Source organism: Heterodontus francisci, chromosome 22, assembly GCF_036365525.1.
Source record: "Heterodontus francisci isolate sHetFra1 chromosome 22, sHetFra1.hap1, whole genome shotgun sequence".
Classification (NCBI taxonomy): Eukaryota; Metazoa; Chordata; class Chondrichthyes; order Heterodontiformes; family Heterodontidae; genus Heterodontus; species Heterodontus francisci.
This window is the reverse complement of record NC_090392.1, coordinates 82,734,702-82,806,790: the sequence shown is the minus strand read 5'-3', so window position 1 is coordinate 82,806,790 and position 72,089 is coordinate 82,734,702. Positions and strand designations below refer to the sequence as shown.

Genomic DNA, 72,089 nt, shown 5'->3' with positions numbered 1-72,089 from the left:
GGGGTACATACTTTGGGAACTGGGATACACATTATGGGACCTGGGTACACACTCTATGGGAACTGGGGTACACACACTATGGGAACTGGGGTATACACACTATGGGAACTGGGGTACACATTATGGGACCTGGGGTTCACGCACTATGGGAACTGGGGTACACACTTTGGGAACTGGGGTACACATACTATGGGAACTGGGGTACACATTATGGGACCTGGGGTACACGCAGTATGGGAACTGGGGTACACACTTTGGGAACTGGGGTACACACACTATGGGAACTGGGGTATACACACTATGGGAACTGGGGTACCCACTATGGGAACTGGGGTACACATTATGGGACCTGGGGTACACGCAGTATGGGAACTGGGGTACACACTTTGGGAACTGGGGTACACACACTATGGGAACTGGGGTATACACACTATGGGAACTGGGGTACACATTATGGGAACTGGGGTACATACTATGGGAACTGGGATACACATTATGGGACCTGGGGTACACACACTATGGGAACTGGGGTACACACACTATAGGAACTGGGGTACACACTTTGGGAACTGGGGTACATACTATGGGAACTGGGATACACACACTATGGGAACTAGGGTACACATTATGGGAACTGGGGTACATACTATGGGAACTGGGATGCACATTATGGGACCTGGGGTACACACACTCTGGGAACTGGGGTACACACACCTTGGGAACTGGGGTACACACTTTGGGAACTGGGGTACATACTTTGGGAACTGGGATACACATTATGGGACCTGGGTACACACTCTATGGGAACTGGGGTACACACACTATGGGAACTGGGGTATACACACTATGGGAACTGGGGTACACATTATGGGACCTGGGGTTCACGCACTATGGGAACTGGGGTACACACTTTGGGAACTGGGGTACACATACTATGGGAACTGGGGTACACATTATGGGAACTGGGGTACACACACTATGGGAGCTGGGGTACACATACTATGGGAACTGGGGTACACATTATGGGAACTGGGGTACACACACTATGGGAACAAGGGTACATATTTTGGGAACTGGGGTACACACACTATGGGAACAAGGGTACACATTATGGGAACTGGGGTACACACACTATGGGAACTGGGGTACATACTATGGGACCTGGGGTACACACACTATGGGAACTGGGGTACACACTTTGGGAACTGGGGTACATACTATGGGACCTGGGGTAGACACACTATGGGAACTGGGGTACACACTTTGGGAACTGGGGTACATATTATGGGACCTGGGGTAGGCACACTATTGGAACTGGGGTACACACTTTGGGAACTGGGGTACACAGACTATGGGAACTGGGGTACACACTATGTGAACTGGGGTACACATACTATGGGAACTGGGGTACATACTATGGGAACTGGGGTACACACACTATGGGAACTGGGGTACACATTATGGGAACTGAGGTACATACTATGGGACCTGGGGTACACACACTATGGGAACTGGGGTACACACTTTGGGAACTGGGGTATACACACACTATGGGAACTGGGGTACACACACTATGGGAACTGGGGTACACACTTTGGGAACTGGGGTACACACTATGGGAAATGGGGTACACATACTATGGGAACTGGGGTACACACACTATAGGAACTGGGGTACATATTATGGGAACTGGGGTACACACATTATGGGAACTGGGGTGTACACAATATGGGAACTGGGGTACACATTATGGGACCTGGGGTACACGCACTATGGGAACTGGGGTATACTCTTTGGGAACTGGGGTACATACTATGGGAACTGGGGTACACATTATGGGACCTGGGGTACACGCACTATGGGAACTGGGGTATACTCTTTGGGAACTGGGGTACATACTATGGGAACTGGGATACACATTATGGGACCCTCCGACAGTGCAGCTCTCCCTCAGTACTGACCCTCGGACAGTGCAGCACTCCCTCAGTACTGACCCTCGGACAGTGCAGCACTCCCTCAGTACTGACCCTCGGACAGTGCAGCACTCCCTCAGTACTGACCCTCCGTTTGTGCTGCACTCCCTCAGTACTGACCCTCCGACAGTGCAGCACCCCCTCAGTACTGACCCTCCGACAGTGCAGCACTCCCTCAGTACTGCCCCTCTGACAGTGCAGCGCTCCCTCAGTACTGACCCTCCGACAGTGCTGCACTCCCTCACTACTGACCCTCCGACAGTGCTGCACCCCCTCAGTACTGACCCTCCGACAGTGCTGCACTCCCTCAGTACTCACCCTCCGACAGTGCAGCACTCCCTCAGTACTGTCCCTCTGACAGTGCAGCGCTCCCTCAATACTGGCCCTCCGACTGTGCAGCACTACCTCAGTACTGACCCTCCGACTGTGCAGCACTCCCTCAGTACTGACCCTCCGACAGTGCAGCTCTCCCTCAGTACTGCCCCTCTGACAGTGCAGCGCTCCCTCAGTACTGACCCTCCGACTGTGCTGCACTCCCTCACTACTGACCCTCCGACAGTGCTGCACCCCCTCAGTACTGACCCTCCGACAGTGCAGCACTCCCTCAGTACTGACCCTCCGACAGTGCAGCACTCCCTCAGTACTGACCCTCTGACAGTGCAGCACTCCCTCAGTACTGACCCTCCGACAGTGCAGCTCTCACTCAGTACTGACCCTCGGACAGTGCAGCACTCCCTCAGTACTGACCCTCTGACATTGCAGCACTCCCTCAGTACTGACCCTCCGACAGCGCCGCGCTCTCTCAGTACTGACCCTCCGACAGTGCTGCACTCCCTCACTACTGACCCTCCGACAGTGCTGCACCCCCTCAGTACTGACCCACCGACAGTGCCGTGCTCTCTCAGTACTGACCCTCCGACAGTGCTGCACTCCCTCAGTACTGACCCTCGGACAGTGCAGCACTCCCTCAGTACTGACCCTCCGACAGTGCTGCTTTCCCTCACTCCTGACCCTCCGACAGTGCTGCACCCCCTCCATACTGACCCTCCGACAGTGCTGCACTCCCTCAGTACTGACCCTCGGACAGTGCAGCACTCCCTCAATACTGACCCTCCGACAGTGCTGCACTCCCTCAGTACTGACCCTCGGACAGTGCAGCACTCCCTCAGTACTGAGCCTCCAACAGTGCTGCACTCCTTCACTACTGACCCTCCGACAGTGCTGCACCCCCTCAGTACTGACCCTCCGACAGTGCAGCACTCCCTCAGTTCTGACCCTCCGACAGTGCAGCGCTCCCTCAGTACTCACCCTCCGACAGTGCAGCACTCCCTCAGTACTGTCCCTCTGACAGTGCAGCGCTCCCTCAATACTGACCCTCCCACTGTGCAGCACTACAACAGTACTGACCCTCCGACAGTACAGCTCTCCCTCAGTACTGCCCCTCTGACAGTGCAGCGCTCCCTCAATACTGACCCTCCGACTGTACAGCACTACCTCAGTGCTGACCCTCCAACAGTGCAGCTCTCCCTCAGTACTGACCCTCGGACAGTGCAGCACTCCCTCAGTACTGACCCTCCGACTGTGCAGCACTACCTCAGTACTGACCCTCCGACAGTGCAGCTCTCCCTCAGTACTGACCCTCTGACAGTGCAGCACTCCCTCAGTACTGACCCTCTGACAGTCCAGCACTTCTTCAGTACTGACCCTCCGACAGTGCAGCTCTCCCTCATTACTGCCCCTCTGACAGTGCAGCGCTCCCTCAATACTGACCCTCCGACATTGCAGCACTCCCTCAGTACTGACCCTCCGACTGTGCAGCACTACCTCAGTACTGACCCTCCGACAGTGCAGCTCTCCCTCAGTACTGACCCTCTGACAGTGCAGCACTCCCTCAGTACTGACCCTCTGACAGTCCAGCACTTCTTCAGTACTGACCCTCCGACAGTGCAGCTCTCCCTCATTACTGCCCCTCTGACAGTGCAGCGCTCCCTCAATACTGACCCTCCGACATTGCAGCACTCCCTCAGTACTGACCCTTTGACAGTGCAGCGCTCCCTCAGTACTGACCCTCCGACAGTGCAGCACTCCCTCAGTACTGACCCTCCGACTGTGCTGCACTCCCTCAGTACTGACCCTCCGACAGTGCAGATGGTCGAATTCTGAAGCTGACCATGTGCAATCAGAAAATGTCAGAGAAATAGTTGGGAATTTGGGAATCAGGTATTGGCTGCAATTTCACTATACCTCTCCAGATGGCACTGCTGAGCAGATGGTGTTAATGGCTCAGTTGCGCCACTATCAGGAATTGAGTTGAACATCAGCCAGACTTGGCCTGGATTTTGCATTCATTGCACTTCCCCAAAGAATTTCTGTGGGATTTTTGTATTGGAATTTATGGTAATTGGAAAGCCACTTCAGCACCATGCCTTCCACTGGGGAATCTGGAATCTGAATAAATAGGGCAAGCAATGATATAATTCAATATATCAAGCAATGGTGTCGTAAATAGTGAGGAGGAAAGCCTTAGATTACAGGACAATATCGATGGGCTGGTAAGATGGGCAGAGCAGTGGCAAATGGAATTTAATCCTGAGAAGTGTAAGGTGATGCATTATGGGAGGACTAACAAGAGAATGGATGGTAGGACCATAGGAAGTACAGAGGGCCCTTGGTGTACTTGTCCATAGATCACTGAAGGCAGCAGCACAGGTAGATAAGGTGGTTAGGAAGGCATATGGAATACTTGCCTTTATTAGCCGAGACACAGAATATAAGAGCAGGGAGGTTATGATGGAGTTGTATAAAACACTAGTTAGGCCACAGCTGGAGTACTGTGTACAGTTCTGGGCACCACACTATAGGAAGGATGTGATTGCACTGGAGAGGGTGCAGAGGAGATTCACCAGGATGTTGCCTGGGCTGGAGCATTTCAGCTATGAAGAGAGACTGAAAAGGCTAGGGTTGTTTTACTTAGAGCAGAGAAGGCTGAGGGGGGGCATGATTGAGGTATATAAAGGTATGAGGGGCATTGATAGGGTAGATAGGAAGAAACCTTTTCCCTTAGCGGAGGGGTCAATAACCAGGGGGCATGGATTTAAGGTAAGGGGCAGGAGGTTTAGAGGGGATTTGAGGAAAACAATTTTCACCCAGAGGGTGGTTGGAATCTGGAACACACTGCCTGAAGGGGTGATAGAGGCAGAAACCCTCACAACATTTAAGAAGTATTTAGATGAGCACTTGAAAAGCCATAGCATACAAGGCTACGGGCCAAGTGCTGGAAAATGGGATTAGAATAGATAGTGCTTGATGGCTGGCACGGACACAATGGGCCGAAGGGCCTGTTTCTATGCTGTATAACTCTATGACTCTATGATTAACCAATAAGGTTGAAGAACTTACAATATTACAAAGGAGGAGGTGTTGGAGGTTTTGAAGTGCATTAAGATGGATAAATCCCCAGGGTCTGACCAGGTGTATCCTTGGATGCTATGGGAAGCAAGGGAGAAGATTGCTGGGGCCTTGGCAGAGATTTTTGTATCATCGTTAGCCACGGGTGAGGTACCGGAAGACTGGAGGATAGCTAATGTTGTGCCTTTATTTAAGAAGGGCAGCAGGGATAAGCCAGGGAACTACAGGCCGGTGAGCCTTACATCAGTGGTGGGAAAGTTATTGGAAGGGATTCTGAGAGACAGGATTTATATGCATTTGGAAAGGCAAGGTCTGATTAGGGATAGTCAGCATGGCTTTGTGCTTGGGAAATCATGTCTCACGAATTTGATTGAGTTTTTTGAGGTGGTGACCAAGAGGATTGACGAGGGCAGGGCGATGGACGTTGTCTACATGGACTTTAGCAAGGCCTTTGACAAGGTCCCGCATGGTAGGCTGGTCCAGAAGGTTCGAACACATGGGATCCAGGGTGAGCTAGCAAATTGGATACAAAATTGGCTTGGTGATAGGAGGCAGAGGGTGTTAGTGGAGGATTGTTTTTCAGATTGGAGGCCGGTGACCAGTGGTGTGCCGCAGGGATTGGTGCTGGGCCCTCTGTTGTTTGTCATATATATTAATGACTTGGATGTGAATGTTGGGGGCATGATTAGTAAGTTTGCAGATGACACCAAGATTGGTGGTATCGTGGACAGTGAAGAAGGTTGTCTAAGGTTACAACAGGATATAGATCAACTGGGAAAGTGGGCAAGGGAGTGGCAAATGGAATTTAATGCAGACAAGTGTGAAGTGATGCATTTGGGGAAGTTAAACCAGGGCAGGACATATACAGTGAATGGCAGGGCCCTGGGGAGTGTTGTTGAGCAGAGAGACTTTGGCGTGCAAGTACATAGTTCCCTGAAAGTGGCAACACAGGTAGACAGGGTGGTGAAGAAGGCGTCTGGCATGCTTGCCTTCATTGGCCGAGGCATTGAGTACAAGAGTTGGGACGCCATGTTACAGTTGTACATGACGTTGGTTAGGCCGCATTTGGAGTACTGTGTGCAGTTCTGGTCGCCGCACTACAGGAAAGATATGATTAAGCTGGAGAGGGTGCAGAAAAGATTCACAAGGATGTTGCCTGGTTTGGAGGGCTTGAGTTATAAAGAGAGAACAAGAACAAAGAACAAAGAACAGTACAGCACAGGAACAGGCCATTCGGCCCTCCAAGCCTGCGCCGATCTTGATGCCTGCCGAAACTAAAACCTTCTGCACTTCCAGGGACTGTATCCCTCTATTCCAATCCTATTCATGTATTTGTCAAGATGCCTCTTAAACGTCGCTATCGTACCTGCTTCCACTACCTCCCCCGGCAGCAAGTTCCAGGCACTCACCACCCTCTGTGTAAAGAACTTGCCTCGCACATCCCCTCTAAACTTTGCCCTTCGCACCTTAAACCTATGTCCCCTAGTAACTGACTCTTCCACCCTGGGAAAAAGCTTCTGACTATCCACTCTGTCCATGCCACTCATAACTTTGTAAACCTCGATCATGTCACCCCTCCAACTCCGTCGTTCCAGTGAAAACAATCCGAGTTTATCCAACCTCTCCTCATAGCTAATGCCGTCCAGACCAGGCAACATCCTGGTAAACCTCTTCTGTACCCTCTCCAAAGCCTCCACGTCCTTCTGGTAGTGTGGCGACCAGAATTGCACGCAATATTCTAAGTGTGGCCTAACTAAAGTTCTGTACAGCTGCAGCATGACTTGCCAATTTCTATACTCTATGCCCCGACCGATGAAGACAAGCATGCCGTATGCCTTCTTGATTGGATAGGCTGGGTGTGTTTTCCCTGGAACGAAGGAGGCTGAGAGGGGACATGATAGAGGTATATAAAATGATGAGAGGCATAGATAGGGTAGATAGCCAGAGTCTGTTTCCCACGGTAGGGGTGACTAAAACTAGAGGGCATAGATTTAAGGTGAGAGGGAGGAGGTTTAATGGGGATCAAAGGTGTAAATTTTTCACACAAAGAATAGTGGGTATCTGGAATGAGCTGCCTGAGGAGGTGGTGGAGGCAGGAACAGTAGCAACATTTAAGAGGCATCTGGACAAGTACTTGAATGAGCAAGGCATAGAGGGATATGGAATTAATGCAGGCAGGTGGGATTAGTATAGATAGGCATTATGGTCGGCATGGATGCAGTGGGCCGAAGGGCCTGTTTCTATGCTGTACGTCTCTATGACTCTATAACTGTTAATGAGCAACGCAAAGTCTGAACCAGGAAGTGTAAGTTAGAATATTTAACTCAATGTCAAATCATGTATCAAAAAGCAAGAGCAAGGGGAAGAAAGATTGGATTAAGAGTGAGATACAAGACAGAAGAACAAAAAGTAGAAATTTAAACTCAATTTTTAAATCTTCAGCAATAATTAAAATCTGAAGGAATTGGACTCCACATTGCGAAAGTTTTTTCAGTGCCAGAGATATTGTTTGGCAGTAATTAGCAAAGCAAAGAGAGAGCACGAAAAGAGACAGGCAACTAGCATTAAAGGAAATCCCAAAGTTTTCTATAGGCATCTAAATAGTAAAAGGGTGGTAAAAGGAGGAGTGGGGCTGATTAGGAACCAGAAAGGGGATTTACAAATGGTGGCAGAGGCTCTTTACCAAGGAAGATGCAACCCAGGCAATGTTGAAAGAGGAGGCAAGTCAGACACTAGGGGTGTTTAAAATTGGTAAAGAGGAAGTATTAGATAGGCTGTCTGAATGTAAAGGGGATAAAGCACCAGGGCCGGATGAGATGCATCCAAGGATACTGAGGGAAGTGAGGGTGGAAATCGCAGAGGCACTGGCCATAATTTTTCAGTCTTCCTTAGACTCGGGAGGTGGTGCCAGAGACTGGAGAACTGTAAACGTTACACTCTTGTTCAAAATGGGTGTAAAGATAAGCCCAGCAATTACAGGCCAATCAGTTTAACATCGATGGTGGGAAAACTTCTAGAAAAAATTATTTGGGGCAAAATCAATAGTCACATGGACAAATGCGAGTTAATTAAGGAAAGCCAGCATGGATTTCTTAAGGGAAAATCATGTTTAACTAACTTGCTGGAGTTTTTTGAGGAGGTAACAGAAAAGGTTGATGAGGGCAATGCTGTTGATGTGGTGTACATGGATTTTCAAAAGGCATTTGATAAAGTGCCACACAACAGACATATGAGCAAACTTGTAGCTCCTGGAATAAAATGGACAGTAGCAACATGGATACGAAATTGACTGAGTGACAGGAAACAAAGAGTAATGATTAATGCTGATGATGCTGCATTAACATTTCACACTGAAGAGTGTCTGCAGAGACTCATCAACAGGTTTGCTGCTGCCTGCAACGAATTTGGCCTAACCATCAACCTCAAGAAAACGAACATCATGAGACAGGACGACAGAAATGCTCCATCCATCAATATTGGCGACCACGCTGTGGAAGTGGTTCAAGAGTTCACCTACCTAGGCTCAACTATCACCAGTAACCTGTCTCTAGATGCAGAAATCAACAAGCGCATGGGAAAGGCTTCCACTGCTATGTCCAGACTGGCCAAGAGAGTGTGGGAAAATGGCACACTGACACGGAACACAAAAGTCCGAGTGTATCAAGCCTGTGTCCTCAGTACCTTGCTCTACGGCAGCGAGGCCTGGACAACATATGTCAGCCAAGAGCGACGTCTCAACTCATTCCATCTTCGCTGCCTCCAGAGAATCCTTGGTATCAGATGGCAGGACCATATCTCCAACACAGAAGTCCTCGAGGCAGCCAACATCCCCAGCTTATACACCCTACTGAGCCAGCGACGCTTGAGATGGCTTGGCCATGTGAGCCGTATGGAAGATGGCAGGATCCCCAAGGACACATTGTACAGCGAGCTCGTCACTGGTACCAGACCCACCGGCCGTCCACGGCTCCGTTTTAAAGACGTCTGCAAACGCGACATGAAATCCTGTGACATTGATTACGTCGTGGGGGTCAGTTGCCAGCATTCGCCAGAGCTGGCAGGCAGCCATAAAGGCGGGGCTAAAGTGTGGCGAGTCGAAGAGACTTCGCAGTTGGCAGGAAAAAAGACAGAAGCACAAGGGGAGAGCCAACTGTGTAACAGCCCCGACAACCAATTTTATCTGCAGCACCTGTGGAAGAGCCTGTCACTCTAGAATTGGCCTTTCTAGCCACTCCAGGCGCTGCTCCACAAACTACTGACCACCTCCAGGTGCTTACCCATTGTCTCTCGAGACAAGGAGGCCAAAGAAGTAAATGGATATTTCTCGGGCTGGAGGAAGGTTTGTAGTGGAGTTCCCCAGGGATCAGTGTTGGGACCCTTGCTTTTCCTGATATATAGAAATGACCTAGACCTTGGTGTACAGGGCACAATTTCAAAGTTTGCAGATGATACGAAACATGGAAACATTGTGAACTGTGAGGAGGATAGTGTAGAACTTCAAACGGACATAGACAAGTTGGTGGAATGGGCAGACAGGTGGCAGATGAAGTTCAATGCAGAGAAATGTGAGGTGATTCATTTTGATAGGAAGAACATGGAGAGACAATATAGAATAAAGGACACAATTCTAAAGGGGGTGCAGGAGCAGAGGGACCTGGAGGTAAATGTGCACAAATCATTGGAAGTTGCAGGACAGGTTGAGAGAGCAGTTAATAAAGCATACAGTATCCTGGGCTTTATTAATAGGGGCATAGAGTACAAGAGCAAGGAAGTTATGTTGAACGTGTATAAGACACTAGTTTGGCCTCAGCTGGAGTATTGCATCCACTACCGAGCTTTACTATATATCTGGCTTGGAATTTTCCTACCTTACAACAGTGACTACACTTCAAAAGTACTTTATTGGTTGTAAAGTGCTTTGAGACATTGTGAAAGGTGCTGTATAAATGCTAGTCTTTCTTTTTTCTTTATGGAAGAGTTTGAGGGCCATATTGTAGAAAGAATCTGACTCTGCACTTGACCTTGGAGCAACACTGGATGCAAGAAGCAGAACAAATCAATATGAACCCACGGAACTGCATCATTCTACAGAATGTAACATTTAATTGGACATTGGGTTTGATCCCCACCTAATGTTGGTTACAGCCTGTGTTTCTGATTAAAGGCTATGCATTTACAGTACAAAAGGATTTCCTAAGATATCAACATAATGATGTTTAACAAATCACAGTTCTATGTTTCATTGTCAGATTGGACAAGAGTCATCAATATCGACCTCGCTTTTGTATTTCTTTTTCTGTCAGTGAAAATTGAGTGTTCAACAAGGTGATTAACGTTAGTGCTGGGGAATACAACACACAGCTTTAGTACAAACTACTTCAAGTCACAGTATAGCTCACTTTATTCAACCCAGCCTCAGAAGAGCAAGGGCAATAAATGGTTGTAGGATGGCTGTCGACTCCAGAATGATATCAATGGTTTGGTTGAGTGGGCGGAAAAGTGGCAAATGGAATTCAATCCAGAGAAGTGTGAGGTAATGCACTTGGGAGAGAAAATAAAGCGAGGGAATACACAATAAACAGGAGGATATTGAGAGGGGTATAAGTAGTGAGAGACCTTGGAGTGCATGTCCACAGGTCCCTGAAGGTGGCAGGACAGGTAGGTAGAGTGGTGAAGAAGGCATATGGAATGCTTTCCTTTATTGGCCGAGGTATAGAATTCAAAAGCAGGGATGTAAAACTGTATAAAATGCTGGTTAGGTCACAAGGCAGCATTTGACCGAGTATGGCATCAAGGACCCTAGCAAAGCTGGAGTCAATGGGAATCAGGGGGAAACTCTCTGCTGGTTGGAGTCATAACTAGCACAAAGGAAGATGATTGTGTTTGTTGGAGGTCAATCATCTGAGCTGCAGGACATCACTGCAGGAGTTCCTCAGGGTAGTGTCCAAGGCCCAACTATCTTCAGCTGCTTCATCAATGACCTTCCCTCCATCATCAGGTCAGAAGTGGAGATGTTCACTGATGATTGCACAATGTTCAGCACCATTCACGACTCCTCAGATACTGAAGCAGCCCCTGTGCAGATGCAGCAAGACCTGGACAACATCCAGGCTTGGGCTGATAAGTGGCAAGTAACATTCTCGCCACACAAGTGCCAGGCAATGACCATCTCAAACAAGAGAGAATCTAACCATTTCCCCTTGATGTTCATTGGAATTACCATCACTGAATCCCCCACTATCAACATCCTGGGGGGTTACCATTGACCAGAAACTGAATTGGAGCAGCTACATAAAAGCTGTGGCTACAAGAGCAGGTCAGAGGCTGGGAATTCTGCGGTGAGTAACTCACCTCCTGACTTCTCAAAGCCTGACCACCATCTACAAGGCACAAGTCAGACAATGGAGAGACAATATAAAATAAAGGGTACAATTCTAAAGGGGGTGCAGGAGCAGAGGGACCTGGGGCCATATGTGCATAAGTCATTGAAGGTGGCAGGACAGGTTGAGAGAGCAGTTAATAAAGCATACATTATCCTGGGCTTTATTAATAGGGGCATAGAGTACAAGAGCAAGGAAGTTGTGTTGAACTTGTATAAGACACTAGTTCAGCCTCAGCTGGAGTATTGCGTCCAGTTCTGGGCGTCGTACTTGAGGAAAGACGTGAGGGCATTGGAGAGAGTACAGAAAAGATTCACGAGAATGGTTCCAGGGATGAGGAATTTCAGTTATGAAGATAGATTGGAGAAGTTGGGACTGTTTTCCTTGGAAAAGAGAAGGCTGAGAGGTGATTTGATCGAGGTATTCAAAATCATGAGGGGTCTGGACAGAGTAGATAGAGAGAAACTGTTCCCACTCGTGAAAGGATCAAGAACGAGAGGGCACAGATTTAAAGTATTTGGTAAGAGAAGCAAAAATGATATGAGGAAAAGCTTTTTCACACAGTGAGTGGTTAAGGTCTGGAATGCGCTGCCTGAGAGTGTGGTGGAGGCAGGTTCAATTGAAGCATTCAAAAGGGAATTAGACTGTTATATGAAAAGGAAGAATGTGCAGGATAATGGGGAGAAGGCAGGGGAATGGAACTGAGTGAATTGCTCTTTTGGAGAGCCAGTGCAGACACGATGGGCCGAATGGCCTCCATCTGCACTGTAACGATTCTGAGATTCTGTGAATTAAGATTTATCACATTGTTAAAAATTCACTTACACTTGAAGGGACAAGACCTAACTTTTTCTGGGTCGTTTAGCGGGTAATTAGAGGAATGTCACACTGTTCAGTGTGTTTGAATGATGAGTTTCTCAGCAAGGTACCAGTGGAATGAAGCTTGACAGGAGCAGGGTATTTGGGACAGCAGCTGCCTGATTTCCTGACTACTGATAGTCTCACTGTTATCTCGAGAGCAAAATTAGATAAGGAATTTTATGTGCAGATGGAAATCTGGCTCAACCATCAGTGACGTGTGTCCCTGAGCAAGAAGGCAGCGGACTCCGGGTATATTATGGACTGTTAGTAAACACTGACATTCCTTTTCCTGGAGATTCCATCATTAACAAGAATAGTGAGAGCTTCCTATTAAAACTGCTTTTTAACAGAGACTGTGCTGTACAAACACAGACAGCAGACAGGGTTCAGGTAGTTCATCGAGCCTGTTCCATACCAACATCGAGTAACTTCTACACATGAGCTGCAGCTCGGAGGCAGCACTCTGATCTCTGAGTCAAAGCTTGTCAGTTCAAACACTATTTCAGAGACTTGAGCACAGAATCCAAGCTGACCCTTCAATGCAATACTGAGGGAATGCTGCACGGTTGGAGGAGCAGTACCGCATTGTCAGAGAGTCAGTACTGTGGGAGTGCTGCACTGTCAGAGGGGCAGTACTGCGGGAGTGCTGCATTGTCAGAGGGGCAGTACTGAGGGAGTGCAGCACTTTTGGAGATTATCTCTATCAGATTGCTGTTTATGGGATCTTGCTGTGCTCAAATTGGCTGCCATGTTTCCTACATCGCATCAGTGACTACATTTCAAAAGTACTTCATTGGCTGTAAAGCGCTTTGGGATATCCCAAGGTTGTGAAAGGTGCTATAGAAATGCAAGTCTTTCTTTAGTTTAGTTTAGAGATACAGCACTGAAACAGGCCCTTCGGCCCACCGAGTCTGTGCCGACCATCAACCACCCATTTATATTAATCCTACACTAATCCCATATTCCTACCACATCCCCACCTGTCCCTATATTTCCCTACCACCTACCTATACTAGTGACAATTTATAATGGCCAATTAACCTATCAACCTGCAAGTCTTTTGGCATGTGGGAGGAAACCGGAGCACCCGGAGAAAACCCACGCAGACACAGGGAGAACTTGCAAACTCCACACAGGCAGTACCCGGAATCGAACCCGGGTCGCTGGAGCTGTGAGACTGCGGTGCTAACCACTGCGCCACCCACACACACTCAGGCAAGCGATTCCTCAGGAGAGGCAGAATTACCCAGGCTCTATTTGGAGATAAGTTGCCCACTTTTTCAGGTGTTTGTACTGAATCCACGGTCACTGCAGATAGTGGAAATTCTTCCAGAGCTCACTCCCGTCGTCAGACAGGTGCAGTGGATGTGAAGACCCTGGAGTTATAGATCCAGTTTGAATCAGTCTTTAAAATGATTCGATTGGGTCAATAGAGAGATACTGTTTCCTCTGGTGAGGGGGAATCCAGAACATGGGGGCAGAACTTTAAAATTCGAGCCAGGCTGTTCAAGGGTGATGTCAGGAAGAACTTCTTCACACAAAGGGGAGTGGAAATCTGGAACTCTCTCCCCCAAAAAACCTCTTGATGCTAGGGGTCAGTTGGAGCTTTCATTCACTGAAATTGATGGATTTTTGTTGGGAAAGGGGATTGAGTGTTTTGGAGCAAAAGTGGGAAAATGGTGCTGAGGTACAGATCAACCATGATCTAATTAAATGGCAGAACATGCTTGAGGGGCTGAATGGCCTCCTCCTGTTTATGTGATGGCCCATTGGTCATTCCAATGGATCAAAAAAGAACTTGCATTTTGATGGCGCCTTTCATGACCTCAGGGTGTCTGGAAGCATTTTGCACGCAATGAAATCAAGGAAACGTGACAGCCAATTTGTGCACAGCAAGATCCCAGAAACACCCGTGTGATAATGACCACATAATCTGTTTTAATTATGTTAGTTGAGGGATAAAAGTAGGCCAGGACATCAGGGTGAACATCCTGCTCTACTTCAATCGAAACTCCAACTAACTTCTAAAACTAACTGGATTAACCAGCTTTGGAAAAACTCCATTCACCGTGTAAACTATGACGAAAGGTCATGACCTGAAATATTAACCTGTTTGTTCTTGTATAAATTCTGTTCATATTTTGCTTCCTTTGTATTTTTCTGCTGTTTTTCTGGGGTTGAAGGAATAACAGTGACATGAGGCAGAAAGTGTCTTTATTATAAAATATACAAATACATTCGTCCCTTTTAGCAGAGAGAGAGAGAAAACACAAGGCAGTGAGATAGAGGGTGCAAGAGAGAGTGAGTAAGAGAAAAGGGGTGGAGATAGAAAAAGAGGAAGGAGAGAAAGAAAAAACGAGAAAGAGAGAAGTGACAGAGAGACTGTGACAGTGAAGGGGAGAGAGGGAGAGAGAGAGCGTGGGGGGAGAGAGAGAGAGAGAGAGAGCGTGGGGGGAGAGAGAGAGAGAGAGAGAGCGTGGGGGGAGAGAGAGAGAGAGAGAGAGCGAACGTGGGGGGAGAGAGAGAGAGAGAGAGAGCGAACGTGGGGGGAGAGAGAGAGAGAGCGAACGTGGGGGAGAGAGAGAGAGAGAGAGAGAACGGGGGGAGAGAGAGAGAGAGAGAGAGAACGGGGGGAGAGAGAGAGAGAGAGAGAGAACGGGGGGAGAGAGAGAGAGAGAACGGGGGGAGAGAGAGAGAGAGAGAACGGGGGGAGAGAGAGAGAGAGAGAACGGGGGGAGAGAGAGAGAGAGAGAACGGGGGGAGAGAGAGAGAGAGAGAACGGGGGGAGAGAGAGAGAGAGAGAACGGGGGGAGAGAGAGAGAGAGAGAACGGGGGGAGAGAGAGAGAGAGAGAACGGGGGGAGAGAGAGAGAGAGAGAACGGGGGGAGAGAGAGAGAGAGAGAACGGGGGGAGAGAGAGAGAGAGAGAACGGGGGGAGAGAGAGAGAGAGAGAACGGGGGGAGAGAGAGAGAGAGAGAACGGGGGGAGAGAGTGAGAGAGAGAACGGGGGGAGAGTGAGAGAGAGAACGGGGGGAGAGTGAGAGAGAGAACGGGGGGAGAGTGAGAGAGAGAACGGGGGGAGAGTGAGAGAGAGAACGGGGGGAGAGTGAGAGAGAGAACGGGGGGAGAGTGAGAGAGAGAACGGGGGGAGAGTGAGAGAGAGAACGGGGGAGAGAGAGAGAGAGAACGGGGGAGAGAGAGAGAGAGAACGGGGGGAGAGAGAGAGAGAGAACGGGGGGAGAGAGAGAGAGAGAACGGGGGGAGAGAGAGAGAGAGAACGGGGGGAGAGAGAGAGAGAGAACGGGGGAGAGAGAGAGAGAGAACGGGGGGAGAGAGAGAGAGAGAACGGGGGGAGAGAGAGAGAGAGAACGGGGGGAGAGAGAGAGAGAGAACGGGGGGAGAGAGAGAGAGAGAACGGGGGGAGAGAGAGAGAGAGAACGGGGGGAGAGAGAGAGAGAGAACGGGGGGAGAGAGAGAGAGAGAACGGGGGGAGAGAGAGAGAGAGAACGGGGGGGGGAGAGAGAGAGAGAACGGGGGGGGGAGAGAGAGAGAGAACGGGGGGGGAGAGAGAGAGAGAACGGGGGGGGGAGAGAGAGAGAACGGGGGGGGGAGAGAGAGAGAACGGGGGGGGAGAGAGAGAGAACGGGGGGGGAGAGAGAGAGAACGGGGGGGGAGAGAGAGAGAACGGGGGGGGAGAGAGAGAGAACGGGGGGGGAGAGAGAGAGAACGGGGGGGGAGAGAGAGAGAACGGGGGGGGGAGAGAGAGAGAACGGGGGGAGAGAGAGAGAACGGGGGGGGAGAGAGAGAGAACGGGGGGGGAGAGAGAGAGAACGGGGGGAGAGAGAGAGAGAACGGGGGGAGAGAGAGAGAGAACGGGGGGAGAGAGAGAGAGAACGGGGGGAGAGAGAGAGAGAACGGGGGGAGAGAGAGAACGGGGGGAGAGAGAGAACGGGGGGAGAGAGAGAGAGAACGGGGGGAGAGAGAGAGCGAACGGGGGGAGAGAGAGAGAGAACGGGGGGAGAGAGAGAGAGAACGGGGGGAGAGAGAGAGAGAACGGGGGGAGAGAGAGAGAACGGGGGGAGAGAGAGAGAGAGAGAGAACGGGGGGAGAGAGAGAGAGAGAGAACGGGGGGAGAGAGAGAGAGAACGGGGGGAGAGAGAGAGAGAACGGGGGGAGAGAGAGAGAGAACGGGGGGAGAGAGAGAGAGAACGGGGGGAGAGAGAGAGAGAACGGGGGGAGAGAGAGAGAGAACGGGGGGAGAGAGAGAGAGAACGGGGGGAGAGAGAGAGAGAACGGGGGAGAGAGAGAGAACGGGGGAGAGAGAGAGAACGGGGGAGAGAGAGAACGGGGGGAGAGAGAGAGAGAACGGGGGGAGAGAGAGAGAGAACGGGGGGAGAGAGAGAGAGAACGGGGGGAGAGAGAGAGAGAACGGGGGGAGAGATAGAGAGGAGTAGTGGAGAGAGGAGTAGGGGAGAGAGAGAGAGGGGAGAGAAAATAAAAGCATGCAACAAATGTACACGCTTGAGTTCACACCAGGCCTCCTTAGTCCTGGGATCCGATAACATACTGTACATCAAATATACAAAATATAAAAATAATCACAAGATTGGAAGACAACCGTATTTGAGATAAAAATACCACAGAGAAAATGCTGTTAATTCAGAGATTCCAGTCCCCCCTTTACAACAGTCTTTTTGCAGTTAGTTGTGTTGCTGCTAATTCAGGTCGATTAGCAGTTACTGTCTCTCTATCTAGAATCATATAAAACACAGGAGGAGGCCATTCAGCCCATCGTGTCTGTGCTGTCTCTTTAAAAGAGCTGTTCAATTAATCCCACTCCCCTGCTCTTTCCTCATCGCACTGTGAATGTTTCCCTTCCAGTCTTTCTCCAATTCCCTTTTGAAAGTTACTATCGAATCTGTTTCCACTGCGCTTTCAGGCAGCGCGTTCCAGATCACAACAACTCACTATGTAAATAAACTCTCCTCATCTCCCCCTCTGGTTGTTTTATCAATTATCTTAAATCTGTGTCTCTCTGGTTACTGACCCTCCTGCCACTGGGAACAGTTTCTCCTCATTTACTCCATCCAAACCCTTCCTGATTCTGAACGCCTCCATTAAATCTCCCCTTAACCATCTCTGCTGTAAGGAGAACAATCCCAGCTTCTCCCAGTCTCTCCACATTAACTGAAGTCCCTCATCCCTGGGACCATTCCAGTAAATCTCCTCCGCACCCTCTCCAAGGACTCGACATCCGTCCTAAAGTGCGATGCCCAGAGTGGGACAACACTCCAGCAGGGGCAAAACCCAGTGTTTTATAAATGTTTTATAAATGAATAACTTCCTCCCTTTGTCCTCAACAGCAAAGCTGTCAAGACAAAAGCACAATACAGCAGATGCTGGAAATCTGAAATAAAAACATAAAATGCTGGAAATACTCAGCAGGTCTGACAGCATCTGTGGAGAGAGCGAGAGAGTTAACGTTTCAGGTCAGTACCCTTCATTCTGGTGATCATCATCCTGAAACGTGAACTCTTCTATAGGATGCTGCCAAAGTCATTACAGGGTTAACAAGGACTTTAAGTAGCCTCTTGGAATGCAGATAATTAGCTCAACATGTACAAAGCCTGAGAGCAATAACTAACAGCCCCACACCACATCAGCAGGAGCAGGGAAAATGGAACTATTCCCTCCACCATCTGCAGAGAACCAAACTCTAAAATGGACAGTAAGCACCCCAGGGAATCATCTCACTGACACCAGCACACTGTTCAAAACTGCAGGAGACAACAAACACTTCAGGCTATGTGATCGATTCAGATGCAGAGCAAAACTGATGAAAATCTTCATCTTCCTCATCAGAATCCTACAGAGACAGAGGCAAAACAAACAATCATACACAGGAATTGTCTTATTATAGTAAACAGAGCATGCACTCCCAGGGCAGGTAGAGTATGGGATTAGATACAGAGTATAAAGCATCAGCCTCCTACATTGGCCCAGTTCCATTGGGTGACTGTGGTCCTGCCTGAGTTAGGCAGTGGCTTTATGGCTAAGCCAGGATTACATCTGGAGCCTGATAGTTTCCAGCTCTCACTGTAATCTGCCATGTAATGTATTCAGTGTTGTTATCGTCACAGGTCAGGAGCTGGACCCTGATTGGTCCCAATCCTTGTTTCACTTGAGGCTTCTGAGGTTGCAAACCTTCATCCCGTCAGCGTGGGTCGGATTTATCTTTGGGCACCAAGGAACAACCTCCATCCCCTTGACCCCACCCCAGCTCCTATTCCCTCCCTTCCCACGCACCACCTCAATGCCCCTCACAGGACAGGAGAGTTGGTTTCCGGCCAATCAGATGCTGTGCTCTGAGATCCCACCTGCAAACACGCAGCACATCGCAGGCAAACGCTGTTCCCCAGATCATTCTCATCCTTGGCCATCCTGTACAGGGAAACAGGAAAATATTATTTGTGACATGAGGCAAAAGGCAGAATTAAATTTTTACAAAGTCATTTATTAAAGGAAAAAACTGTTTGCATTGTCCAAAAACAAACGAGCTAAACGTTCCCTCTAATTTATTCTTTCAGAGCACCAAGGGAGGGACAGGGGAGAAATGGGGGGTGTGTGGGGGAGGGGGGAGGGGACGGGAGGGAGAGGGGAGGGGGAAGAGGGCAGGGACAGGAGCGGTCTGTGTGGGAGGGAGGGGGGGATGGGAGGGGCCTGTGTAGCATGGGAGGGGGAGGACAGGAGGGGCCTGTGTGGGGGGGGGGGGGTGCGGCTGGAGGGGCCTGTGTGGGGGGGGTTGACGGGAGGGGGCTGTGTGGGGAGGGCGACGGGAGGGGCCTGTGTGGGGAGGGGGGCGGCGGGAGGGGCCTGTGTGGGGGGGGGCGACGGGAGGGGGCTGTGTGGGGGGGAGGGGGAGGACGGGAGGGGCCTGTGTGCGGGGGGAGGGAGAGGACGGGAGGGGGCTGTGTGGGGGGGGGGGGGTGACGGGAGGGGCCTGTGTGCGGGGGGAGGACGCGAGGGGGCTGTGTGCGGGGGGAGGGGGAGGACGCGAGGGGGCTGTGTGCGGGGGGAGGGGGAGGACGCGAGGGGGCTGTGTGGGGGGGGCGACGGGAAGGGGCTGTGTGGGGGGGGGGAGGGGGGAGGACGGGAGGGGGCTGTGTGGGGGGGGGGAAAAGGAGAGTGGGCTGTGTGTGGGGGGGGCGACAGGAGGGGGCTGTGTGGGGGGGGGCAACGGGAGGGGGAAGAGGGAGAGGCCTGTGTAGTGGGGGAGGGGGAGGACGGGAGGGGGAAGAGGGAGGGTTATCTACAGGTGTCCCTGTGTTGTCTACCTTGATGAGAATGTGAGATTTCCTTCATGTTCAGGGTGAACGGTTATTGAGGTCCCTTCATCAATATAAATACATCTATATATATATCAATATATATCAATATCAATTGATTGATAAAAGGGGAAGGGGGAAGTGAAATGTGATCTGGAATGCGCTGCCTGAAAGGGTGGTGGAAGCAGATTCAATAATAACTTACAAAAAGGAAATGGATAAATATCTGAAGGAGAAAAATTTGCAGAGCTATGGGGAACGAGGATGGGAGTGGGACTGATTGGATATCTCTTTCAAAGAGTCAGCACAGGCATGATGGACTGAATGGCCTCCTTCTGTGCTGAATGAGTCTCTGATTTTGTTATCAATTCTACATATTAACTGATTATTCATTTTACTATTGTTTGTGGGAGTTTCCTATGTTCTCAATGGCTGCTGCGTTTGAACTGAATATTGTGATATTGTAAAGTCATTCATTTACATCAAACACTTTGTGAATGTTTTAAGGGCTGTGCTCGAATGCTCGACAACACAGTTCAACATCGTCAGGCCATGACTGCCATTTTGACTTTTTTTTAAACCATGTACCAGTCTTAAATTGTTTTTTCATGTTTTTGCTTTCGGATGGGGCTGTTCATTATTCTGCCATTAACACTCTCTCTGGACAAATGTTTTTTCTGTTACTGCAGCTATTACTACTCCCTTGTTCCATGACATCTTTGTCATCTAATCTCTCCTGCCCTCTGCCCTATCACACACCTTCCCTATTGTTCTTCTTCCCCCACCCGCTTCACTTGCTCAAAGCCTATTTACATTTATAACCGTTGCTAGTTCTGATGAAAGGTCACAGACCTGAAACGTTAACTCTGCTTCTCTCTCCACAGATGCTGCCAGACCTGCTGAGTATTTCTAGCACTTTCTGCTGTTATGCTCTATAACACAGGCTATCCTTTGCCTACACGAAGCTGCAGTGTGAGGGAGCTGCACCTACCCCTCCACCACTTCTATCGATGCGTTTTTATAGCCGGATCCAAAGAAACTGAATCTCTTGCCCATCCACAGCAGGAGCACAGCGACCACCAGCAGAGACGGGATCACCACTAAAAGCACCAGCATGACAGCCACGCTGAGGCGAAACGGGAGGACTGTGAAATGACAAGAGGAACAAGAGAAATTACGTAAAATATACAGCACAGAAACAAGCCATTCAACTCAACCAGTCTGTGATGTTTCAAATTGACATGAATCTGCTCCCATCCCAGCCTTTCAGCATAGCTTTCTATTACCTTTTCCCTCATGTATTTGTTTTGAAAGCATCTAATTTATTTGTCTCAACCACTTGCTGTGGTCACGACTTCCACATTCTAACTTGTCCCTGAGGAAAGGAATGCTTCCTTATTACCAGTTGGATTGATTAGTAACTATTCGGTATTGATGATGGCCCCGGGGGGGCAATAGGAGGGCCCTGGGAGTGGGGGGGGGGGGGTGGAGATGGACGGCCCCCTGGCAATGGAGGGCCTGAAAAAGACTGGATCAACAATGCAGAGAGGAGGGGGAGGGTGATAAGGCAGAGGTCATGGTACATGTTGGTACCAATGACATAGGTAGAAAGAGGGATGAGGTCTTGCATCAAGAATTCAGGGAGTTAGGCAGTGGGTGAAAAAGCAGGACCTCTCGGGTTGTAATCTCTGGATTACTCCCAGTGCCACGTGCTAGCGAGTATAGAAATAGGAGAATAGCACAGATGAATGTGTGGCTTAAGAGTTGGTGCAGGAGGGAGGATTTTAGATTCCTGGACCACTGGGACCGTTTCTGGGGAAGGTGGGACCTGTACAAGCGGGACAGTCTACATCTGAACCAGAGAGGGACTAACATCCTTGCTGGCAGGTTTGTTAGTGCTGTTGGGAGGAGTTTAAACTAATTTGGCAGGGAGAGGGGATGCAGACTCCTAGCAGAATAGGGGCACAGCTAAACACAGGAAAGCGAATAAGTCAGAGGGAATACAACGGAAGTAAGTTTCAAGGGAGTAAGACCAGGATGAATGGCCTCTACTTTAATGTCAGGAATATTACAGGGAAAACGGATGAGTTAAAGGCAAGGATTGACACGTGGAATTGTGATATAGTAGCCATCATGGAGACATGGTTGAGGGAGGGACAGGATTGGCAGCTCAATATCCCGGGATATAGAGTCTTCAGGCGAGACAGAGGAGGGGGTAAAAGAGGAGGGGGCATTGCAATATTAGTTAAGGAGTCTGTTACTGCAGTAAGGAGAGATGATATCTTAGAGGGGGCATCAAATGAAGTTTTATGGGTAGAGTTTAGGAATAAAAAAGGGACAGCTACATTGCTAGGTGTTTATTATAGACCCCCAGATAGTCAGCGGGAAATTGAGGAGCAAATATGTGCGCAATTTGCAGAGGTGTGTAAAAATAATAGGGTAATTATATTAGGTGATTTCAACTTTTCCAACATTAATTGGGATAGTCACCGTGTTAAGGGCTTAGATGGAGTGGAGTTCTTAAAATGTATACAGGAGAACTTTTTAGCTCAATATGTAGAGGATCCAACAAGGGAGGGTGCAGTGCTGGACCTAATTCTGGGGAATGAAGCCGGACAGGTGGTTGATGTGTTGGTGGGGGTGCATTTTGGTGATAGTGAGCACAACATGGTACAATTTAAGCTTGTTACGGAGAAAGAAATAGACAAGTTGCAAAGAAAGGTTTTGGATTGGGGGAGAGCGAATTTTAGTAAAATAAGGCAGGATCTGGCCAAGGTAGACAGGAAAGAGTTACTTGTTGGGAAATCTACAGAAGAGCAGTGGGGGGCATTCAAAAAATAAATGGGGAAGGTACAGACCCAACATGTTCCCTCTAGGGTAACAGGTACAAGCAACAAGCCCAGAGAACCATGGATGACCAGAAACATTCAGGGTACGATGAGAAGGAAAAGAGAGGCTTTTAGCAAATACAAGGAGAGCAAATCAACGGAAGCATTAGTGGAGTACAGAAAGTGTAGGATGGAGCTTAAGAAAGCAATTAGGAGAGCAAAGAGGGGATATGAGAAAGCTCTGGCTGGTAAAAGTAGGGAAAATCCCAAGATATTCTATAAGTATATCAATGGGAAGAGGATAACCAGGAAAGAGTAGGACCCATTAGGGACCAAGGGGGAAATCTGTGGGTGGAGCCAGAGGACCTTAGTAGGGTGTTGAATGAATACTTCACATCTGTCTTCACCTAAGAGAATGAGGATGTAGATATGGAACTCAGAGAGACTGTGAGGTTCTTGAGCAAATTGTCATAGGGAGTGACAAGGTATTGGAGGTTTTGGCAGGCTTAAAAGTGGACAAATCTCCGGTCCGGACGATTTGTGTCCCAGGATGCTGTGGGAGGCGAGGGTGGAGATTGCAGGGGCTCTGACCCTAATTTTTAATTCCTCTCTGGCCACGGGGGGAGGTGCCAGAGGACTGGAGAACAGCTAATGTGGTCCCACTATTTAAGAAAGGTTGTAGAGATAAGCCAGGGAACTACAGACCAGTGAGTCTCACGTCAGTGGTAGGGAAACTATTGGAGAAAATTCTGAAGGAGAGAATCTATCTCCCCTTGGAGAGGCAAAATTTGATTAGGAATAGTCAGCATGGCTTTGTCAGAGGGAGGTCATGCCTAACAAATTTGATTGAATTTTTTGAGCATGTGACCAGGTGTGTAGATGAGGGTAGTGCAGTTGATGTAGTTTACATGGATTTCAGCAAAGCCTTTGACAAGGTCCCGCATGGGAGACTTATCAAGAAAGCAAATGCACATGGGATACAGGGTAACTTGATAAGGTGGATTCAAAATTGGCTTAGCTGTAGGAGACAGAGAGTGATGACAGACGGCTGTTTTAGTGACTGGAAGCCAGTGTCCAGTGGCGTACCACAGGGATCTGTGCTGGGTCCCCTATTGTTTGTCATTTATATAATGACATAGATGACTATGTGGGGGGTAGGATCAGTAAGTTCGCGGATGACACAAAGATTGGCCGAGTGATTAACAGTGAGGTTGAGTGTCTTGGGTTACAGGAAGATACAGACGGGATGGTCAAATGGGCAGAAAAGTGGCAGATTGAATTTAACCCTGAAAAGTGTGAGGTGATACACTTTGGAAGGAGTAATATGACACGGAAGTATTCAATGAATGAACTGACACTGGGAAGTTCCGAGGAACAAAGGGACCTTGGCGTGTTTGTCCATAGATCTCTGAAGGCAGAAGGGCAGGTTAATAGGGTGGTGAAAAAAGCATATGGGACACTTGCCTTTATCAATCGAGGCATAGATTACAAAAGCAGGGAGGTCATGTTGGAGTTGTATCGAACTTTGCTAAGGCCACAGCTGGAGTACTGTGTGCAATTCTGGTTGCCACATTATAGGAAGGATGTGATTGCATTGGAGGGGGTGCAGAGGCGATTCACCAGGATGTTGCCTAGGATGGAACATTTAAGCTATGAAGAGAGGTTGGATAGGCTTGGGTTGTTTTCGCTGGAGCAGAGAAGACTGAGGGGTGACCTGATTGAGGTGCGCAAGATTATGAGGGGCATGGACAGGGTGGATAGGGAGCAGCTGTTCCCCTTAGCTGAAGGGTCAGTTACCAGGGAACACAAGTTTAAGGTGAGGGGTGGGGGGTTTAAGGGGGACTTGAGGAAGAACTTTTTTACCCAGAGGGTGGTGACAGTCTGGAATGCCCTGCCTGGGAGGGTGGTAGAGGCAGGTTGCCTCACATCCTTTAAAAAGTACCTGAATGAGCACTTGGTACGTCATAACATTCAAGGATATGGGCCAAGTGCTGGCAAATGGGATTAGGTAGACAGGTCAGGTGTCTTTAATGCATCGGTGCAGACTCGATGGGCCGAAGGGCCTCTTCTGCACTGTTTTATTCTGTGATTCTGTGAGGAGGCAGTGGGACAGAGAATGGAGAAAAGTCAACACCAGGGACTGAAGGGTCGATCCTGGAGAAGCTGCACTGCCCTAGACTGCTGCTGATTGGCTCCTGGAGCAGGTCCTTTCACACCCGATTTCCCTTCTCCTGTGGAGAGGTTCCAAGGCACCAAAACTCCACAAAAAGCCTCGTTCCCAGAGAATCGGCAGCAGGAACTTAATCGGAGTCAACTGGGGAGAGAGAGTAAAGGGCATGGGGAGGCAATCAAGTCAACCAAGACGCCCCCCACCCCATTCTATGGGGCCGTGTAGTTATAACCTAACGTCGCTGGAACAGGGAGAGGGTTGAGATTCAGTCTCGAAACTGGGACATTTAAGGAGCAAGAACGTTCTGATACTCAGACCTGCTTTAATCTGCTCACCTTTCTCAGTGACGGTGAGTGTAGTGCTTGGCATCTCACTGCTCACGTCTGGTGGATTCTGCACCACACAACTAAACGTCCCGTTGTCACTCTGTGTCAAATTCTTCAGGATTATGGAGGCTTTGCCTTTTCTAACCTCCCCCTTCCACAGGACACGATCCTTGAAGGGGCCACTGAGAGCTGGAAACATCTCAGACTGATAGTGGAGAATCTACATTGGGACAGAGATGGAAGATGAATCATTTTGGGTTCAACACACAAAGATTATTCCATTCCAGCCAAAGCAACGATTTGTAGAAAAGCCTCCCCTGGCAGTCCATATATCCTGGCACTAACCATGGGACGTCTCCTAGTTTATCACTATTAGTGTTCTACCATCACGGGTATCTTTGAGACTGGGTATCAAGTCAGGTGGGAGGTGAACAAACGATGCACCACAGCCTCTGTACTACTGGAGCCCTGTGCTGCAGGGTCATAGTGGCTCAGTGAGTAGCATTTTCACCCCTAAGTCAGAAGGTTGCGAGTTCAAGTCCTACTCCAGAGTTTGAGCTCAAAATCTAGACTGACACTTCAAAGGTGCTGTCTTTCAAATGAAATGTTAAACTGACGATCTGTCTGGTGGGCTTAAAAGACCCCATGACAGTTTATCAAATAGTAGGGAGTTCTCACCGGTGTCCTGGCCAATATTTATCTCTCAATAATCACAAAAACGAATTATCTTTCTCGTCATTTTCACATTGCAGTTTGTGGGAGCTTGCTGTGCGCAAATTGGCTGCCATGTTGCCTACATTACAACAGTGACTACACTTCAAAAGTACTTCATTGGCTGTAAAACACTTTGGGATGTCATGAGATTGTGCAAGGTGTTATATAAATGCAAGTCTTTCTTTCAGTAAAATATCTTTGCTGTTTAATCAGCTCCAAATGCATCTTCCTTAAAGGGGAGGGGGAGCAGCCCCAAGTCGTGGTCCACATAGGCACCAACGACATAGGTAGGAAGAGAGATGGGGATTTAAGGCAGAAATTCAGGGAGCTAGGGTGGAAGCTTAGAGCGAGAACAAACAGAGTTGTTATCTCTGGGTTGTTGCCCGTGCCACGTGATAGCGAAGCGAGGAATAGGGAGAGAGAGGAGTTGAACACGTGGCTGCAGGGATGGTGCAGGAGGGAGGGTTTTGGTTTCCTGGATAATTGGGGCTCTTTCTGGGGTAGGTGGGACCTCTACAAACAGGACGGTCTTCACCTGAACCAGAGGGGTACCAATATCCTAAGGGGGAGATTTGCTAGTGCTCTTCGGGGGGGTTTAAACTAATTCAGCAGGGGGATGGGAACCTAAATTGCAGTTCCAGTGTACAGGATGTTGAGAGTAGTGAGGTCAGGGATAAGGTTACAAGGACGCAAGAGGGCACTGGCAAGCAAGAACCTGGTTTAAAATGTATCTACTTCAACGCCAGGAGCATCCGGAATAAGGTGGGTGAGCTTGCAGCATGGGTTGGTACCTGGGATCTTGATGTAGTGACCATTTCAGAGACATGGGTAGAGCAGGGACAGGAATGGATGTTGCAGGTTCCGGGATTTAGATGTTTCAGTAAGAACAGAGAAGATGGTAAAAGAGGGGGGGGGTGTGGCATTGTTAATCAAGGAGAGTATTACAGCGACAGAAAGGACGTTTGAGGACTCGTCTACTGAGGTAGTATGGGCCGAGGTTAGAAACAGGAGAGGAGAGGTCACCCTGTTGGGAGTTTTCTATAGACCTCTGAATAGTTCCAGAGATGTAGAGGAAAGGATAGCGAAGATGATTCTCGACAGGAGCGAGAGTAACAGGGTAGTTGTTATGGGGGACTTTAACTTTCCAAATATTGACTGGAAATACTATAGTTCGAGTACTTTAGATGGGTCAGTTTTTGTCCAGTGTGTGCAGGAGGGTTTTCTGACACAGTATGTAGACAGGCCAACCAGGGGCGATGCCACATTGGATTTGGTACTGGGTAATGAACCCGGCCAGGTGTTAGATTTAGATGTAGGTGAGCACTTTGGTGATAGTGATCACAATTCGGTTAGGTTTACCTTAGCGATGGGCAGGGACAGGTATATACTGCAGGGCAAGAATTATAGCTGGGGAAAAGGAAATTATGATGCGATTAGGCAAGATTTAGGATGCGTAGGATGGGGAAGGAAACTGCAGGGGATGGGCACAATCGAAATGTGGAGCTTATTCAGGGAGCAGCTACTGCGTGTCCTTGATAAATATGTACCTGTCAGGCAGGGAGGAAGTTGTCGAGCGAGGGAGCCGTGGTTTACTAAAGAAGTTGAAGCGCTTGTCAAGAGGAAGGAGGAGGCTTATGTTAGGATGAGACGTGAAGGCTCAGTTAGGGCGCTTGAGAGTTACAAGCTAGCCAGGAAGGATCTAAAGGGAGAGCTAAGAAGAGCAAGGAGAGGACACGAGAAGTCATTGGCGGATAGGATCAAGGAAAACCCTAAGGCTTTCTATAGGTATATCAGGAATAAAAGAATGACTAGAGTTAGATTAGGGCCAATCAAGGATAGTAGTGGGAAGTTGTGTGTGGAATCAGAGGAGATAGGGGAAGCGTTAAATGAATATTTTTCGTCAGTATTTACAGTAGAGAAAGAAAATGTTGTCAAGGAGAATACTGAGATACAGACTACTAGGCTAGATGGGATTGAGGTTCACAAGGAGGAGGTGTTAGCAATTTTGGAAAGTGTGAAAATAGATAAGTCCCCTGGGCCAGATGGGATTTATCCTAGGATTCTCTGGGAAGCCAGGGAGGAGATTGCAGAGCCTTTGTCCTTGATCTTTATGTCGTCATTGTCGACAGGAATAGTGCCGGAAGACTGGAGGATAGCAAATGTTGTCCCCTTGTTCAAGAAGGGGAGTAGAGACAGCCCTGGTAATTATAGACCTGTGAGCCTTACTTCGGTTGTGGGTAAAATGTTGGAAAAGGTTATAAGAGATAGGATTTATAATCATCTTGAAAAGAATAAGTACATTAGCGATAGTCAGCACGGTTTTGTGAAGGGTAGGTCGTAAGATAGGTCACAAACCTTATTGAGTTTTTTGAGAAGGTGACCAAACAGGTGGATGAGGGTAAAGCCGTGGATGTGGTGTATATGGATTTCAGTAAGGCGTTTGATAAGGTTCCCCACGGTAGGCTAATGCAGAAAATACGGAAGTATGGGGTTGAAGGTGATTTAGAGCTTTGGATCAGAAACTGGCTAGCTGAAAGAAGACAGAGGGTGGTGGTTGATGGCAAATGTTCATCCTGGAGTTTAGTTACTAGTGGTGTACTGCAAGGATCTGTTTTGGGGCCACTGCTGTTTGTCATTTTTATAAATGACCTGGAAGAGGGTGTAGAAGGGTGGGTTAGTAAATTTGCGGATGACACTAAGGTCGGTGAAGTTGTGGATAGTGCCGAAGGATGTTGTAGGTTACAGAGGGACATAGATAGGCTGCAGAGCTGGGCTGAGAGATGGCAAATGGAGTTTAATGCGGAAAAGTGTGAGGTGATTCACTTCGGAAGGAGTAACAGGATTGCAGAATACTGGGCTAATGGGAAGATTCTTGGTAGTGTAGATGAGCAGAGAGATCTTGGTGTCCAGGTACATAAATCCCTGAAAGTTGCCACCCAGGTTAATAGGGCTGTTAAGAAGGCATATGGTGTGTTAGCTTTTATTAGTAGGGGGATCGAGTTTAGGAGCCACGAGGTCATGCTGCAGCTGTACAAAACTCTGGTGAGACCGCACCTGGAGTATTGCGTGCAGTTCTGGTCACCGCATTATAGGAAGGATGTGGAAGCTTTGGAAAAGGTGCAGAGGAGATTTACTAGGATGTTGCCTGGTATGGAGGGAAGGTCTTACGAGGAAAGGCTGAGGGACTTGAGGTTGTTTTCGTTAGAGAGAAGGAGGAGAAGAGGTGACTTAATAGAGACATATAAGATAATCAGAGGGTTGGACAGGGTGGATAGTGAGAGTCTTTTTCCTTGGATGATGATGGCAAACACGAGGGGACATAGCTTTAAGTTGAGGGGTGAAAGATATAGGACAGATGTCAGAGGTAGTTTCTTTACACAGAGAGTAGTAGGGGCGTGGAACGCCCTGCCTGCAGCAGTAGTAGACTCGCCAACTTTAAGGGCATTTAAGTGGTCATTGGATAGACATATGGATGAAAATGGAATAGTGTAGGTCAGATGGTTTCACAGGTCGGCGCAACATCGAGGGCCGAAGGGCCTGTACTGCGCTGTAATGTTCTAATGTTCTGTCTGTTTAGAGTAAAAGTCTCCGATCTGGAATGCTGTAATTCACAGCTGCCGAACCAAACACTGCCACTCCACAGTGCACACAATACACGTTAGCACTCTCAGACGACAGCAATACTGCAGGGAGAGACTGTCACCATGTCCTGTCACTTTACTTTCTTCCTCAAAGGCCATCCACCAGGATTGCCTCCGATTCCTGAAACATCTGCAGCCTTGACAGTGAACCCAGTCCTCAACAACACAAGAGACTCAAGCACTGTACCCAGAATGGTGGACAGGACGTGTCTGACAGCAGAGGGGAGGGTACGGTGGGGGGGGGGGGGGGGGGGGGGTGAAAGAGACGGGGAGAAGGCAGGTTGTCGGTGCTTTACTGGAAAAAAATGCAACATATAATGAGATAATAAGGATAATAAAAAGTCCAAAGGTAGCTCAGCAAAAGGAAATATTAAACCAGAGATGGAAAGGACACAAGTCAGGTATTATTATTACTATGAAGTATTATCAGGTATTATTGCAGCAAGGCTGGGGGAACACAGCTGAACAAGGTGATTAGATTAAACTTGAAACTACAAAAATAATTTAGAATGTACAAGGCAAATAATGAGGAGGCCAGATTGTTATAAAGAAAATATATGAAAAGGGGGATTAGAAATAGTAAGACAGAACTGCCGAGAAAATGATAACATATCAAAGGGAAGGAAGGTTTTCTATAGGGACAGTCGCAAGAAGCTGATAATGAGAAGAGGGTAGGAGGCACAGAAACCGAGTGTGAGGGAAGCTGAGCTGGGAACAGTGGAGAGGCTAACTAGATCTTTAACAGCTTCTGTGGAAAGGAGAGTAATGCGGAAAGACAGGGACGGAACATGACTCGTCCTCACCAAAAAGGGGAGTGATAAACCAGGAAATTATACGTCACTTAGTCTTTGCTCAGTAGCTAGTAAACTGCTCGTTTAGAACATGGGATACATTTTTTAAAAATTATTATTCATTCTCAGGAGACACTCAAAGGAACTTGCCAGCATGACAACTAACTTGCAAAAATAAACTGGCAACGCGGGCTGTGAATCAATGTCATTGCGACTGAGATTGGGAAAATTAAACAAGAACAAGGGGGTGGAAGTGGTGTATTTGTAATGTCACTGGACTAGTAACCCAAAGACCCAGAGAATTGCTCTGGGGACATGGGTTCAAATCCCACCAGGGCACAAGGTGGAATTTGAATTCAATTAATAAATCTGGAATTAAAAGCTACTCTAACGATGGCCATGAAACCATTGTCGATTGTTGTAAAAACCCATCTGGTTCACTAATGTCCTTTAGGGAGGGAAATCTGCTGTCCTTACCTGGTCTGGCCTACATGTGACTCCAGACCCACAGCAATGTGGTTAACTGTTAAATGCCCTCTGAAATAGCCTAGCAAGACACTCTAATAATAAAAACAAGAAATGCTGGAAATACTCAGCATTTCATTAGAAATGAAATGGGTTTTAAGCAAATAAAGTGGGGGTGAGACAAGAGATAACAAAAGAGAAGGTGTTGATAGGACAAGTTCATGGAGCAAAGGTTAATGGTGTGCTGAAAGACCAAAGTGATTCTTGCCAACATCATCAGGCTGCACAACGGGCTCCCGCACTCTGCGTGTGCGCTGCGTTCCGGACTGCCAGAACTGGTTGGCGCATGTGCAGATGACATCATCGCGTGCCCGTGCAGCGCCACCTCATGGTTGCGTTGTCAGCTAACGCAGCCTTGAAAGACAAAGCGTTAGTGCAAAGAGGGTGTTAATGGACAGAAAAATGAACAGCTTGGCCCAAAGCACAAACATGAAAAAAACAGTGGGCAGGCACATTGTAAGAAAAACGAATGATGAAAAAAACTAAAAGAAAAGAAAAAAATAACTGAAAATAAAAAGGGGGGCCCGTCAGTTGTATCTACTGACTGCGACAAAGTACGAAATCGGACCAACCACCTGCCATTGACCAAGGCACCGGAAACGGCAATAGTAAACCCAGCCCTGTCAACCCTGCAAAGTCCTCCTTACTAACATCTGGCGGCTTGTGCCAAAGTTGGGAGAGCTGTCCCACAGATTAGTCAAGCAACAGCCTGACATAGTCATACTCACAGAATCATACCTTGCAGACAATATCTCAAATACTGCCACGACAGACCAGTTCAGGTGGTGGCACAGTGGTATACAGTCGGGAGGGAGTTGCCCTGGGAGTCCTCAACATTAACGCCATCAGATCAAACATGGGCAAGGAAACTTCCTACTGATTACCACCTACTGCCCACCAACCCCCACCCCCCACCTGATGAATCAGCCATGTTGAATACTACTTGGAGGAAGCACTGAGGGTGCCAAGGGTACAGAATGTACTCTGGGTGGGGACTTCAATGACCATCACTAAGAGTGGATCGGTAGCACCACTACTGACTGAGCTGGCCGAGTCCTAAAGAACATAGCTGCTAGACTGGGTCTGTGACAGGTGGTGAGGGAACCAGCAAGAGGGCAAAACATACTTGACCTCATCCTCAAACAATCTGCCTGCAGCAGATGCATCTGTCCATGACAGTATTGGTAGGTGTGACCACTGCACAGTCCTTGTGGAGACAAAGCCCCATCATCACATTGAGGATACCCTCCATCGTGTTATGTGCCACTATCACTGGGCTAAATGGGATAGATTTCAAACAGATCTAGCAATGCAGAACTGGGCATCCATGAGGAGCTGTGAGCCATCAGCAGCCGCAGAACTGTACTTAACCACCATCTGTAACTTCATGGCCCAGTATATCCCCCACTCTACCATTACCATCAAGCTGGAAGACCAACCCTGGTTCAATGAAGAGTGCAGGAGTGCATGCCAGGAGCAGCACCAAGCATACCTAAACATGAGGTGTCAGCCTGGTGAAGCTACAACGCAGGACTACTTGCATGCCAAACAGTGTAAGCAGCATGCAACAGACAGAGCTAAGCGATCCCATAACCAAAGGATCAGATCTAAGCTCTGCAGTCCTGCCACAACCAGTCATGAATGGTGGTGGACAATTAAACAACTAACTGGAGGAGGTGGCTCCACAAATATCCCCATCCTCAATGATGGGGGAGCCGAGCACATCAGTGCGAAAGATAAGGCTGAAGCATTTGCAACAATCTTCAGCCAGAAGTGCCGAGTGGATGATCCATCTCAGCCTCCTCCTGAAGTCCCCAGCATCACAGATGCCAGACCGCAGCCAATTCGATTCACTCCGCATGATATCAAGAAACGACTCAAGGCACTGGATACTGCAAAGGCTGTGGGTCCTTACAATATTGACAGCTTTAGAATTAGAATTAGAACATTACAGCGCAGTACAGGCCCTTCAGCCCTCGATGTTGCGCTGACCTGTGAAACCACCTGACCTACACTATTCCATTTTCATCCATATGTCTATCCAATGACCACTTAAATGCCCTTAAAGTTCTGGCAATAGTACTGAAAACTTGTGCTCCAGAACTTGCCGTGCCCCTAGCCAAGCTGTTCCAGTACAACCACAACACCGGCATCTACCCGGCAATGTGGAAAATTGCCCAGGTATGTCCTGCACACAAAAAGCAGGCCAAGTCCAACCCGGCCAATTACCGCCCCATCAGTCTATTCCCAATCATCAGTAAAGTGATGGAAGGTGTCATCAACAGTGCCATCAAGCGGCTCTTGCTTCGCAATAACCTGCTCAGTGATGCTCAGTTTGGGTTCCGTCAGGGCCACTCAGCTCCTGACCTCATTACAGCCTTGGTTCAAACATGGACAAAAGAGCTGAACTCAAGAGGTGAGGTGAGAGTGACTGCCCTTGACATCAAGGCAGCATTTGACCGAGTATGGCATCAAAGAACTCTAGCAAAACTGGAGTCAATGGGAATCAGTGGGAAAACTCACTGCTGGTTGGAGTCATTCCTAGCACAAAGGAAGATCATTGTGGTTGTTGGAGGTCAATCATCTCAGCTCCAGGACATCACTGCAGGAGTTCCTCAGGGTAGTGTCCTAGGCCCAACCATCTTCAGCTGCTTCATTAATGATCTTCCCTCTATCATAAGGTCAGAAGTGGGGATGTTCGCTGATGATTGCACAATGTTCAGCACCATTTGCGATTTCTCAGATATTGAAACATAGAAAATAGGAGGAGTAGGCCATTCGGCTCTTTGAGCCTGCTCCACCATTCATTATGATCATGGCTGATCATCCAGCTCAGTAGCCTGTTCCCACTTTTGCCCCATACCCTTTGATCCCTTTAGACCCAAGAGCTATATCTAACTCCTTCTTGAAAACATATAATGTTTTGGCCTCAACTGCTTGAAGCAGTCCGTGTAGAAATGCAGCAAGACCTGGACAATATCATCCAGAGGGGAAGCGGGGGGGGGGAGAGGGGAAGCGGGGGGGGGAGAGGGGAAGCGGGGGGGGGAGAGGGGAAGCGGGGGGGGGGGGGAGAGGGGAAGCGGGGGGGGGGGGAGAGGGGAAGCGGGGGGGGGGGGGAAGAGGGGAAGCGGGGGGGGAGAGGGGAAGCGGGGGGGGAGAGGGGGAAGCGGGGGTGGGGAGAGGGGGAAGCGGGGGTGGGGAGAGGGGGAAGCGGGGGTGGGGAGAGGGGGAAGCGGGGGTGGGGAGAGGGGGAAGCGGGGGTGGGGAGAGGGGGAAGCGGGGGTGGGGAGAGGGGGAAGCGGGGGTGGGGAGAGGGGGAAGCGGGGGTGGGGAGAGGGGGAAGCGGGGGTGGGGAGAGGGGGAAGCGGGGGTGGGGAGAGGGGGAAGCGGGGGTGGGGAGAGGGGGAAGCGGGGGTGGGGAGAGGGGGGAGAGGGGGAAGGGGGGGGGGAAGGGGAGGAGAGGGGGAAGTGGGGGGAGAGGGAGAAGCGGGCGGTGGGGGAGGATGAAATACAAATATTGAAACACAAAACTGGAGATGAGGTTCCAGGGTCTGTGTGCAAAACCTCGTGTCCAATAGCTTTACCTTCACATTAAAACGCTGTTGATTTAAATACTTTTACACTTTACAATTATGAGATTTTCAATATGGAGTAATGAAAAACAAAATGAAATTTTGATTTTTAACAGACTGATCAAACCAGCAATTCTCCAAACATTCTCTCACAATCACTATCCATCACTGTACCCCAAATTCCCCACTGTTTACATACACACTGTACCCCAAACTCCCACTGTTTACACACACTGTACCCCAAATTCCCCACTGTTTACACTCACACACTGTACCCCAAACTCCCCACTGTTTACACTCACACACTGTACCCCAAACTCCCCACTGTTTACACTCACACACTGTACCCCAAATTCCCCACTGTTTACACTCACACACTGTACCCCAAATTCCCCACTGTTTACACTCACACACTGTACCCCAAACTCCCCACTGTTTACACTCACACACTGTACCCCAAACTCCCCACTGTTTACACTCACACACTGTACCCCAAACTCCCCACTGTTTACACTCACACTGCACCCCAAACTCCCCACTGTTTACACTCACACTGTACCCCAAACTCCCCACTGTTTCCACTCACACTGTACCCCAAACTCCCCACTGTTTACACTCACACTGTACCCCAAACTCCCCACTGTTTACACACACTCACACTGTACCCCAAACTCCCCACTGTTTACACACACTCACACTGTACCCCAAACTCCCCACTGTTTACACACACTCACACTGTACCCCAAACTCCCCACTGTTTACACACACACACACACATACACACACTGTACCCCAAACTCCCCACTGTTTACACACACATACACACACACACACACTGTACCCCAAACTCCCCACTGTTTACACTCACACACACACACACTGTACCCCAAACTCCCACTGTTTACACACACTGTACCCCAAACTCCCCACTGTTTACACTCACACACTGTACCCCAAACTCCCCACTGTTTACACACACTGTACCCCAAACTCCCCACTGTTTACACACACTGTACCCCAAACTCCCCACTGTTTACACACACTGTACCCCAAACTCCCCACTGTTTACACACACTGTACCCCAAACTCCCCACTGTTTACACACACTGTACCCCAAACTCCCCACTGTTTACACACACTGTACCCCAAACTCCCCACTGTTTACACACACTGTACCCCAAACTCCCCACTGTTTACACACACTGTACCCCAAACTCCCCACTGTTTACACACACACACACACACACACACACTGTACCCCAAACTCCCACTGTTTACACACACTGTACCCCAAACTCCCCACTGTTTACACACACTGTACCCCAAACTCCCCACTGTTTACACTCACACACTGTACCCCAAACTCCCCACTGTTTACACTCACACACTGTACCCCAAACTCCCCACTGTTTACACTCACACACTGTACCCCAAACTCCCCACTGTTTACACACACTGTACCCCAAACTCCCCACTGTTTACACACACTGTACCCCAAACTCCCCACTGTTTACACTCACACACTGTACCCCAAACTCCCCACTGTTTACACTCACACACTGTACCCCAAACTCCCCACTGTTTACACTCACACACTGTACCCCAAACTCCCCACTGTTTACACACACTGTACCCCAAACTCCCCACTGTTTACACACACACACACTGTACCCCAAACTCCCACTGTTTACACACACTGTACCCCAAACTCCCCACTGTTTACACACACTGTACCCCAAACTCCCCACTGTTTACACACACTGTACCCCAAACTCCCCACTGTTTACACACACTGTACCCCAAACTCCCCACTGTTTACACACACACACACACACACTGTACCCCAAACTCCCACTGTTTACACACACTGTACCCCAAACTCCCCACTGTTTACACACACTGTACCCCAAACTCCCCACTGTTTACACTCACACACTGTACCCCAAACTCCCCACTGTTTACACTCACACACTGTACCCCAAACTCCCCACTGTTTACACTCACACACTGTACCCCAAACTCCCCACTGTTTACACTCACACACTGTACCCCAAACTCCCCACTGTTTACACTCACACACTGTACCCCAAACTCCCCACTGTTTACACTCACACACTGTACCCCAAACTCCCCACTGTTTACACACACTGTACCCCAAACTCCCCACTGTTTACACACACACACACACTGTACCCCAAACTCCCACTGTTTACACACACACTGTGCCCCAAACTCCCCACTGTTTACACACACACACACACACTGTACCCCAAACTCCCACTGTTTACACACACACTGTGCCCCAAACTCCCCACTGTTTACACACACTCACACTGTACCCCAAACTCCCCACTGTTTACACACACACTGTGCCCCAAACTCCCCACTGTTTACACACACACACATACTGTACCCCAAACTCCCACTGTTTACACACACACTGTGCCCCAAACTCCCCACTGTTTACACACACTCACACTGTACCCCAAACTCCCCACTGTTTACACACACACTGTGCCCCATCCAATTCTTTCCAGAATGTTCAAACACTGTCAAATCAGCCAACTCGGGGAGCAGCATTTAGGATGCGATAATTGGTCTCAGTACCAAGCTAATGAGTAGGGAAAGTATCAGCCAGTCCTGCTGCTCTGGCCTAAGCTCCAGGAGGGATCAGACATCGATGGGAACTTGCAGACTGCTGTGCCTGTTAAACAGAACCTTAGACTCTTCACAAGAGAAAAGTTGGGAAATATAAATATGCCAGAGACCTAGAAACCTAGAACCAGTGCAATGGAATTACATTCAGTCTAGAGGGTAGAAACACTCCATTCATCCTAACTGCTCCATCCGGTGAATATGCTTCACATAAGCCTCCTCTCCAAACCTATTTCTGATCACTCTAACAATGTGTTGTCCCATTTATTGTTCCATTCCTTTCTTCATGAGTTTATCTCGAATCCTCTGAAATGTGTCGAGGATTGGCTGGACTCATGCTGATCTCGGGCAGATACACGCTGAAGATCGCGGCGGCTGATTGAAATAGCTGGGGCGGCCAGTGGAGGGATGGGCTGTCTCTCCCCGGCAATGGTGTCAGCTGCCTGTGCACAGGTGCTGGTGCCATTTTTAAAGGGCAGTGAGCCCTGCCACCCAATTTGAATTTTTAAAGACAGACCCCCAAAATTAAATAAATAAACCCCCCAAGAACAATTACATAACTATTTGTCCTTCCCCCCCAAAACACTTACCTTTAACATCTGACCTTTACCCTGCCAAAACTGCGCAAAGTTTACAGTTCAACCCTTGCCAACAACCCCTACACCCATTACGTTTATTTGACCTCATTCCCCACCCCACTGCACTGAAAATCGTACCTCCACCCCCTCCCCACCAGCACGGCACCGCGTTTCCCCAGACGGGAATTCTGCAACACCAAAGATCGCAGTGTGCCCTCAAGATCGCAGGTACATGTATGTTAATTAATTAATTTTATTGATTTGAATATTTTAATTGTGGTCCTGTTGCCCAGCGTTGGGGGTATGGGGGGTGTCACAGAGCCTTGCCGCTGCCTGGAGGATCTGGCCGGGCCCTCCCGGCGTCGAGGTCTGTGGCGGGTCTCATCCGGAGCCATCTTCAGCTCCCCCTGCCACAGAACCCAACACCTCGAGGAGAACAAAATCCAGCCCGATGTGTTCATACCCGAATGCCCTGGTTATTGCAGAAGCTACACTGGGCCCAACCCAGAGCTGCAGGCAAGGCAGAGAGGAGATCTCTCAACTGCCAAGATGAGCAAATAAATAAAAGCCCTGTTTATGTGAAGTGACAGGGTTGTAAAGCAGTAGGTTTACACCCTCTTTATCTCCACAGTCGCTGATTGTAACGGATTCTAAATTCTTTCCCTGTAAAAGTCAGGAGTGAGTCTGGGCTCAGAGATCGACTCCCGTCTCGGAGACAGAGCTTTTGATCTGATCCTCAGTCTAGATGGTACCAGCAAGTGGAACTGAGATCCTACAAGAGTAGCAGAGCCAGTCAGACACTGAAACACACTTAGGGAGGATTCACCAGGTTTATAAAATATACCCATGGAGGGGAAGAGACACAGAAATGGCAGCACCTGGACATTTAGTATTTAATCTGCATTCGAATTTCTTGTGGAGAGAATATTTCAGTAGTCTAATTTAGATCTGATCACCTTTGATAAAATTTAACATGCAGCTAATATTTTATCTTAAATCCTTGAGTACAGGATTAGGCAAACATTTTATTCTTTCTGTTCAGCTGATAGGTCCAATCAGTAGCATTCGCATCTCTGAGCCCCATTCCAGAGACTCGAGGCCAGGACCCAGGTCAATCGTGCAGGTCAGTACTGAAACACCCACCCTCTCCCTGCACTGGCCTCAGTTACCATACATCCCTTTTGGGCCTCCTTATCTCAGGAGACAATGGGTAAGCGCCTGGAGGTGGTCAGTGGTTTGTGAAGCAGCGCCTGGAGTGGCTATAAAGGCCAATTCTGGAGTGACAGGCTCTTCCACAGGTGCTGCAGAGAAATTTGTTTGTCGGGGCTGTTGCACAGTTGGCTCTCCCCTTGCGCCTCTGTCTTTTTTCCTGCCAACTACTAAGTCTCTTCGACTCGCCACAATTTAGCCCTGTCTTTATGGCTGCCCGCCAGCTCTGGCGAATGCTGGCAACTGACTCCCACGAATTGTGATCAATGTCACAGGATTTCATGTCGCGTTTGCAGACGTCTTTAAAGCGGAGACATGGACGGCCGGTGGGTCTGATACCAGTGGCGAGCTTGCTGTACAATGTGTCTTTGGGGATCCTGCCATCTTCCATGCGGCTCACATGGCCAAGCCATCTCAAGCGCCGCTGACTCAGTAGTGTGTATAAGCTGGGGGTGTTGGCCGCTTCAAGGACTTCTGTGTTGGAGATATAGTCCTGCCACCTGATGCCAAGTATTCTCCGAAGGCAGCGAAGATGGAATGAATTGAGACGTCGCTCTTGGCTGGCATATGTTGTCCAGGCCTCGCTGCCGTACAGCAAGGTACTGAGGACACAGGCCTGATACACTCGGACTTTTGTGTTCCGTGTCAGTGCGCCATTTTCCCACACTCTCTTGGCCAGTCTGGACATAGCAGAGGAAGCCTTACCCATGCGCTTGTTGATTTCTGCATCTAGAGACAGGTTACTGGTGATAGTTGAGCCTAGGTAGGTGAACTCTTGAACCACTTCCAGAGCGTGGTCGCCAATATTGATGGATGGAGCATTTCTGACGTCCTGCCCCATGATGTTCGTTTTCTTGAGGCTGATGGTTAGGCCAAATTCATTGCAGGCAGCCACAAACCTGTCGATGAGACTCTGCAGGCACTCTTCAGTGTGAGATGTTAAAGCAGCATCGTCAGCAAAGAGGAGTTCTCTGATGAGGACTTTCCGTACTTTGGACTTCGCTCTTAGACGGGCAAGGTTGAACAACCTGCCCCCTGATCTTGTGTGGAGGAAAATTCCTTCTTCAGAGGATTTGAACGCTGTGAAAGCAGCAGGGAGAAGAAAATCCCCCCAAAAAAAATCCCAAACCATACATACTGACATTCTAAAACAGCGCCATTCATTGAGACAAGAAATAAACAAGGAAACGTCCCAGGATCATAATCAACCCTTCCCAAAATGAGCAGCAGCAGTTACAGGCATTTTGGGAGTGACCTTGGCGAGTTAATGGCTCACAGTCACTTCAGGCGTGACTGGCAGCAGCGGAACAGTTTGGAGATATCATCTACTGACCGAGCCCAACATTACCGTGTAGACCCAGCAAAGCAATAGTCCTCAGGAAGGAAGGGGCCCAAAACACAGAGCAAATGGTAATTAAACAAATTCTAGACAGAAGCAGTGAGCTTTGATGTACCTTATCTCAATCACAGGAGTGAGTTGGAAAATGCCACAGTACACAGAGTCAGTGACTCACGACTGAGGGCATTTCAGACTGTGCCAGGAACTTCGTAACCAACAAACTTGCATTTATATAGCACCTTTTACAACCTCAGGATGTCCTACGACAGCCAATGAAGTACATTTGAAGTGTAGCCACTGTTGTAATGTAGAAAACATGGCAGCAAATTTGCGCACAGCAAGCTCCCACAAACGCCATGTGAAAATGACCAGATATTATGTTTTTGTGATGTTAGTTGAGAGATAACATTTTACCAAATCATGAGGAGAACTTTCCTGTTCCTTTTTTGAAATAATGCCATTGGATCTTCCAGATGACAAATGGGGCTTTGGTTCAACATATTGTCACTCACATCAGCAGTGCGATGATACAACAATCATGCACTAACCTGAAGAGTTATGAAAAATGGACTTTGTCTTGAAAAAAATTAACCTTTATTTTATAAAGTGAACAATGGTCCAAAATGGTAACTGAAGGAAAGGGGATTACTCTTTCGTGTATTCAAACAGTTTGACAAAGACAAAGGACAAATCTTCAAGGCCAAAAGACGTTCATGGAACCCATCGTACATCTATCACAGAATCATACTGTGCAGAAGAGGCCCTTCAGCCCATCGAGTCTGCACTGATGTATTAAAACACCTGACCTGTCGACCTAATCCCATTTGCCAGCACTTGGCCCATAGCCTTGAATGTGATGATGTGCCAAGTGCTCATCCAGGTACTTTTTAAAGGATGTGAGGCAACCTGCATCTACCACCTTCCCAGGCAGGGCATTCCAGACCGTCACCACCCTCTGGATAAAAAAGTTGTTCCTCAAATCCCCCTTAAACCTTCTGCCCCTCACAAACTTGTATCTCGTCGTAACTGACCCTTCAACTAAGGGGAACAGCTGCTCCCTATCCACCCTGTCCATGCCCCTCATAATCTTGTACACCTCGATCAGGTCACCCCTCAGTCATCTCTGCTCCAGTGAAAACAACCCAAGCCTATCCAACCTCTCCATAGCTTAAATGTTCCATCCCAGGCAACATCCTGGTGAATCGACTCTGCATCCCCTCCAGTGCAATCACGTCCTTCCTATAATGTGGCGACCAGAATTGCACACAGTACTCCAGCTGTGGCCTTACCAAAGTTCTGTACAACTCCAACATGACCTCCCTGCTTTTGTAATCTATGCCTCGACTGTTAAAGGCAAGTGTCCCATATGCCTTTTTCACCACCCTATTAACCTGCCCTTCTGCCTTCAGGGATCTATGGACAAACACGCCAAGGTCCTCTTGTTCCTCGGAACTTCCCAGTGTCAGGCCATTCATTGAATACTTCCGTGTCACATTACTCCTTCCAAAGTGTATCACCTCACACAATTTTCAGGGTTAAATTCAATCTGCCACTTTTCTGCCCATTTGACCATCCCGTCTATATCTTCCTGTAACCCAAGACACTCAACCTCACTGTTAATCACTCGGCCAATCTTTGTGTCATCCGCGAACTTACTGATCCTACCCCCCTCCCCCAATAGTCATCCATGTCATTACATAAATGACAAACAATAGGGGACCCAGCACAGATCCCTGTGGTACGCCACTGGACACTGGCTTCCAGTCACTAAAACAGCCGTCTGTCATCACTCTCTGTCTCCTACAGCTAAGCCAATTTTGAATCCACCTTATCAAGTTACCTTGGATCCCATGTGCATTTGCTTTCTTGATAAGTCTCCCATGTGGGACCTTGTCAAAGGCTTTGCTTAAATCCATATAAATTACATCAACTGCACTACCCTCATCTACACACCTGGTCACATGCTCAAAAAATTCAATCAAATTTGTTAGGCATGACCTCCCTCTGACAAAGCCATGCTGACTATTCCTAATCAAATTTTGCCTCTCCAAGGGGAGATAGAATCTCTCCTTCAGAATGTTCTCCAATACTTTCCCTACCACTGACGTGAGACTCACTGGTCTAAAGTTCCCTGGCTTATCTCTACAACCTTTCTTAAATAGTAGGACCACATTAGCTGTTCTCCAGTCCTCTGGCATCTCCCCCGTGGCCAGAGAGCAATTAAAAATTAGGGTCAGAGCCCCCGCAATCTCCACCCTTGCCTCCCATAGCATCCTGGGACACAAATCGTCTGGACCTGGAGATTTGTCCACTTTTAAGCCTGCCAAAACCTCCAATACCTTGTCACTCCCTATGACAATTTGCTCAAGAACCTCACAGTCTCTCTGAGTTCCATATCTACATCCTCATTCTCTTAGGTGAAGACAGATGTGAAGTATTCATTCAACACCCTACTAAGGTCCTCTGGCTCCACCCACAGATTTCCCCCTTGGTCCCTAATGGGTCCTACTCTTTCCTGGTTATCCTCTTCCCATTGATATACTTATAGAATATCTTGGGATTTTCCCTACTTTTACCAGCCAGAGCTTTCTCATATCCCCTCTTTGCTCTCCTAATTGCTTTCTTAAGCTCCATCCTACACTTTCTGTACTCCACTAATGCTTCCGTTGATTTGCTCTCCTTGTATTTGCTAAAAGCCTCTCTTTTCCTTCTCATCGTACCCTGAATGTTTCTGGTCATCCATGGTTCTCTGGGCTTGTTGCTCATAACTGTTGCCCTAGAGGGAACATGTTGGGCCTGTACCCTCCCCATTTCCTTTTTGAATGCCCCCCACTGCTCTTCTGTAGATTTCCCAACAAGTAACTCTTTCCTGTCTACCTTGGCCAGATCCTGCCTTATTTTACTAAAATCCGCTCTCCCCCAATCCAAAACCTTATTTTTGCAACTTGTCCATTTCTTTATCCATAACAAGCTTAAATTGTACAATGTTGTAGTTGCTATCACCAAAATGCACCCCTACCAACACATCAACCACCTGTCCGGCTTCATTCCCCAGAATTAGGTCCAGCACTGCACTCTCCCTTGTTGGATCCTCTACATATTGAGCTAAAAAGTTCTCTTGTATACATTTTAAGAACTCCACTCCATCTAAGCCCTTAACACGGTGACTATCCCAATTAATGTTGGAAAAGTTGAAATCACCTAATATAATTACCCTATTATCTTTACACACCTCTGCAAATTGCGCACATATTTGCTCCTCAATTTCCCGCTGACTATCTGGGGGTCTATAATAAACACCTAGCAATGTGGCTGTCCCTTTTTTATTCCTAAACTCTACCCATAAAGCTTCATTTGATGCCCCCTCCAAGATATCATCTTGCCTTACTGCAGTAACTGATTCCTTAACTAATATTGCAAGGCCCCCTCCTCTGTCTCGCCTGAAGATTCTATATCCTGGGATATTGAGCTGCCAATCCTGCCCTTCCCTCAACCATGACTCCGTGATGGCTACTATATCACAATTCCATTGTCAAACCTTGCCCTTAACTCATCCGTTTTACCTGTAATACTCCTGGCATTAAAGTAGAGGCCATCCATCCTGGTCTTACTCCCTTGAAACCTACTGCCGCTGTATTCCCTCTGACTTGTTTGCTTTCCTGTGTTTAGCTGTGCCCCTATTCTGCTAGGAGTCTGCGTCCCCTCTCCCTGCCAAATTAGTTTAAACTCCTCCCAACAGCACTAACAAACCTGCCAGCAAGGATGTTAGTCCTTCTCTGGTTCAGATGTAGACTGTCCCGCTTGTACAGGTCCCACCTTCCCCAGAAACGGTCCCAGTGGTCCAGGAATCTAAAACCCTCCCTCCTGCACCAACTCTTAAGCCACGCATTCATCTGTGCTATTCTCCTATTTCTATACTCGCTAGCACGTGGCACTGGGAGTAATCCAGAGATTACAACCCGAGAGGTCCTGCTTTTTCACCCACTGCCTAACTGCCTGAATTCTTGATGCAAGACCTCATCCCTCTTTCTACCTCTGTCATTGGTACCAACATGTATCATGACCTCTGCCTTATCACTCTCCCCCTTCAGGATGCCCTGCAGCCGTTCAGTGACATCCCGGACCCTGGCACCAGGGAGGCAACACACCATCCTGGAGTCACGTTGATGGCCACAGTAGCGCCTATCTGTTCCCCTGACTATAGAATCTCCTATTACTATTGCTCTTCCTCTCTTTCCCCCTTCCTGTGCAGACAGGCTGCTTGTGGTGCCAGAAGCTTGGCTCTGTCCGCACTCCCTGGAGGAACCAGCCTCATCAGCCTCCAAAATGGAATACCGATTTGCAAGCGGGACCCCAGGGGACTCCTGAACTACCTGCCTGATTCTCTTGGACTGTCTGGTGGTCACCCATTCCCTTCCTTCCTCAAGTCCCTTTAGCTGCAGTGTGACCACCTCTCTATACGTGCTATCCACAATGCTCTCAGACTCGCGGATGCTCCACAGTGTTTCCAGCCGCCGTTCCAGCTCTGAAACCCGAGCTTCCAGGAGCTGCAGCTGGACACACTTCCTGCACACATGCTGGTCCCGGGGACTGGAAATGTTCCCGGATTCCACATGCAGCAAGAGGAGCAAACCATGGCTTTAAGCTCTCCTGCCATGACTAAACCCTTTAAATTTAAAACTTTAGAAGACTATTATAGTAAAAAATAAATCAACTAAGTCTTGCTAAAACAATGACTTACAATTTAATCCAGCTTGAAACATCCTAAAAACATTCCAGAATTGAATTAAAAACAGAAAATGCTGGAAATACTCAGCAGGTCTGGCAGCATCTGTGGAAAGAGAAGCAGAGTTAACGTTTCAGGTCAGTGACCCTTCATCAGAACTGAAAGGTTAACTCTGCTTCTCTCTCCACAGATGCTGCCAGAGCTGCTGAGTATTTCCAGCACCTTCTGTTTTTATTTCATATTTCCATCATGCATAGTATTTTTCTTTTATTCCAGAACTGAATGTCTTCTTCTAAAACAAAGGAGTTGTGAAGTAGCCACATCCTGGGCCATTGTGCAATCACCATGGGGAAGGGAGGAGAATGTCTCCGAACAGGAAGTGAGAGGTGATACAGTTTTACCTTAAAAACGACAGCCAGAGAGAAATAGACCAACCCAGGTGAAGCTACTTGGAACAGCTTGAGTTCCAGCCAAGCCAGGAAGCACAGTGTCCTGCTGAAAAAATCCAACATCTGCAGTATATTGCAGTGAGAGCTAGAAGTAACCCACCATCTTCAACACAACCTTCAACTAAGAGAGAAATCTACAATCAGCTCAGGCCTGTATCCATCTAGAACTTGATTCTCAAGAGAATTCAACAGGTTTCTTGTAACCTTTTCCCCCACTAAAAACCACCTTCCTCTTATCCTTCTCTATTGGTTTCTTCTTGTATGCATGTGTGTGTGTGTGTGTGCGTGTGCGCAAGCGAATGCGTGAGTGGATACGGTGGCAACCATTTCAAGATAAGGCATATTGATCAATAAACAATTGACTTTCTATTTTTTAAAACCTACAAGAAAACCAGTCACTGTCTGGTTATTTGAAAAATAAAACAGCAAGGGACTAAACTCTGACACAAATACACTTGCTGCAGTCAGATGGGGAGTTGAACAGGGGGAAACACCCACATCACACTATGTGGCCATAACAATAGCATCAGAAAGACTGACCCTCCGACAGTGCAGCACTCCCTCAGTACTGACCCTCCGACAGTGCAGTGCTCCCTCAGTACTGACCCTCCAACAGTGCAGCACTCCCTCAGTACTGACCCTCCGACAGTGCAGTGCTCCCCCAGTACTGACCCTCCGACAGTGCAACGCTCCCCCAGTACTGACCCTCCGACAGTGCAGCGCTCCCCCAGTACTGACCCTCCGACAGTGCAGCGCTCCCTCAGTACTGCCCCTCCGACAGTGTAGCGCTCCCTCAGTACTGCCCCTCCGACAGTGCAGCGCTCCCTCAGTACTGCCCCTCCGACAGTGCAGCGCTCCCTCAGTACTGCCCCTCCGACAGTGCAGTGCTCCCTCAGTACTGACCCTCCAACAGTGCAGCACTCCCTCAGTACTGACCCTCCGACAGTGCAGTGCTCCCCCAGTACTGACCCTCCGACAGTGCAACGCTCCCCCAGTACTGACCCTCCGACAGTGCAGCGCTCCCCCAGTACTGACCCTCCGACAGTGCAGCGCTCCCTCAGTACTGCCCCTCCGACAGTGTAACGCTCCCTCAGTACTGCCCCTCCGACAGTGCAGCGCTCCCTCAGTACTGCCCCTCCGACAGTGCAGCGCTCCCTCAGTACTGCCCCTCCGACAGTGCGGCACTGAATCAAGAACCATGATAATCACTCTGCAATGCATGGGGCAGGATGTCAGAAACGCTCCATCCATCAATATTGGCGACCACGCTCTGGAAGTGGTTCAAGAGTTCACCTACCTAGGCTCAACTATCACCAGTAACCTGTCTCTAGATGCAGAAATCAACAAGCGCATGGGTAAGGCTTCCACTGCTATGTTCAGACTGGCCAAGAGAGTGTGGGAAAATGGCGCACTGACACGGAACACAAAAGTCCGAGTGTATCAGGCCTGTGTCCTCAGTACCTTGCTCTACGGCAGCGAGGCCTGCACAACGTATGCCAGCCAAGAGCGACGTCTCAATTCATTCCATCTTCGCTGCCTTCGGAGAATACTTGGCATCAGGTGGCAGGACTATATCTCCAACACAGAAGTCCTTGAAGCGGCCAACATCCCCAGCTTATACACACTACTGAGTCAGCGGCGCTTGAGATGGCTTGGCCATGTGAGCCGCATGGAAGATGGCAGGATCCCCAAAGACACATTGTACAGTGAGCTCGCCACTGGTATCAGACCCACCGGCCGTCCATGTCTCCGTTATAAAGACGTCTGCAAACGCGACATGAAATCGTGTGACATTGATCACAAGTCGTGGGAGTCAGTTGCCAGCATTCGCCAGAGCTGGCGGGCAGCCATAAAGACAGGGCTAAATTGTGGCGAGTCGAAGAGACTTAGTAGTTGGCAGGAAAAAAGACAGAGGCGCAAGGGGAGAGCCAACTGTGCAACAGCCCCAACAAACAAATTTCTCTGCAGCACCTGTGGAAGAGCCTGTCACTCCAGAATTGGCCTTTATAGCCACTCCAGGCGCTGCTTCACAAACCACTGACCACCTCCAGGCGCTTACCCATTGTCTCTCGAGATAAGGAGGCCCAAAAGATAGGAAAGGAATGCATTTACAGCTGGACAGACTCAAAGGAACAAATTAGTGGGAATAATGGATATCCAGGAGTGGGTTACAGGCTGGAATCTAATCAAGGGGTTCAGGGGGAATTTTTTTTTCTTATTTGTTCTGGGGATGTGAACATCGCTGGTCAGGCCAGCATCTACTGCCCATCCCTAATTACCTGTAATATATTCCTATAAAATATAAAAAATAATGGATATCCAGGAATGAGTTACAAGCTGGAATCTAATTGAGGGGTTTGGAGGGGAATATAAATATAGAACAGTTAGCTAATATTAGTATATCACCAACTGAATTAATTATGATGGAGAAGCTTCTTTCAATTTCCCTTTCCCAACATGAGAGAAGGCCAGGCCTGGGCATCGAGCCTTGGAGAAGGCCGAGCTGCTCAACTCAGTGCGTTTCTTTATTTTGGCCTCATTATACTTTTAGTTATCATTTGCGGTTAGAAAATCTCACTGAAGAAAGAGAATGGTGATCTCAGCTTGAACTGAATATTAGAACTAGCTCATACTAGATGGTGGGCTGGTACAGGTCCAGAGGATGGAAATGAAATCTGGTACAGGCTACGATGGTTCCAGTTGTAATAACGACTTTGATTTACAACATAACTATTAACCTTTTCATTGTTGAGTGTTGGGTATTTGTGAAGCAGCATTGTGTCTGGTTCAATCCAGCTGTGTTCTCAACTAATGTACCTGAAATTTTGGCATGAGCTGCAGCAGTAAGTCAAAGCACTGGCTCGGCACCAGCTGGAGCACCATCTCCAATTCTGGACACCACACTTTAAGAAAGAGGAGATTTACCAGTGATGACAGCCTTCAGTTATGTGGAAAAACTGGTGAAGCTGGGGTTGTTCTCCTTGGAGTACAGAAGGTTATGGGGAGATTTAATTCAGTGGTTTTGACAGAATAGACAAGGAGGAACTGTTTCCTGTGTCAAGAGGGTCAGTAACTAGAGGACACAGATTTAAGTTGATCTGCAAAAGAACCAGAGGGGGAGATGAGAAGAATTTTTTGAAACTCAGTGAGTTGTTGTGATCTGGAATGTGCTGCATGAAAGGGTGGTGGAAGCAAATTCAGTGATAAGTTTCAAAAGAGAATTGGATAAATACTTGAAGGGAAAAATTTGCAGGGCTCTGGGGAAAGAGGAGGGGAAGTGGATAACTGTTACAAAGAGCCAGCATAGGTGCGATGGACCCAATGGCCTCCTTCTGTGCTGTATCATTGTATAATTCCATGATCCCAGGAATCTGTCTACAGAGGAACATAGGAACAGGTGTAGGCCATTCAGCCCCTCAAGCCTATTTTATCAGTCAATCAGATCATGGCTGATATTGTTCAACTCCATTTACTCAGCGTTGCTCTATATCACTCAAAATACTTATCAACAAACATCTATCAATCACAGTCTGGACAATTTCAATTGACCCCCAGCATCCACACCCTTTAGTGGGAGAGAGTGTTCCAGATTTTCACTACCCTGTGTGAAAATAAAGCTGGGAAATTTTCCCAGTTCAAGTGACACAAAACTGGGTGGGAGGGTGAGTTGTGACGAGGATGCAGAGAGGCTTCAGGGTGATTTGGACAAGTTGAGTGAGTGGGCTAATGCATGACAGATGTAGTATAATGTGGATAAATGTGAGGTTATCCACTTTGGTAGCAAAAACAGGAAGGCAGATTATTATCTGGCTATAAACTGAGAGAGGGGAATATGCAATGAGACCTGGGTGTTCTCGTACACCAGTCGCTGAAGGTAAGCATGCAGGTGCAACAGGCGGTAAAAAAGGTATGTTGGCCTTCATAGTGAGAGGATTCGAGTACAGGAGCAGGGATGTCTTGCTGCAATTAAACAGGGCCTTGGTAAGGCGACACCTGGGATATTGTGTGCGGTTTTGGCCGACTTATCTGAGGAAGGATGTTCTTGCTACAGAGGAAGTGCAGCGAAGGTTTACCAGACTGATTCCTGGGATGGTGGGACTGACGTATGAGGAGAGACTGAGTCGGTTAGGATTATATTCGCTGGAGTTCAGAAGAGTGAGGGGGGATCTCATAGAAACATATAAAATTATAACAGGACTTGACAGGGTAGATGCAGGAAGGATGTTCCTGATGGTGGGGGAGTCCAGAACCAGGGGTCATAGTCTAAGGATACAGGGTAAACCTTTCAGGACTGAGATGAGGAGAAATTTCTTCACCCAGAGAGTGGTGAGCCTGTGGGATTCACTACCACAGAAAGCAGTTGAGGCCAAAACATTGTATGTTTTCAAGAAGGAGTTAGATATAGCTCTTGGGGCGAAAGGGATCAAAGGGTATGGGGTGAAAGCGGGAACAGGTACTGAGTTGGATGATCAGCCATGATCATAATGAATGGGGGAGCAGGCTCAAAGGGCCGAATGGCCTACTCCTGCTCCTATTTTCTATGTTACCACAGTTACACTTTGCTGTTACCCTAATCCCATCTCTCACTCAGTGGAGGAAGATACAGAGGGGGAACCACAGCACGATTCTTCAAATGATCTTTACATTGAGTGAAATAAAATCACCTTGGGAGCTGAACACTGAGTGTTGGAGACTGCACATCCGCAACACATCTTCACTCACCGAATGCATCCTCCAAGGGCGTAACTGTCATTACTGACTATAGGTAAACACTTAGTTTCTGAGACTCACAGCATGCTTTGATCCTCTGTTTGCTGGTCGATAAAACCAGTCCACTGTCAGACGCTCGGTGATTGGCAGAGATGACCTGAAGTTACAGTTTAGCTCCACGTCCTCACCAATGAAACCTCTGACCTTTGGAGTCAGAGAAATTTCAAGAGCCACTGTGCCTGTTTAAAGAAGAATGCCAACAAAGACAAAGAATGAACTTGCATTTCTCCAGCACCTTTTTTAAGAATATACATATGTTTTTACATTATTCTAATGCAGAACAGCTACTGTAAAAATGCTTTAAACTGTGAGCATGAAAATCCTATCCTTTGATCACAATGACATTAATAACATTGTTGAGTATTGTACAGAAAGGATCGACACATTTGATTATTAAATAAATAAATCCGCTCTAGTGGATGTAAAAGACCCCATTTTGTAGAAGAGCAGGAGAATTGTCCTTGGAAACTTCAGGCCAATATTCCTCAACCTTGGTCAGCATCCTTCCATCTATGAAAGATGATGGACATGCAGCAAACAATCCATTTAGCTGGGGTGGCTTCTCTTGGTGTAGCTTTGTTGATGGCTGTGAAGGCCAATCCTTGACAGACAGGTTCTGCCACAAGTGCTGCACGTGAAGCTGCCAAGTGACGCTGAGAGTTGTTGTTTTGGACATTGTCACCTGTTGCCAAGCTGCTGTAGCAACTGGTCATCGTGGTAGTGCACACCAGTCCACAGGATGTGTCGCCATTTCCCTCTTTCGCCAGCTCGTGACTCCCAAGTGTGATAATCGACATTTAGGGTCTTCATGTTGTGCTTGCAAACATCCTCGAAGCAGAGCTTTGGGCGTCCCACTGGTCGCCTGGCCCCAGCTAACTCAATATACAGAAGGTCTTTGGGTATTCGACCGTCTTCCATCCTGCGGATGTATCCGATCCACCAAAGCCGCCTCTGTTTGAGTCGTGCCAATGCACTTGGGAGCTCTGCCTGTGAGAGGACTGCTTCATTTGTGATTTTGTCCTGCCAGGATATACCCATAATGTGTCGCAGACAGCGAAGATGGAAATTATTGAGCTGCTTTTCCTGGTAGCTGTAAGTTGCCCAAGTTTCACAGCTAATACAGCAAGGTGCTCAGAACACAGGCCTTATAAACCATGAGCTTGGTCTTAAGGATCAGCTTGGTGTTATCCCATGCACCTTTCGCGAGTTGACCAAAGGTGGTAGCGGCTTTCCCTTTGCGTGTATTGAGCTCTGTATCAAGCGGCAGATTGTCTGTCACCGTGGACCCAAGGTAACAGAATTTGCTAACCAGTTCCAGTGGGATGTGTTATTTAGTATGATCAGGGGCAGAGATGCAATGCCTTGTCCCATGACCACATAGAACCAGAGAACCGCAGAAAAATTATGGCACAGAAGGAGGCCATTCAACACATTGTGTCTGTGCAGGCCGGAAAAAAAAACTAGCCGCCCAATCTAATCCCACCTTCCAGCACCTGGTCCGTATCCTTGCAAGTTACAGCATTTCAGTTGCAGGTCCAGGTATCTTTTAAATGAGTTGATGGTTTCTGCCTCCACCACCGATCCGGGCAGTGAATTCCAGACACACACCACCCTCTGGGTGAAAAAGATTTTCCTCATGTCCCCTCTAATCCTTCTACCAATCACCTTAAATCTGTGCCCCCTGGTAATTGACCTCTCCGCCGGGGGAAACAGGTCCTTCCTGTCTACTCTATCTAGACCCCTCATAATTTTGTACACCTCAATCAAGTCACCCCTCAGCCTCCTCTGTTCTAAGGAGAACAACCCTAGCCTATCCAATCTTTCCTCATAGCTGTAACTTTCAAGCCCTGGCAACATTCTTGTAAATCTCCTCCGCACTCTCTCCAGAGCAATTATGTCCTTCCTGTAATGTGGTGACTAGAACTGTACACAATACTCCAGCTGTGACCTAACCAGTGTTTTATACAGTTTCAGCATTACATCCCTGCTTTTGTATTCTATACCTCGGCCAATAAAGGAAAGCAATCCATATGCCTTCTTCACCACTCTATCTACCTGTCCTGCCGTTTTCAGGGACCTGTGGACCTGCACTCCAAGGTCTCTCACTTCTTCTACCCCTCTCAATATCCTCCCGTTTTGTGTATTCCCTCACCTTATTTGCCCTCCCCAAATGCATTACCTCATACTTTTCTGGATTGAATTCCATTTGCCACTTTTCTGCCCACTCAACCAAACAATTGATATCTTTCTGGAGTCTATCCTCTCAATTATCAACTACACGGACAATTTTTGTGTCATCTGCAAATTTCCCAATCCTGCCTCCCACCTTTAAGTCCAAATCATTAATATATACTAACAGCAATGGACCCAACACTGAGTCCTGTGAACACCACTGGAAACAGCTTTCCATTAGCAAAAACATCCATCAACTACTTGCCTTTGTTTCCTGTCCCTGAGCCAATTCTGGATTCAACCTGCCACCTTCCCCTGTATCCCATGGGCTTTCATTTTACTGACCAGTCTGCCATGCTGGACCTTGACAAATGCCTTACTAAAGTCCATGTAGACCACATCCACTACACTACCCTCATCAATCCTTCTTGTTAGTTCCTCAAAAAACTCAATTAAGTTAGTAAGACATGACCTTCCCTGAACAAATCCATGCTGACTATCCCTGACTAATCTGTGCCTTTCTAAGTGTCAGTTTATCCTGTCCCCCAGAATTAATTCTAACAATTTACCCACCACCGAGGTCAGACTGACAGCCTACAATTATTTGGCCTATCCCTTGCACCCTTTTTAAACAATGGTACAACATTCGCAGACCTCCTATCGTCTGGTACCTCTCCTGTATCTAGTGAGGATTTGAAGACGATCCTCAGCACAGCTGCTATTTCTTCCCTAGCTTCCTTTAACAATCTGTGATGCAATCCATCCGGCCCTGGTGATTTATCCACTTTCAAGAATGTCAGACCCTCTAGTATTCCTCTCTCATTATGCTTACCGTATCTAATATTTCACACTCTTCCTCTTGAACTACAATGTCTGCAACAACCCTCTCTGTGAAGATGGAGACAAAAAACTCATTAAGAACCCTACCCACATCTTTTGCATCCACTCATAAGTTCCCTTGCACATCTCTGATAGGTCCTACCCTTTCCTTAGTTATCCTCTTGCTCTTAATGTACTGACAAAACATCTTGGGATTTTCCTTGATTTTACCTGCCAATAATTTTTCATGTCCTCTCTTTGCTTTTGTAATTTCCTTTTTTACTTCACCCCTGCACTTTCTATAGTCCTCTAGGCTTTCTAAAGTATTAAGATTTTTGTGATCGTCATAAGCTTTCTTTTTCTGCTTTAACTTACCCTGTAAGCTTCTAGATAACCAGGGGGCTCTAGATTTGGCAGTAACACCTTTATCTTTGTGGGGACATGCCTACACTCTGCTTGTAGTATCTTGCTTTTGAATGCCTCCCACTGGTTTCCCACCGATTTTCCCTCAAGTAGCTGTATCCAATCCACAGGTCACCTCTCAGTTTCTTCAAATTTGCCTTCCCCCAATTTAGAACTTTTACTTCCGTTTTATCTTTGTCCTTTTCCAAGATTATGCTAAAACTTACCGTATTAGGGTCACTGTCTCCAAAATGGTCACCCACTGTTACTTCCTCCACTTGCCCAGCTTCATGACCAAAGACAAAATCTAGAATTGCACCCCCTCTCGTTGGGCTTGTTACAAATGAGGCCATATGGGTAGAACTTAAAAACAAAAAGTGGGCAATCACTTTGCTGGGAGTGTACTACAGGCCTCCAAACAGTCAAGGAGAGATAGAGGAGCATTAGGGACCAAAGTGGTAATGTGTGTGTGGAGTTGGAGGATATAGGTGAGGTTTTAAATGATTACTTTTCATCTGTGTTCACTATGGAGAAGGAGGATGTAGGTGTAGAGATCAGGGAGGGGGATTGTGATATACTTGAACATATTAGCATTGAAAGGGAGGAAGTATTAGCTGTTTTAGCGGGCTTAAAAGTGGACAAATCCCCAGGCCCAGATGAGATGTATCCCAGGCTGTTATGTGAGGCAAGGGAGGAGATAGCAGGGGCTCTGACACAAACTTTCAAATCCTCTCTGGCCACAGGAGAGGTACCAGAGGATTGGAGGACAGTGAATGTGGTACCATTATTCAAGAAGGGCAGTAGGGATAAACCAGGTAATTACAGGCCGGTGAGTCAACATCAGTGGTCGGGAAACTATTGGAAAAAATTCTGAGGGACAGGATTAATCTCCACTTGGAGAGGCAGGGATTAATCGGGGATAGTCAGCATGGCTTTGTCAGGGGGAGATCGTGTCTAACAAATTTGATTGAATTTTTCGAGGTGGTGACTAGCTGTGTAGATGAGGGTAAAGCAGTAGATGTAGTCTACATGGACTTCAGTAAGGCTTTTGATAAGGTCCCAACATGGGAGATTGGTCAAGAAAGTAAGAGCCCATGGGATCCAGGGCAATTTGGTAAATTGGATCCAAAATTGGCTTAGTGGCAGGAGGCAGAGGGTGATGGTCGAGGTCTGTTTTTGCGAGTGGAAGCCTGTGACCAGTGGTGTACCACAGGGATTGGTGCTGGGACCCTTGCTGTTTGTAGTGTATATTAATGATTTAGACAAGAAAATAAGAGGTATGATCATAAAGTTTGCAGATGACACAAAAATTGGTGGTGTCGTAAATAGTGAGGAGGAAAGCCTTAGATTACAGGACAAAATAGATGGGCTGGTACGATGGGCAGAGCAGTGGCAAATGGAATTTAATCTTGAGAAGTGTGAGGTGATGCATTTTGGGAGGACAAACAAGGCAAGGGAATATACAATGGACCTTGGTGTACTTGTCCATAGATCACTGAAGGCAGCAGCACAGGTAGATAAGATGGTTAGGAAGGCATATGGGATACTTGCCTTTATTAGCTGAGGCATAGAATATAAGAGCAGGAAGGTTATGATGGAGCTGTATAAAATGCTAGTTAGGCCACAGCTGGAGTACTGTGTACAGTTCTGGGCACCACACTATAGGAAGGATGTGATTGCACCGGAGACGGTGCAGAGGAGATTCACCAGGATGTTGCCTGGGCTGGAGCATTTCAGCTATGAAGAGAGACTGAAAAGGCGAGGGTTGTTTTCCTTGGAGCGGAGAAGGCTGAGGTGGGACATGATTGAGGTGTACAAAATTATGAGGGGCATTGATAAGGTCGTCTTCTTCTTTCTTTGGCCTCCTTGTCTCGAGAGACAATGGGTAAGCGCCTGGAGGTGGTCAGTGGTTTGTGGAGCAGCGCCTGGAGTGGCTATAAAGGCCAATTCTAGAGTGACAGACTCTTCCACAGGTGCTGCAGATAAAATTGGTTGTCAGGGCTGTTACACAGTTGGCTCTCTCCTTGCGCTTCTGTCTTTTTTCCTGCCAACTGCTAAGTCTCTTCGACTCGCCTCACTTTAGCCCCGCCTTTATGGTTGCCCGCCAGCTCTGGTGATCACTGGCAACTGACTCCCACGACTTGTGATCAATGTCACAGGATTTCATGTCGCGTTTGCAGACATCTTTAAAGCGGAGCCATGGACGGCCGGTGGGTCTGGTACCAGTGGCGATCTCGGTGTTAAATGTATCCTTGGGGATCCTGCCATCTTCCATGCAGCTCACATGGCCAAGCCATCTCAGGCGCCACTGACTCAATAGGGTGTATATGCCGGGGATGTTGGCCGTCTCGAGGACTTCTGTGTTGGAGATACGGTCCTGCCACCTGATGCCAAGGATTCTCCGGAGGCAGCGAAGATGGAATGAACTGAGACGTCGCTCTTGGCTGATGTACGTTGTCCAGGCCTCGCTGCCATAGAGCAAGGTACTGAGGACACAGGCTTGATACACTCGGACTTTTGTGTTCCGTGTCAGTGCGCCATTTTCGCACACTCTCTTGGCCAGTTTGGACATAGCAGTGGAAGCCTTTCCCATGCGCTTGTTTAATCCTGCATCGAGAGACAGGTTACTGGTGATAGTTGAGCCTAGGTAGGTGAACTCTTGAACCACTTCCAGAGCGTGGTCACCGATATTGATGGATGGAGCATTTCTGACGTCCTGTCCCATGATGTTCATTTTCTTGAGGCTGATGGTGAGGCCAAATTCATTGCAGGCAGCCACAAACCTGTCGATGAGTCTCTGCAGACACTCTTCAGTGTGAGATGTTAATGCAGCATCGTCAGCAAAGAGGAGTTCCCTGATGAGGACTTTCCGTACTTTGGTCTTCGCTTTTAGACGGGCAAGGTTGAACAACCTGCCCCCTGATCTTGTGTGGAGGAAAATTTCTTCTTCTGAGGACTTGAACACATGTGAGAGCAGCAGGGAGAAGAAGATCCCAAACAGTGTAGGTGCAAGAACACAGCCCTGTTTTACGCCACTCAGGATGGGAAAGGGGTCTGATGAGGCACCGCTATGCTGAATTGTGCCTTTCATATTGTCATGGAATGAGGTGATGATACTTAGTAGCTTTGGTGGGCATCCAATCTTTTCTAGTAATCTGAAGAGACCACGTCTGCTGACTAGGTCAAAGGCTTTGGTGAGATCAATGAAAGCAACATAGAGGGGCATCTGTTGTTCGCGGCATTTCTCCTGTATCTGACGAAGGGAGAACAGCATGTCAATGGTGGATCTCTCTGCTCGAAAGCCACACTGTGCCTCAGGATAGACACGTTCAGCCAGCTTCTGGAGTCTGTTTAAAAGGATTTGAGTGAAGACTTTCCCCACTATGCTGAGCAGGGAGATTCCACAGTAGTTGTTGCAATCACCGTAGTCACTCTTGTTCTTATAGAGGGTGATGATATTGGCATCGTGCATGTCCTGTGGTACTGCTCCCTCATCCCAGCACAGGCAAAGCATAGGGTAGATAGAAAGAAACTTTTTCCCTTAGCGAAGGGGTCATTAACCAGGGGGCATGGATATAAAGTAAGGGACAGGAGGTTTAGAGGGGATTTGAGGAAAAACTTTTTTCACCCAGAGGGTGGTTGGAATCTGGAACACACGGCCTGAAGGGGTGGTGGAGGCAGGAACCCTCACAACATTTAAGAAGTATTTAGATGAGCACTTGAAAAGCCATAGCATACAAGGCTACGGGCCAAGTGCTGGAATTTGGGATTAGGATAGTTGCACGATGGGCTGAAGGGCCTGTTTCTGTGCTGTATAATTCTATGACTCTACGGGCTGGCTAAAAAGTTCTCTTGAACATAGTTGAAGAATTTTGTCCCCTCTGCGCCCTTCACACGGTTTGTATCCCAGTTGATATTGGGGTTTTCTATAGTCAAGGAGAACAAATTGCTGTTCCTCAACCAACATCACTAGAAACAGATTAGCTGCTCATTATCACATTGTTGTTTATTTGTGGGATCTTGCTATATACAAATTGGGGGGTTGGGGCGAGGGGAGAGGGAATGGCTGGGGGGTGGGTGGAAAAAGGGAATGGCTGGGGGGGGGAAGGGGAAAGGGAATGGCTGGGGGGGGCGGGAGGGGGGAAAGGGGATGGCTGGGGGGGAGGGGGGAAAGGGAATGGCTGGGGGGGAGGGGGGAAAGGGAATGGCTGGGGGGGAGGGGACAGGGAATGGCTGGGGGGGGAGGGATAGGGAATGGCTGGGGGGGGAGGGATAGGGAATGGCTGGGGGGGGGGAAAAGAATGGCTGGGGGGGGGAAGAGAATGGCTGGGGGGGGGAAGAGAATGGCTGGGGGGGGGAAGAGAATGGCTGGGGGGGGGAAGAGAATGGCTGGGGGGGGGAAGAGAATGGCTGGGGGGGGGAAGGGAATGTCTGGGGGGGGGAAGGGAATGTCTGGGGGGGGGGAAGGGAATGTCTGGGGGGGGGGAAAGGGAATGTCTGGGGGGGGGGAAAGGGAATGTCTGGGGGGGGGAAGGGAATGTCTGGGGGGGGGGAAGGGAATGTCTGGGGGGGGGGAAGGGAATGTCTGGGGGGGGGGGAAGGGAATGTCTGGGGGGGGGGAAGGGAATGTCTGGGGGGGGGGAAGGGAATGTCTGGGGGGGGGGAAGGGAATGTCTGGGGGGGGGGAAGGGAATGTCTGGGGGGGGGGGAAGGGAATGTCTGGGGGGGGGGGAAGGGAATGTCTGGGGGGGGGGGAAGGGAATGTCTGGGGGGGGGGAAGGGAATGTCTGGGGGGGGGGAAGGGAATGTCTGGGGGGGGGAAGGGAATGTCTGGGGGGGGGGAAGGGAATGTCTGGGGGGGGGGAAGGGAATGTCTGGGGGGGGGAAGGGAATGTCTGGGGGGGGGGAAGGGAATGTCTGGGGGGGGGGAAGGGAATGTCTGGGGGGGGGGAAGGGAATGTCTGGGGGGGGGGAAGGGAATGTCTGGGGGGGGGGAAGGGAATGTCTGGGGGGGGGGAAGGGAATGTCTGGGGGGGGGGAAGGGAATGTCTGGGGGGGGGGAAGGGAATGTCTGGGGGGGGGGAAGGGAATGTCTGGGGGGGGGGAAGGGAATGTCTGGGGGGGGGGAAGGGAATGTCTGGGGGGGGGGAAGGGAATGTCTGGGGGGGGGGAAGGGAATGTCTGGGGGGGGGGAAGGGAATGTCTGGGGGGGGGGAAGGGAATGTCTGGGGGGGGGGGAAGGGAATGTCTGGGGGGGGGGAAGGGAATGTCTGGGGGGGGGGAAGGGAATGTCTGGGGGGGGGGAAGGGAATGTCTGGGGGGGGGAAGGGAATGTCTGGGGGGGGGAAGGGAATGTCTGGGGGGGGGAAGGGAATGTCTGGGGGGGGGAAGGGAATGTCTGGGGGGGGGGAAGGGAATGTCTGGGGGGGGGGGGAAGGGAATGTCTGGGGGGGGGGAAGGGAATGTCTGGGGGGGGGGGAAGGGAATGTCTGGGGGGGGGGGAAGGGAATGTCTGGGGGGGGGAAGGGAATGTCTGGGGGGGGGAAGGGAATGTCTGGGGGGGGGGAAGGGAATGTCTGGGGGGGGGGAAGGGAATGTCTGGGGGGGGGGAAGGGAATGTCTGGGGGGGGGGAAGGGAATGTCTGGGGGGGGTGGGGGAAGGGAATGTCTGGGGGGGGGAAGGGAATGTCTGGGGGGGGAAGGGAATGTCTGGGGGGGGGGAAGGGAATGTCTGGGGGGGGGGAAGGGAATGTCTGGGGGGGGGGAAGGGAATGTCTGGGGGGGGGAAGGGAATGTCTGGGGGGGGGAAGGGAATGTCTGGGGGGGGGGAAGGGAATGTCTGGGGGGGGGGAAGGGAATGTCTGGGGGGGGGGAAGGGAATGGCTGGGGGGGAGGGATAGGGAATGGCTGGGGGGGGAGGGATAGGGAATGGCTGGGGGGGGGAAGATAGGGAATGGCTGGGGGGGGGAAGATAGGGAATGGCTGGGGGGCGGAGATAGGGAATGGCTGGGGGGGGAGGGATAGGGAATGGCTGGGGGGGGAGGGATAGGGAATGGCTGGGGGGGGAGGGATAGGGAATGGCTGGGGGGGGAGGGATAGGGAATGGCTGGGGGGGGAGGGATAGGGAATGGCTGGGGGGGGAGGGATAGGGAATGGCTGGGGGGGGAGGGATAGGGAATGGCTGGGGGGGGAGGGATAGGGAATGGCTGGGGGGGGAGGGATAGGGAATGGCTGGGGGGGGGAGGGATAGGGAATGGCTGGGGGGGGAGGGTTAGGGAATGGCTGGGGGGGGAGGGTTAGGGAATGGCTGGGGGGGGAGGGTTAGGGAATGGCTGGGGGGGGAGGGATAGGGAATGGCTGGGGGGGGGAAGTTAGGGAATGGCTGGGGGGGGGAAGTTAGGGAATGGCTGGGGGGGGGGAGATAGGGAATGGCTGGGGGGGGAGGGATAGGGAATGGCTGGGGGGGGAGGGATAGGGAATGGCTGGGGGGGGAGGGATAGGGAATGGCTGGGGGGGGATAGGGAATGGCTGGGGGGGGGGGAGGGATAGGGAATGGCTGGGGGGGGGAGGGATAGGGAATGGCTGGGGGGGGAGGGATAGGGAATGGCTGGGGGGGTAGGGATAGGGAATGGCTGGGGGGGGAAGGATAGGGAATGGCTGGGGGGGGAAGGATAGGGAATGGCTGGGGGGGGGAGGGATAGGGAATGGCTGGGGGGGGAGGGATAGGGAATGGCTGGGGGGGGAGGGATAGGGAATGGCTGGGGGGGGAGATAGGGAATGGCTGGGGGGGGGGAAGGGAATGGCTGGGGGGGGGAGGGATAGGGAATGGCTGGGGGGGGGGGAAGGGAATGGCTGGGGGGGGAGGGATAGGGAATGGCTGGGGGGGGAGGGATAGGGAATGGCTGGGGGGGGGAGGGATAGGGAATGGCTGGGGGGGGGAGGGATAGGGAATGGCTGGGGGGGAGGGATAGGGAATGGCTGGGGGGGGAGGGATAGGGAATGGCTGGGGGGGGAGGGATAGGGAATGGCTGGGGGGGGAGGGATAGGGAATGGCTGGGGGGGGAGGGATAGGGAATGGCTGGGGGGGGAGGGATAGGGAATGGCTGGGGGGGGAGGGATAGGGAATGGCTGGGGGGGGGAAGGGAATGGCTGGGGGGGGGAAGGGAATGGCTGGGGGGGGGAAGGGAATGGCTGGGGGGGGGAAGGGAATGGCTGGGGGGGGAGGGATAGGGAATGGCTGGGGGGGGAGGGATAGGGAATGGCTGGGGGGGAGGGATAGGGAATGGCTGGGGGGGGAGGGATAGGGAATGGCTGGGGGGGGAGGGATAGGGAATGGCTGGGGGGGGGAAGGGAATGGCTGGGGGGGGAGGGATAGGGAATGGCTGGGGGGGGGAGGGATAGGGAATGGCTGGGGGGGAGGGATAGGGAATGGCTGGGGGGGAGGGATAGGGAATGGCTGGGGGGGGGAGGGATAGGGAATGGCTGGGGGGGGAGGGATAGGGAATGGCTGGGGGGGGGGAAGGGAATGGCTGGGGGGGGAGGGATAGGGAATGGCTGGGGGGGGAGGGATAGGGAATGGCTGGGGGGGGAGGGATAGGGAATGGCTGGGGGGGGGAGGGATAGGGAATGGCTGGGGGGGGGGGAAGGGAATGGCTGGGGGGGGGAGGGATAGGGAATGGCTGGGGGGGGGAGGGATAGGGAATGGCTGGGGGGGGGAGGGATAGGGAATGTCTGGGGGGGGGAAGGGAATGGCTGGGGGGGGAGGGATAGGGAATGGCTGGGGGGGGGAGGGATAGGGAATGGCTGGGGGGGGAGGGATAGGGAATGGCTGGGGGGGGGAGGGATAGGGAATGGCTGGGGGGGGAGGGATAGGGAATGGCTGGGGGGGGAGGGATAGGGAATGGCTGGGGGGGGGAGGGATAGGGAATGGCTGGGGGGGGAGGGATAGGGAATGGCTGGGGGGGGGAGGGATAGGGAATGGCTGGGGGGGGGAGGGATAGGGAATGGCTGGGGGGGGGAGGGATAGGGAATGTCTGGGGGGGGGAAGGGAATGGCTGGGGGGGGAGGGATAGGGAATGGCTGGGGGGGGGAGGGATAGGGAATGGCTGGGGGGGAGGGATAGGGAATGGCTGGGGGGGGAAGTTAGGGAATGGCTGGGGGGATTGGTGCTGTATCTTTTGCGCCCGGCCTTAATGAAGGGAATTAGAGATATCAAACCCGGAAGTAAAGGATAAGACCGGGACCGAGACTCACCTGGAACAAGGAGGAGGAGGAGGAGGAGGAGAGCCCGGGTCCGGGTCCGGGTTGGAATTGGCTCCCGGTGCCGGTCTCCCGCACTCATCGCGCGACACCAGGTGAGACCGGAAGCGGAGCCAGGAAACATGAGAGGAATGTGAGGGGGAGGAGCCTCACCTGGGGGGGAGGAGCCTCACCTGGGGGGGAGGAGCCTCACCTGGGGGGGGAGGAGCCTCACCTGGGGGGGAGGAGCCTCACCTGGGGGGAGGGGCACTGGATGAGCACTTGGCACGTCAAAACATTCAAGGGTATGGGCCAAGTGCTGGCAAATGGGATTAGGTAAACAGGTCAGGTGTTTTAATGCATCGGTGCAAACTCGATGGGCCGAAGGGCCTCTTCTGCACTGTATTATTCTGTGATTCTGAGGGTTTGGGGGGGAGCCTCACCTGGGGGGGTTTCGGGGGGGAGACTCACCTGGGGGGTTTGGGGGCGGAGCCTCACCTGGGGGGTTTGGGGGTGAGCCTCACCTGGGGGGTTTGGGGGCGGAGCCTCACCTGGGGGGTTTGGGGGTGAGCCTCACCTGGGGGGTTTGGGGGCGGAGCCTCACCTGGGGGGTTTGGGGGTGAGCCTCACCTGGGGGGTTTGGGGGCGGAGCCTCACCTGGGGGATTTGGGGGTGAGCCTCACCTGGGGGGTTTGGGGGCGGAGCCTCACCTGGGGAGTTTGGAGGGGGAGTGGAGGAAGACTCAGCTGCTCCTTTCTCTCCGGTAAAGTCCAGGCTAAAATATGAGATAGTGAAAAATCCTGAACTGAGGGGCACCCAATCGCCAGCGGCACATCGGAGGATCAGGTCGGGATGTAATTATCACCCAACTCGCTATATTGCACTTGAAAAAAATCTGGATTATTAGTCGGTAATGTTTGACCCGTCCAATCACTGCACGGCAGCATTCACTCACACAGTTGAGAGTCAGAGTGCATCGTGACCTTTGAACCCAATGTTAAGGTCAGAGTGCATCGTGACCTTTGAACCCTGTGTTGGGGTCGGAATTCATCCTGACCATTGAACCCAGTGTTGGGGTCGGACATCATGACCTTTGAACCCAGTGTTGGGGTCGGAGTGCATCGTGACCATTGAACCCAGTGTTGGGGTCGGAATTCATCGTGACCAATGAACCCAGTGTTGGGGTCGGACATCATGAGCATTGAACCCAATGTTGGGGTTGGAGTGCATCATGACCATTGAACCCAGTGTTGGGGTCAGAGTGCATCTTGACCATTGAACCCAGTGTTAGGGTCGGAGTGTATCTTGACTGTTGAACCCAGTGTTGGGGTTGGAGTGCATCATGACCATTGAACCCAGTGTTAGGGTCGGGTGCATCCTGACCATTGAACCCAGTGTTAGGGTTGGAGTGCATCAAAGAACAAAGAACAAAGAAAATTACAGCACAGGAACAGGCCCTTCAGCCCTCCAAGCCTGCGCCGATCCAGATCCTCTATCTAAACATGTCGCCTATTTTCTAAGGGTCTGTATCTCTTTGCTTCCTGCCCATTCATGTATCTGTCTAGATACATCTTAAAAGACGCTATCGTGCCCGCGTCTACCACCTCCGCTGGCAATGCGTTCCAGGCACCCACCACCCTCTGCGTAAAGAACTTTCCACGCATATCCCCCCTAAACCTTTCCCCTCTCACTTTGAACTCGTGACGCCTAGTAATTGAATCCCCCACTCTGGGAAAAAGCTTCTGGCTATCCACCCTGTCTATACCTCTCATGATTTTGTACACCTCAATCATGTCCCCCCTCAACCTCCGTCTTTCTAATGAAAATAATCCTAATCTGCTCAACCTCTCTTCATAGCTAGCGCCCTCCATACCAGGCAACATCCTGGTGAACCTCCTCTGCACCCTCTCCAAAGCATCCACATCCTTTTGGTAATGTGGCGACCAGAACTGCACGCAGTATTCCAAATGTGGCCGAACCAAAGTCTTATACAACTGTAACATGACCTGCCAACCCTTGTACTCAATACCCCGTCCTATGAAGGAAAGCATGCCGTATGCCTTCTTGACCACTCTATTGACCTGCGTTGCCACCTTCAGGGAACAATGGACCTGAACACCCAAATCTCTCTGGACATCAATTTTCCCCAGGACTTTTCCATTTACTGTATAATTCACTCTTGAATTGGATCTTCCAAAATGCATCACCTCGCATTTGCCCTGATTGAACTCCATTTGCCATTTTTCTGCCCAACTCTCCAATCTATTTATATTCTGCTGTATTCTCTGACAGTCCCCTTCACTATCTGCTACTCCACCAATCTTAGTGTCGTCTGCAAACTTGCTAATCAGACCACCTATACTTTCCTCCAAATCATTTATGTATATCACAAACAACAGTGGTCCCAGCACGGATCCCTGTGGAACACCACTGGTCACACGTCTCCATTTTGAGAAACTCCCTTCTACTGCTACTCTCTGTCTCCTGTTGCCCAGCCAGTTCTTTATCCATCTAGCTAGTACACCTTGGACCCCATGCACCTTCACTTTCTCCATCAGCCTACCATGGGGAACCTTATCAAACGCCTTACTGAAGTCCATGTATATGACATCTACAGCCCTTCCCTCATCAATCAACTTTGTCACTTCCTCAAAGAATTCTATTAAGTTGGTAAGACATGACCTTCCCTGCACAAAACCATGTTGCCTATCACTGATAAGCCCATTTTCTTCCAAATGGGAATAGATCCTATCCCTCAGTATCTTCTCCAGCAGCTTCCCTACCACTGACGTCAGGCTCACCGGTCTATAATTACCTGGATTATCCCTGCTACCCTTCTTAAACAAGGGGACAACATTAGCAATTCTCCAGTCCTCCGGGACCTCACCCGCGTTTAAGGATGCTGCAAAGATATCTGTTAAGGCCCCAGCTATTTCCCCTCTCGCTTCCCTCAGTAACCTGGGATAGATCCCATCCGGACCTGGGGACTTGTCCACCTTAATGCCTTTTAGAATACCCAACACTTCCTCCCTCCTTATGCCGACTTGACCTCGAGTAATCAAACCTGTTCCTAACCTCAACATCCGTCATGTCCCTCTCCTCGGTGAATACCGATGCAAAGTACTCATTTAGAATCTCACCCATTTTCTCTGACTCCACGCATAACTTTCCTCCTTTGTCCTTGAGTGGGCCAATCCTTTCTCTAGTTACCCTCTTGCTCCTTATATATGAATAAAAGGCTTTGGGATTTTCCTTAACCCTGTTTGCTAAAGATATTTCATGACCCCTTTTAGCCCTCTTAATTCCTCGTTTCAGATTGGTCCTACAATCCCGATATTCTTTCAAAGCTTCGTCTTTCTTAAGCCTCCTAGACCTTATGTATGCTTCCTTTTTCCTCTTAGCTAGTCTCACAATTTCACCTGTCATCCATGGTTCCCTAATCTTGCCATTTCTATCCCTCATTTTCACAGGAACATGTCTCTCCTGCACACTAATCAACCGCTCTTTAAAAGCCTCCCACATATCAAATGTGGATTTACCTTCAAACAGCTGCTCCCAATCTACATTCCCCAGCTCCTGCCGAATTTTGGTATAGTTGGCCTTCCCCCAATTTAGCACTCTCCCTTTTGGACCACTCTCGTCTTTGTCCATGAGTATTCTAAAACTTACGGAACTGTGATCACTATTCCCAAAGTAGTCCCCTACTGAAACTTCAACCACCTTGCCGGGCTCATTCCCCAACACCAGGTCCAGTATGGCCCCTTCCCGAGTTGGACTATTTACATACTGCTCCAGAAAACCCTCCTGGATGCTCCTTACAAATTCTGCTCCATCTGGACCTCTAACACTAAGTGAATCCCAGTCAATGTTGGGAAAATTAAAATCTCCTATCACCACCACCCTGTTGCTCCTACATCTTTCCATAATCTGTTTACATATTTGTATCTCTATCTCACGCTCGCTGTTGGGAGGCCTGTAGTACAGCCCCAACATTGTTACCGCACCCTTCCTATTTCTGAGTTCTGTCCATATTGCCTCACTGCTCGAGTCCTCCATAGTGCCCTCCTTCAGCACAGCTGTGATATCCTCTTTGACCAGTAATGCAACTCCTCCACCCCTTTTACCTCCCTCTCTATCCCGCCTGAAGCATCGATATCCTGGGATATTTAGTTGCCAATCATGCCCTTCCCTCAACCAAGTCTCAGTAATAGCAATAACATCATACTCCCAGGTACTAATCCAGGCCCTAAGTTCATCTGCCTTACCTACTACACTTCTTGCATTAAAACAAATGCACCTCAGACCACCAGTCCCTTTGCGTTCATCATCTGCTCCCTGTCTACTCTTTCCCTTAGTCACGCTGACTTCATTATCTAGTTCCTTACAGGCTTTTGTTACTACCTCCTTACTGTCCACTGACCTCAATTGGTTCCCATCCCCCTGCCACATTAGTTTAAACCCTCCCCAACAGCGTTAGCAAAAGCACCCCCAAGGACATTGGTTCCAGTCCGGCCCAGGCGTAGACCGTCCAATTTGTAATAGTCCCACCACCCCCAGAACCGGTCCCAATGTCCCAAAAATCTGAACCCCTCCCTCCCGCACCATCTCTCAAGCCACGCATTCATCCTGACTATTCTTTCATTTCTACTCTGACTATCACGTGGCACTGGTAGCAATCCTGAGATTACTACCTCTGAGGTCCTTCTTTTTAACTTGGCTCCTAACTCCCTAAATTCTGCTTGTAGGACCTCATCCCGTTTTTTACCTATATCATTGGTGCCTATGTGCACAATGACAACTGGCTGTTCACCCTCCCCCTTCAGAATGTTCTGCAGCCGATCTGAGACATCCCTGACCCGTGCACCTGGGAGGCAACATACCATTCGGGAGTCTCGTTTTCGACCACAGAACTGTCTATCTACTCCCCTTACAATGGAATCCCCTATGACTATCGCCCTTCCACTCTTTTTCCCGCCCTTCTGAACAGCAGAGCCAGCCACGGTGCCATGAACCTGGCTACTGCTGCCTTCCCCTGGTGAGCCATCTCCCTCAACAGTATCCAAAACGGTATACCTGTTTTGGAGGGAGATGACCGCAGGGGATACCTGCGCTGCCTTCCTGCTCTTTCTCTGCCTTTTGGTCACCCATTCCCTTTCTCCCTCAGCAATCCTAATCTGCGGTGTGACCAATTCGCTAAACGTGCTATCCACGACCTCCTCAGCATCGCGCATGCTCCAAAGTGAGTCCATCCGCAGCTCCAGAGCCGTCATGTGGTCTAACAAGAGCTGCAGCTGGACACACTTCCTGCACGTGAAGGAGTCAGGGACATCAGCCATGTCCCTGAGCTCCCACATTGAGCAAGAGGAGCATAACACGGGTCTGAGATCTCCTGCCATTTTCAATCTTAAGCTTAAGTTAGTCTTAACTTAGATAAACGAAAAAGGAACGAAAAGTTTTCACCAATCACAGGAAAAAAAAATAAATAGAAAAAGCGTTACCTTATCTGCACACCACCGAGTCCTTTTTTTTGGTTAGAGGAGGAGGGCGGGTGGGAGACACTACAGGTGTAGTGTCTCGGGTTCAGCCGCTGCCCAAATATATAGGACTTACTTACCCAGCTGCAACCTCGCTCTCCCGGTCGCCACTGCAAAAAGAAACCTGACCATTGAACCCAGTGTTGGGGTCAGAGTACATCGTGACCATCGAACCCAGTGTTAGGGTCGGAGTGCATCCTGACTATTGAACCCAGGTCCAGTCACCAAGTCATGTGGGAGTTGCTCAGGTGTTGGAGTTCAAGTAGTGAAGAGCCAGGCAGCTGGTTGACCCTCTTAGAGCAGTGAGGGAAAACAGAAGGAATTGGGTGATGAAGGGCACTTTACAGAAAGAACATGGGAATAGGAGGAGGCCATTCAGCCGCTCGAGCCTGTTCTGCCATTCACTAAGATCCTGGATGACCCATATCTTAACTCAACCCACCTGTCTAAATTCAATATAATGTTATACCCTTGGCTGGCAAGGGTATAATTATTGATCCCAAAATTATAAAATATTAATTGACTTAGCATTTTCTGCTTTTTGTGGGAGAGAGTTCCAAACATCAACCATCCTCGAGTCTACATGAAGAAGTGTTTTCTAACCTCTTGCTTGATTAGTCTGACTCTGATTATAAGATTATGTCCCCTTGTCCCAGAGTCTCCCACCAGCAGAAAAAAAGTTTCTGTCCATCTACCCCTATCAATTCCTTTCAAAACCCACAGAAAAAGTATCTGAGACATAGAAACATAGAAAATAGGAGCAGGAGTAGGCCATTCAGCCCTTCGAGCCTGCTCCGCCATTCATTATGATCATCCAACTCAGTAACCTGTTCCTGCTTTCACCCCATACCTTTGATCCCTTTCGCCCCAAGAGCTATAATTAACTCCTTCTTGAAAACATACAATGTTTTGGCCTCAACTGCTTTCTGTGGTAGTGAATTCCACAGGCTCACCACTCTCTGGGTGAAGAAATTTCCCCTCATCTCAGTCCTGAAAGGTTTACCCCGTATCCTTAGACTATGACCCCTGGTTCTGGACTCCCCCACCATCGGGAACATCTTTCCTGCATCTCCCCTGTCAAGTCCTGTTAGAATTTTATTGGTTTCTATGAGATTCCCCCTCACTCTTCTGAACTCCAGCGAATATAATCCTAATTGACTCAATCTCTCCTCATACGTCAGTCCCACCATCCCAGGAATCAGTCTGGTAAACCTTCGCTGCACTCCCTCTGCAGCAAGAACATCCTTCCTCAGATAAGGAGATCAAAACTGCACACAATATTCCAGGTGTGGCCTCACCAAGGCCCTGTATAATTGCAGCAAGACATCCCTGCTTCTGTACTCGAATCATCTCGCTATGAAGGCCAACATACCATTTGCCTTTTTTACCCCCTGTTGCAGCTGCATGCTTACTTTCAGCAACTGGTGTACGAGAACACCCAGGTCTCGCTGCATATTCCCCTCTCTCAGTTTATAGCCGTTCAGATAATAATCTGCCTTCCTGTTTTTACTACCAAAGTGAATAACCTCACATTTATCCACATTATACTGCATCTGCCATGCATTAGCCCACTCACTCAACTTGCCCAAATCACCCTGAAGCCTCTCTGCATCCTCCTCACAACTCGGTTTTGTGTCATCTGCAAATTTGGAGATATTATATTTAGTTTCCTCATCTAAATCATTAATATATATTGTGAATAGCTGGGGTCCTAGCACCGGTCCCTGCGGTACCCCACTAGTCACTGCCTGCCATTTGGAAAAAGACCCATTTATCCCTACTCTTTGTTTTCTCTCTGCCAACCAATTTTCTATCCTTTGCAATACACTACCCCTAATCCCATGCGCTTTAATTTTACACGTTAATTTCTTATGTGGGCCTTTGTCGAAAGCCTTCTGAAAGTCCAAATACACCACATCCACTGGCTCCCTCTCATCAACTCTACTAGTTACATCCTCGAAGAATTCTAGTAGATTTGTCAAGCATGATTTCCCTTTCGTAAATCCATGCTGACTCTGTCTGATTCTAACACTGTTCTCTAAGTGCTCTGCTACAAAATCTTTGATAATGGAATCTAGAATTTTCTCCACTACTGACGTCAGGCTGACTGGTCTATAATTCCCTGCTTTCTCTCTACCCCCTTTTTAAATAGTGGGGTTACATTAGTTACCCTCCAATCTGTAGGAACTGTTCCAGAGTCTGTAGAATCTTGGAAGATGACCACCAATGCATCCACTATTTCTAGGGCCACTTCTTTAAGTACTCTGGGATGCATACCATCAGGCCCTGGGGATTTATCAGCCTCCAATCCCATCAATTTCCCAAACACAATTTCTCCACTAAACAAAGAACAAAGAACAGTACAGCACAGGAAAAGGCCATTCAGCCCTCCAAGCCTGCGCTGATCTTGATGCCTGCCGAAACTAACACCTTCTGCACTTCCGGGGCCCATATCCCTCTATTCCCATCCTATTCATGTATTTGTCAAGATGTCTCTTAAACGTCACTATCGTACCTGCTTCCACCACCTCCCCCGGCAGCATGTTCCAGGCACTCACCACCCTCTGTGTAAAAAACTTGCCTCGCACATCCTCTCTAAACTTTGCCCCTCGCACCTTGAACCTATGTCCCCTAGTAACTGACTCTTCCACCCTGGGAAAAAGCTTCTGACTATCCACTCTGTCCATGCCGCTCATAAATTTGTAAACCTCTATCATGTCACCCCTCCACCTCCGTCGTTCCAGTGAAAACAATCCGAGTTTTTCCAACCTCTCCTCATAGCTAATGCCCTCCAGACCAGGCAACATCCTGGTAAACCTCTTCTGTACTGTCTCCAAAGCCTCCACGTCCTTTTGGTAGTGTGGCGACCAGAATTGCACGCAATATTCTAAGTGTGGCCTAACTAAGGTTCTGTATTGCTGCAACATGACTTGCCAATTTTTATACTCTGTGCCCCGACCGATGAAGGCAAGCATGCCGTCTGCCTTCTTGACTACCTTATTCACCTGCGTTGCCACTTTCAGTGACCTGTGGACCTGTACGCCCAGATCTCTCTGACTGTCAATACTCCTAAGGGTTCTGCCATTTACTGTATAATTCCCACCTGCATTAGACCTTCCAAAATGCATTACCTCACATTTGTCCGGATTAAACTCCATCTGCCATTTCTCCGCCCAAGTCTCCAACCGATCTCTATCCTGCTGTATCCTCTGATAATCCCCATCATTATCCGCAACTCCACCAACCTTTGTGTCGTCCGCAAACGTACTAATCAGATCAGCTACATTTTCCTCCAAATCATTTATATATACTACAAACAGCAAAGGTCCCAGCACTGATCCCTGCGGAACACCACTAGTCATATCCCTCCATTCAGAAAAACACCCATCCACTGTTACCCTCTGTCTTCTATGACCGAACCAGTTCTGCATCCATTTTGCCAGCTCACCTCTGATCCCGTGTGACTTCATCTTTTGCACCAGTCTGCCATGCGGGACCTTGTCAAAGGCTTTACTAAAGTCCATATAGACAACGTAAGGCTCACCGGCCTATAATGTCCTGGATTATCCTTGCCACCCTTCTTAAACAAAGGCACAACATTGGCTATTCTCCAGTCCTCTGGGACCTCACCTGTAGCCAATGAGGATGCAAAGATTTCTGTCAAGGCCCCAGCAATTTCTTCCCTTGCCTCCCTCAGTATTCTAGAGCAGATCCCATCAGGCCCTGGGGACTTATCTACCTTAATGCTTTGCAAGACACTCGACACCTCCTCCTTTTTGATAATGAGATGACTGAGACTATCTGCACTCCCTTCCCTATGCTCATCATCCACCAAGTCCTTCTCCTTGGTGAATACTGATGCAAAGTACTCATTTAGTACCTCACCCATTTCCTCTGGCTCCACGCATAGATTCTCTTCTCTGTCCTTGAGTGGGCCAACCCTTTCCCTGGTTACCCTCTTGCTCTTTATATATGTATAAAAAGTCTTGGGTTTTTCCTTAATCCTGTTTGCCAATGACTTTTCATGACCCCTTTTAGCCCTCCTAACTCCTTGCTTAAGTTCCTTCCTACTGTCTTTATATTCCTCAAGTGCTTCGTCTGTTCCTAGCCTTCCAGCCCTTACAAATGCTTCCTTTTTCTTTTTGACTGGGCTCAGAATATCCCGTGTTATCCAAGCTTCCCGAAACTTGCCAAACTTGTCTTTCTTCCTCACAGGAACATGCTGGACCTGGATTCTAATCAGCTGACGTTTGAAAGACTTCCACGTGTCAGATGTTGATTTACCCTCAAACAGCCGCCCCCAATCTAAATTCTTCAGTTCCTGCCTAATATTGTTATAATTAGCCTTCCCCCAATTTAGCACCTTCACCCGAGGACTCTTCTTCTTTGGCCTCCTTATCTCAAGAGACAATGGATACGCGCCTGGAGGTGGTCAGTGGTGTGTGAAGCAGCACCTGGAGTGGCTATAAAGGCCAATTCTAGAGTGACAGGCTCTTCCACAGGTGCTGCAGAGAAATTTGTTTGTCAGGGCTGTTACACAGTTGGCTCTCCCCTTGCACCTCTGTCTTTTTTCCTGTCAACTACTAAGTCTCTTCGACTCGCCACATTCTAGCCCCGTCTTTATGGCTGCCCACCAGCTCTGACGATCGCTGGCAACTGACTCCCACGACTTGTGATCAATGTC

The 72,089-nt window shown here is 49.2% G+C and overlaps 1 protein-coding gene across 1 annotated transcript; it reads right to left on the bottom strand.

Moving 5' to 3' along the window:
• Positions 1-16,879: 16,879 nt before the first annotated feature.
• LOC137381667 (myelin protein zero-like protein 3) lies at positions 16,880-62,001 on the bottom strand. The gene is made up of 6 exons (XM_068054403.1): positions 61,887-62,001; positions 50,262-50,419; positions 25,281-25,491; positions 20,939-21,092; positions 19,000-19,063; positions 16,880-18,488 (listed from the first exon to the last, which is right to left on the bottom strand). Exons 1-6 carry the CDS (start codon positions 61,972-61,974, stop codon positions 18,426-18,428), a joined length of 738 nt encoding a protein of 245 aa, XP_067910504.1. The 5' UTR covers positions 61,975-62,001; the 3' UTR covers positions 16,880-18,425.
• Positions 62,002-72,089: the final 10,088 nt, after the last annotated feature.

Excerpts from the sequence above, each read along its gene's own strand:
- LOC137381667 (XM_068054403.1), bottom strand. The coding sequence starts at position 61,974 with ATGAGTGCGGGAGACCGGCACCGGGAGCCAATTCCAACCCGGACCCGG. Across the intron at positions 25,492-50,261 it reads ACAGAGGATCAAAGCATGCT|ATTCTCCACTATCAGTCTGA; the intron begins GTGAGTCTCAGA and ends GTCCCAATGTAG. Across the intron at positions 19,064-20,938 it reads TCGATAGAAGTGGTGGAGGG|GATGGCCAAGGATGAGAATG; the intron begins GTAGGTGCAGCT and ends TTCCCTGTACAG.